At 44.8% G+C, this 72,089-nt stretch overlaps 1 protein-coding gene across 1 annotated transcript; it reads right to left on the reverse strand.

The window, feature by feature from the left end:
• Nucleotides 1-10,499: 10,499 nt before the first annotated feature.
• LOC137562025 (extracellular calcium-sensing receptor-like) lies at nucleotides 10,500-25,838 on the reverse strand. The gene is made up of 9 exons (XM_068273368.1): nucleotides 25,790-25,838; nucleotides 21,677-21,809; nucleotides 20,482-20,675; nucleotides 19,982-20,037; nucleotides 17,671-18,153; nucleotides 16,786-16,944; nucleotides 15,287-15,514; nucleotides 14,161-14,284; nucleotides 10,500-11,425 (listed from the first exon to the last, which is right to left on the reverse strand). The coding sequence occupies exons 1-9, from the start codon at nucleotides 25,836-25,838 to the stop codon at nucleotides 10,500-10,502; spliced, it is 2,352 nt and encodes a 783-aa protein (XP_068129469.1).
• Between the last annotated feature and the right edge of the window lie 46,251 nt (nucleotides 25,839-72,089).

Here is a 72,089-nt window from a genome sequence, read left to right on the forward strand (position 1 = left end):
GTCTCTGTTGGACGCTGTCAGTATAGTGGCTGAAGATGTTGCGCTGTGCCCGGATTACACTGATGCGCGGCTCATGCGGGGACAAAAAGACAGAAGAGGCGCATGCATAAGCGATCTTATTAGGACCTTCTGTCATGCCTCCCGGGGAGTTAACACCGATCATGCTGCTCGGGGGACAAGCCGGCAGATAACACACGGGCATTGCAGATGATTGCAGCGGCTGCTGCTATGCCACCCAGGGAGATGTACAGCTGATCGCACTGCCGCTGCTTGGAGGGACAAGCTGGACAATGGACACTGGCATACAGATCATTGAAGCAGCTGCTGCTATGCTGCAATGGAACACCGCCGGATAACTCTGCTGCAGCCTCACCTCACCTCGAACCTCATCATGATGGGTGAGCTCTCTTAATTGTAATGGTTAATTAGTGTAGCTAGGTTGGGGGTGGGGGAGGTGACAGGGGTTTGTGTAGTGAAGTGTAGTGTAGTGTAGCTGGGTGGGGGGTACATCAGGGGTTGGTGAAGTGTAGTGTAGCTGGGTGGGGGGTACATCAGGGGTTAGTGAAGTGTAGTGTAGCTGGGTGGGGGGTACATCAGGGGTTGGTGAAGTGTAGTGTAGCTGGGTGGGGGGTACATCAGGGGTTAGTGAAGTGTAGTGTAGCTGGGTGGGGGGTACATCAGGGGTTAGTGAAGTGTAGTGTAGCTGGGTGGGGGGTACATCAGGGGTTAGTGAAGTGTAGTGTAGCTGGGTGGGGGGTACATCAGGGGTTAGTGAAGTGTAGTGTAGCTGGGTGGGGGTACATCAGGGGTTAGTGAAGTGTAGTGTAGCTGGGGGTGAGGCATCAGTTGTTAATGTAGTTGGTGGGGGCAGAAGTGGTTAGTGTAGCTGGCCAGTATAACTTAGATAAAAACATCTTAGGGGGAAGTTAAAGGTCTATAGGAGACTCCTGGACCATAGATGCACCTAGATTTAGTATTTTTTTTATTTTTTCCTGTTTTTTGCCCTCTAAACCTAGGTGCGTCTTATAGTCCGAAAAATACGGTATTCCCTTCCATAGTCTAATGTCCTACAATATTATTATTATTATTATTATTATTATGGGATCATATAGCGCTGACATCTCCTATTCTCCTGAAACACATTACATAGTACATAGTCATGTCACTGACTGTCCTCAGAGGAGCTCACAATCTAATCCTAACAAAGTCATGGTCTAATGCCCTACCTTATTATTATTATTATGTATTTATACAGCACTGACATCTTCTGCAGCACTTCACAGAGTACATAGCCATGTCACTGACTGTTCTCAGTCAATTTAATCACCCTAATCTTGTGATCAGTAACCTTAACTTGATAATGTTATTCCTTTTCCCATAATCCTATTATGAAATTCCTAGCCTCCACCTTTTGACAAAATGACTAGCTTTTAATCTCTCCTAACTACATTTTTTGGAGGGTGAATAGGGACTTTAATTAATGCTGGGGAGTTTGGCCTTATTTTTTTTTTTTTTTTGCAATTAAAAGTTTATTGAAAACTTAATATTACAAATCTGTAAAACATGCATGACTTAGGTTTACATACAGTAAGTATAACCGTAGCTTAATATAACTTTTAACAAACATAACAGTACTTATTATTGTTGAATTGAAATTTACACCATGGTATACTCATAGTAATCAAAAACCAGTACTGTGCATTTCTTCTAAACAATTGTAAAGATATTCAATCAATGAAATGAAATCACCACCAAGTAGTATTAGATATTTATGGTTAAATATCCGGGGTAAAACCGGGCAAAATATACCACACTGACATCTATCACGCCAGGAGAAAGGATATAGAAAAGGTTACAGAGAGAAAGAAAGAGGTGTATATCAGGATTGACCTTTGCACATATGTCTTTTATATTCCTCTGTGCACTGGAATTCGTTCCATGTTGACCAAGTCAAGGTGTATTGTTCCGCTTTGTCTTGTGCTAGGAGAATCATATGTTCCATGGTCTCTATGTTATCTACTTTTTTCAGCCATGATCTGACTGAAGGCGTGAGAGGAGACTTCCAATGGAGTGGAATCATGGCTCTAGCCGCGTTTACCAGGTGTATCACAATGGATTTTTTATACATTTTTATTGAGTCAGGGGTGTCATGAAGTAGAAGGCGACCAGGAGCAAAGGCAATCTTGTCACATGATATTTTTTCTATCAAGCGATGTATTTCTGTCCAGAAAGGGACAATTTTAGGACACTCCCAGAACACGTGTAGGAGGTCACTTCCAGGTGCGCCACATCTCCAGCATGTGTCTGGAGAAGTGGGAAATTTTTTTTTTTTTTTATATATTCTTTATTTATCAAATTCATTATTATAATCAATACAATACACATTATATATTCCATATCCCATACTTCCACATCCTTTAAATAACCAAATCAACACATATTCCAAGGAAAATACATATTAGTCACCTCCCTCCCATATCCCCCCACCCCACCCCACATCCCCATAACCCCCCCCCCGAATCAAGTCGTCCCCCAAAGGCAATATAACTTCCCCCCTATTCCCTCCGTGTTCCTCCTACCTACGCTTATGTTGTATCTATCCATTAAGGGCATCCCACTTTCTATTTACTATAAAGTTCTTTCTTATCCCTGAAGTACCATATCCAGAGGGGGAGGAGAGGAAGGGAAGAAGAGAAAAAAAAAAAAAGAAAAAGGGAGAGGGAGGAAAAAAAAAAACAATAGAAATAATAAGGGACTCACGGGGAGGGGGGGGGGGGGGGGACAAAGGAGGGTATCCATTCTCACTCCTACCATTCTTCCATCTCCTTTCATTCCTCATTCATACTTGTCTGTCCGTCCATTCAGAATCCCCCAGATGACATTAGGGGTCGGCCCTCTAGGTCGGATTGGTGGGAGGGAACCCCTCCCCATTTTCACTCAACTGTCCCCTCCTGTCTCAGCCTCCCCTTTAGTTAATTTCCATCTCTCAGAATTTCTCTATATCTTTCTGTTTCAGTAAATCCACTCCATTTTACCCATATCTCATCTCCCAGTTCTTCTGTTCCATGTAGGGCATATGTCAATAATTCCATTCTATATATATAGGCGATTTCCCCAAGCCATTCCACAATCGTGGGAGGGGTCGTTGATTTCCAATGCCTCCCTATCAGCACTCTTGCTGCGTCTATCAAATGGCGCATCAATGATCTTTTATACTTTCTAACACTAAAATCGTTACAGTGTAAGAGGAAGAAACTTGGATCGTCCGGGGGGTCGTAGTCCACTAACTCTCTCATTACCTTCCTAACTTCTTCCCAAAATGGTCTAATATTTTGACAACTCCAAAATATATGAGTCAATGATCCTATTTCCCTCCGCCACCTCCAACAGGTCACATCTGCCCCCTGGAAAATCTTCCCTATTCTCTCTGGAGTGTAATACCATCTCGTTAGTATTTTAAAACCTGTCTCCTGAATTCTCACTGATATAGATGACTTGTGTGCCCACAATATTAGCCTACATTTATTTTTTTTAAACACTACAGTTACTGACTGCAGATTCATAAATACATTTAAAACTTTACAAAAACTAATTTATCAATGTTTGATATGATGGAAGGTGATGATGGTATATAGGTCAGTAATAATTTAACCCAGGTGAGGGTTTCTAACTTGCCACTTAATAGTAAACTTATTTTTTTTTTTTATCTTCAGTGTCCTCAGTGGAGTTCACAATCTAATCCTCCCATAGTCATAGTCTAATGCCCTACCATATTATTATTATGTATTTGTATAGCCCTGACGTCTTCTGCAGCACTTTACAGAGTACATAGTCATGTCACTGACTGTCCTCAGAGGAGCTCACAATCTAATCCTTCCATAGTCATAGTGTAATGTCTTACCATATTATTATTATGTATTTGTATAGCCCTGACGTCTTCTGCAGCACTTTACAGAGTACATAGTCATGTCACTGGCTGTCCTCAGAGGAGCTCACAATCTAATCCTACCATAGTCATAGTCTAATGCCCTGTCATATTATTATTTGTGTTTATACAACACTGACATCTTCTGCAGCACATTACAGATTACATAGTCGTGTCTTTTACTGTTATCAAAACAGCTCACAATCTAATCCTACCATAGTCATAGGCTTATGTTGCTATTATAAAGTCAACTTTGGTGGAAAACAACTAATTTATATGTATTTCTTTGGGTTTTTAGAAAACACAGGAGTGCCAAAAGAAAACTGACAGAAACATGGGTAGATATTTATGGGTACATAAAACCTCTGTGAAGATCGTGTCTTATGCTGGGAAGACACAATGAGATTTTTCAGTAGATTTACTGTCTGAACGTTTTCCCGATCAATTCCTATTCACTTCTATCAGAAATCGAACAGAAAAACGATCGAAAATCAAGTCGGACAATTCAGAAATTATCTATTGAACCATCTATCTGCCAAAAAAAATCTCATGGTGTATTCCCAGCATTAGGCTTTCCCACATTGGAACTGGGAAACCAGTACTGCAAGGTAAGCAGGGATGGTCGTAGTCAGCCAACATCGCTACGCTGGAACTACGTGTAGTTTTACGCAATTACGCTTCGCAAAACTGCGGCTTCGAAATCAAATATTCGCTTCCTATGCATTTCGTAGACTACGCTTTAAAATACGTAATTATGCGTAGTGCGAAGCGTAGTTTATGCGGATGCTTTTGCTCGTATGCAGAAAATTTTACGCATGAATTCTTCTTTAAATAGTTATACCGGGAATTCCTCTATGCGTACATTCCCCTTTCCAATGTGTACATTTGTAAGCATACAATCGCACGCGGAAAATTAGACGCGAGTAACACATTCGTAGTTCACTACGCAATACACATGTTAACTACGCATAGTGGGCGTAAGCTACGCGGAGCGGTACTTCGCTAAAATTCGTAAGCGTAATTTTGAAACTTCACCTACGAACTACGATGCGTAAATTCGCACTGGCGTAGTTTCTGCTCATCCCTGGGTAAGAGTACCATCCACTACGCCATAGTGCTTCTGCTGATTTATCTACACCAGGCATGGGCAAACTTGGCCCTCCAGCTGTTAAGGAACTACAAATCCCACAATGCATTTGCCTTTATGAGTCATGACTGTGGCTGTCAGACTCCCTCCTGCAATGCCTTGTGGGACTTGTAGTTCCTCAACAGCTGGAGGGCCAAGTTTGCCCATGCCTGATCTACACTGTTTTTTCCTCATGATTTATCTATTCTTGTTGGTTTTATCTCATAAATGATCTCCTTTTATAGCTCTGGTAAAAAATAAATAAGGAGAGAGAGATTATGTGAGATGTTTTGTGAAGCAACCCTTATAGTCCTATATAATGTTTATGGGTGATCATTTTACACGCTTTGGCCCAGTTCACATTGTAAATTACTAGTGCAATCGCTTTTGTAATCGCTTTCCCAGCACTTTCTGAGCGATTTCCGATTTTTAGAAGCGCTTTTCTATGTGCTTTTGTTAGGCGATTTGAGCCATCCTTCCTGCAGACAAACAGGAAGTGACCTGGAAATAAATCGCTGTAATTTACTGAAGAGAAGCGCTCAGAAAATCGCTTTTCCAAGTGCTTTTTCAAGCACTTAGCGATTTCCCCATACCTTGCATCAAAACACAAACACTCAGGAAATGGTGCAGGAGCCGCGTTTTGCGATTGGAAAGAAAGCTCGTCGCTCATGTGAGAACACTCATATTGAGAAACACGCTCAATCGCTTTTAAAACGCTTTTTCAAATTGGCAGTGCTTTTCAAAATTGAAAAACGCTCATAGTGTGAAGAAGCCTTTAAAAGGAACTTGAAGTGGAAGATATATGGAGTCTGCCATATTTATTTCCTTTTAAACAATACCAGTTGCCTGGCTGTCGTGATAATCTTTCTTGTCAGTAGGGTCTGAATCACACGCCTGAAACAAGCATGCAGCTAATCTTGTCAGATTTGTCATAGACATCTGATCTGCATGCTTGTTCAGGGTTTATGGTTAATGGGCATTAAAGGCAGAGGATCAGCAGGACAGCCAGGCAATGTGCATTGTTTAAAAGGAAATAAGCATGTCAGCCTTCATATCCTTCTCACCTCCGGTTCTCTTTAAAGACTGTGAACATCTGAATTCAGTTAGAGGGCTTTCTGTAAGGATTAGCACCTGTCACAGCTGCCTATTGTCACACATTGTGGCACTCTGTTATGTACAGAAGAGGTGGTGGAATACACCAGGATTCTTTTTTATGTTATAGAAAGTGTATTAATATAAAACATTACGAATGTAATAATGCATAAAGTGTCATAGCCCCACACTTACCGTGCAACAAATATCCTCTCTCTTCTTTACTGACGATCTTCCCTATTTATACAGGAGCTGCGGAAGCCAACTAACTCTATACTCATCATGTATCTGTCTAGCAAAGCCCAGTGCGCAAATCCAGATGTCTCATGCTGGCATTTAAGGGTTACGACGAAGGAGCCATTAACCTTATCTCAGGTGTGATATGTGACCATTGGGAGATAACCACATCTGCCATATTACCTAAGGGGGAAGGGGGGATCCCAGCTGTTGAATATCAAGACTTTGCTAAGCATTTTGTAAATAGCAATAAGTGATATAGTGAATCAGTTTATTTTTCTTGTGGCAGTGGCTGGAAAGTGTACTGGTTAAGGGCTCTGCCTCTGACACAGGAGACCGGGGTTTGAATAAGCAAGCACCTATTCACTAGGAGACCTTGGGCAAGACTCCCTAACACTGCTACTGCCTATAGATTCTGTCCTAGTGGCTGCAACTCTGGCGCTTTGAGTCCACCAGGAGAAAAGCACGATATAAATGTTCTGTGTCTCTTTGTTAAATCAATTTATTGCTTGCAAACAAAAAAGACGAAACAAAGACGGTCAACTTAATTAATTGGCGGGATCAGTGGTGCTCATTCGGATTCCGGATATCCGGGTAACACGGATATCCAAACTTTTTTCAGCTTTACGATTCGGATTCGGATTCTGGATTTTTTTCCAAATCCGAATTGCACTATGCGGATATTCGGTCGCAAACCCGGATATCCGCGGATATCTGCAAAAATCCGACTATTAAGATACTGTAACTAAGAAGATGACGTCCATGACGTCATTGAGCCAATCAGAGGGCTCCCAGCAGAAGCCCTAGCAACCAATCACAGTAGGGAACCCTGGCCAGCCCACCAGACCTCATTGAGCTAATCAGAGGGCTCCCAGCCTAAGCCCTAGCACCCAATCACAGAAAGGAACCCTGGCCAGCCCCAGCCCCACTGTATAATAAGGAGGGCTGCCATGATGAGAAATATCGTCCTTGCTTGTCACTGCTCACTGAGAGACATGCTCCAGTGTTGCTGGCCTAGCAAGTGCTGTATACATTGATACACCTAAAGCTGTTCAGTGATTAACCTCTTCACTATCACTACACTATTGTTGTATTGTTAATTAGGTAGCTAGCTTGATTTCATTCAGTGACAGTCAAAGTGTGTGCTGCAGGGCTGCTGCAGGAAGCTGCTATGTGTCTGTGTGTGTGCTGCTGTGCACAGACCAGGCCAGCTGCTGGCCTTCTATTAGCCTTAGCTACAGTATAGGTTAGGTTAGGGAGTAGGATAACTGTTATTGTGTAGTTAGTACTGTAGTACTGCAGTCAGTGCTAGTTAGTTGTTAGAGTAGTAGTACTACTGTGTTATCTTACTACAGAACTGCTGTGCTGCTGAGCAGTGCCAGTGTGACAGCTAGTGTGCCCTAGTGTCTTCTCCTCTGCTGTCTGTCACTCGGCACGTGGCACTTGGCACGTGGCACTTGGCACTTGGCTCTTTGCACTTGGCTCTTTGCACTTGGCACTTTGCACGTGGCACTTTGCACTTTGCAAGTGGCACTTTGCACTTGACACTATGCACTTGGCACTTTGCATTTGGCACTCGGTGCCAAGTGCAAAGTGCCAAGTGCAAAGTGCCAAGTACCAAGTGCCATCACCGGCATGCTCCTGGCAGACGTTACACCTGCTGCTGCTGCATTGCCCTGCTCCTGCTGCCTTTGCTGCTCCCACCGCCAGGGTGCCACAGACCACTGCTGCTGTGCTGATACCACCTATATTTAACCCAAAACACAATTGCTCCGTAATTTTTTGGAGGTCTCTGGGCTGAAAACTGTCATGTCCCAGTTGTGCAGTTGGACTTTGGACACAATGGGCTCGATTCACAAAGCGGTGCTAACCTACTTAGCACGTCTAAAGTCTTTAGACGCGCTAACCAGGGTGCTAAGTAGGTTAGCACCGGATTTCTCAATCAGATCGCACGCTAACTTTGCGCACGCAAAGTTTTACGCGCGCAAAGTTTTACGCGCGCTAAGTCCCATAGGCTTTAATGGGCACTTCGCGCGGAGTGCCCTGCGCTCTGTGCAGTACGCGCGTAAAGTTTTACACGCATAAAGTTTTGCGCGCGTAAAGTTTTATTCGCGAAAAGCTTGTTTAGACGTGCTAAGGGGGTTTTCACAGGCGTGCTAACAGTTAGCACCGCTTTGTGAATCAAGCCCAATGTGGGCTGCACGACCGCTGTCTGGAACCTAGTCCTGATGGTAATTGACAGCCATTTTTTTTGGGGGGGGGGATTTTAAGTCCCCACATCATCAATTAGTGTTTCCCTTTAAAAAAAACATGATACTGCATGCCTCATTTACCCTAAAAAACTTTTAAAAGCAATTTAAAGGCCACTTTCGGTTTTCTATCAAGATATCCAAATCCGGGCGGATATCTCGGATACTGGATTCGGATATCCGATTCTATTCGGATATCTGAACGTTCAGATTCGGATATCCAATCCGGATATCTCGGTATCCAGATCCGGATCAATTCGGATTTTGAAAAGGGGTATCCGAGCACCCCTGAGCGGGATGGAAGATCTCACTTACCAACAGAGGATGGACAACATGGGCTTATGTAGCTTGGAAAAAAGGTGACAGGGCAATGCAAGAACTTGGCAAATTACCTTTTTTGTCCCAAGGGTTGTACAACTGAAAAGTGGACATAATCTGCGTATGGAGGAAACAAGTATTTGCCATCTATTTAGAAAGGGGTCCTTCACAGTGAGAGTGGTTAAAATCTGGAATATATTACCTCAGAATGTAGTTTTGGCAAACTCTATATCTGCATTTAAAATGCCACTGTAGTAAGAAGTATGTGGAGGTTGCCATATTTATTTCCTTTCAAGCAATACCGGCAGTTAGGCCTCATTCGCTGTTTTTTTTCCCCGTACCGGCGCTCCGCTGTGCGCTGCGTTTTTGGTAAAGCCGCTTTCCTAAGCACTTTTCCAAAGCTTTTTGTCATTCACTCCCTGACGCAATTTAGGAAGTGAACTCTTTGACCCAGAAAATAATAAATACAATGTATTTATTCTAAAAAAAAGTAAACGCAATTGCTGCATAAAGCGGTTGTGTGAGCGTTTAGCGCTTTTCCTCTACTTTCCATTATAGCAAAAATGCCCCAAAAACGGTAAAGGCACCGATTTGCGGCAAAACGGACACACCGTGCTGACATGCACCTTCTCATAGAGATTAATTGCACAAGCGTTTTGTGGGTGATTTTGAAAATCGCCAAAGTGCTGGAAAAAAAAGGGCAAAAACCCCTTAGTGTGAACGAGCCCTTACAGCAATCAGTTTCCCTATGACCAACGGACCTGAAGGACCCTGGCCAATCTCCCTTCATGTGTGCGTGTCCCCTTGGTGAGTGTTGAATCATTGACTCCTCCTGTGTCTGGCATCTTTTTGAATTGTACTGACGTCACTGCATGTGTAGGTGGCACGTGGTACAGGTGCTTGTGGTATAAAATTCAAAAAGATGGCGGGACTCACAGTGATGGGACAGGTGAGCCTCCAACGCTCACCACACATATATACTCATGCACTGGAGGGGGTTGTGGCCTGGCTGGCAGCTGGTGACCCAATGGAAATTTGTCTGCAATGTGTAAATGCAAGACCGGACACAAGATTCCTCTGTAGTCAGATTCGATCAGAGAGGGATCTATCCAGGGACGTAACTTGACTTAATAGGGCCCCTCTGCAAAAAAAGATTGCATGGGGCCCCCTTGGTCCTCGAACCTCATGCGGGTCACATGATCAGGAGCCAGCGAATGGCAGCAGAGACTGTGAAGCAGCAAAAAAAAAAAAATTACACACGCTCCTGCTACTCTGCATGGCAGGAGGAGGAGGTGGGGATAGTTTTTGTGAGCAAACGGGGATTTTTTTTTCGATAACTAGCTGGGGAGAGGGAGGAGAAAGGGCCCCCAAATCTTCCAGGTCCCCCTGGCAGGGGTTGCAGTGGTGATTCCTATGCCCATGGATCAATCTGATGGTCGTTCCGGTGGCAGATCGACAGACTTATGGCTACCCTTAGTCCTTTTTTTTTTAACTCACACAGCTGTAATTCAATTGAGGTTCATAAATCAGATTATGTAATGCTTTTATTTATTTATAGACCAGAAACAATATCATAGTTTTTAGTTCTTCCCATTAGATTTTCTCGGGAGTTCATGTCAGGTCTGAACAAAATGATGAAACATTTAGGAAGGAACATACAGATGACCAGAGCCCAACTGGAGGCCAGGATGGCAAAGATCTCCATGGCCACAGTGTATTTGCCCTGAGCACTGAGGGATGCTGGGATAAATGAGATCCAGACACTGAGAAAGGCCAACATGCTGAATGTAATAAACTGGGCCTCATTGAAGCTGTCAGGAAGTCTCCTCGCCAGGAAGGCAACCATGAAACTAATGGTGGCCAGAAGAAAGAGGTAACCCAACATGGACCAGAAGGCAATGCGTGAGCCCTCATTACACTCAACAATGATGAATCCAGGCTTAGTCTGAATGTTGTTTTGTGGAAATGGAGGAGTGAGCGACAACCAAATAATGCATAAAATAAACTGTAAAAAGAAACAAGTAAAAATAATAAAATAGGAAACTTGAGGAGTCGCCCATTTCTGTAGACTGCTGCCTGGTCTGGTGGCCATGAAAGCCAACACCACCATGATGGTTTTGGCCAAGATGCAGGAAACACAGAGAGCAAAGACCAGGCCGAATGAAGTTTGACGCAGGAGACATTTTTCAGTTTGGGGGTATCCAATAAACACCAAAGAACAAAGAAAGCAAAGAGTCAGCAACACCAGGAGGAGGCAGCTCAGTGTATAATTGTTGGCTTTGATTACTGGGGTATGTTTATGTTGTATGTACATTTTCAGAAGAAAAACAGGAGCAAGGGAAGATAAAATGCCAACAGCTGTCAAAGTAGCTCCCAGTGGCTCTTCAAAGGTGAGAAACTCAAACGTCTTTTGAACGCAGATGGTCTTCTGTGAATCTGGCCACTGATCCCAAGGACACGTCGTACAATCAATGGAATCTGGATAATTATACAAACATTATGTTATTACTAGTAAACCTAAGCCATGACCTTCCAGTCAGTGTGCATGCGCACTCACCTGTCTGCCGCGCATGCGCACATGCCTGGCCGGTTCCCTGGCCCCGTCCTTCTATCCCATTGGCTGTCCGTGCTGCGCACATGCGCAGTAGCAAAAAAAACACGAACACAGGGACGGGATGACACAGGGACAGGTTAGGTTTTATTATATAGGATAAGATGCTGTGTGGACAAAACTGGTAAAATTCAATGAGTTTTGATAGGCATTGAAAGAGTTCAGGAGTATCATAAACACTGCCCAACCACGTATTCAATAAATACTTAAAAAATCATGGTTATGTTAAGAATAAGGCATACATTAAGCATAACAATTTATTTTTCATCTCTTCATTAACTAGGGGCTTATTTCGAATAGCTGTAGCTATGAACAGTGCAAATGAGCATGGCACTGCCTTTACGTGGGCTGAACTTTTATTCAAGCGGACAACATAGTCAATGTTTCGAGACCTTACAGCCTCTTCCTCTGGGCATACAAGTCTGAGGAATATATCTAAAGGCTTGAGATCAGCAGCCTCATTGGCCAAAAGACACTGCTAGCAAGCACTGTTTTTGATTTGGCTGCTGCAATGTGTTTTGGCCTTTAATTCTGCTGTTTTTTCAGCATTTAGATATATTCAATAGGAAGTGCTAATCTTATTTGTATTGTTTATGGACTAATTTGGGGTGTTGTCAATTTCCCCTACTTTGGCGTTTAGCACTCCATTACTTTACAATGGCATATACCTAAGGAGTGTAGGATAACATTTGATTTGAAGCTGTAGCAATGAGATTGGTCACTACAATAGTGTTTTGTTGCATTTCCATCTCTGTCTGCCGAATGGGTTGAGCCATGGCTGGAATGATGCGTACAAAGGGCATAAAAAGGAAGCTGCAGTAATTTGGGGGCCAGAGAAAGCCGCTAGTAGAATATCAGTAAAACTACCAATATTCTACTATTGGGCAATTGATAATGCGATAGTTAAATATCTGCAATTTTTACCAATATTTTATTATTGCTAAAACAAACCTAATTTTCACTTGAGCCTCTACTGATGCCTAATCCAAATCGACATCCCGCCTCCCCCACAAACTCTACCAATCTTAGTGCTGGCTTTGCCACTAAACTCTACCCATTGGCACTTGTGGACCTGCCAGCTGATCTTCTGGCACGAGCACGGCAACACTTGGGCAGTAACACAGAGCCACTCATGCACAAGTCGCAGAATGGCTGTACTCGTGCTTAAAGAGGAGTGTCACTCCAATCAGATTACCGATAAGCCCTTGTCGGTAATCTTTGGAGGATCCGACCGCAACTAGCAACGTGGGGACTGAAGGACACTGTGGGAAGCCTCATTAGGATCCATTGGCTTCTAATTTTTCTTAGGTAAGTATGTGTTTGTTTTTTTTACCTGAGTTTTGGCTTGAGCACACACACACACACACACACATATATATATATATATATATATATATATATATATATATATATATATATATATATATATATATATATTCTGCAGTTTGTTTTTACTTTTCATTACATGGTAAGTAGGTTGTGGATCGTAAATGGCCCACTTTAACTATTTACCTGGAAGAGGATGAAGAGCATCTCCTTATTAAAGTGGACACTCACATTTCATCATAATTCCTTCATATTATCACAGTGTGAATAACAACTCATCCACAGTGTGGTAGGCCACATAAAAGCTTACAGAACTGGGTCAGCGCATATTGGGGTGCACATTTCACAGAAAGTGCCAACTTTCTGCAAAGATAATAGCTACAGATCTCCAAATATCGTATTGTGTTCGGATTAGCTATTGAAGAGGGCATGGAAAGAAAAGCTTCATGGAGCAGATTTCCTTGGCTGAGTAAGTAACATAGGGTGTTAGATGCAGTGGTGTCAAGCATTCCATTACTGGACTCTAGAGCAGTATAGCCCTGTGGAGTAACTTATCATGCTTCTCTGTCTGGACTGGAAATCATAGATGAGTCTTGATTTTCTGATTTCAATGAGAATGGTACTTACTTGACTGCTATCTGCCAAGTGTGAGTTTATGATGTAGGGGTGTTTTTCAGGGATTGGACATGGTCCCTTAGTTCCAGTGAAAGGAATTCTGAACACATCAGGATGTGGATTGCCCCTTTCTATTTCAACATGGCTTCCTATCACAATATATGTGAATGGGTCTGGTATGGAGGAGCTTGACTGGTCAGCATAGAGTCCTACCTAAAACTGATTGAACACCTTTGAGATGAATTAGAGCAGAAACTAGGAGGTAGGGCTTTCCATCCAACATCAGTGTTTGACCTCACAAATGTTCTTCTGGTAAAAATTTCCCATAAGCACACCCCAAAATTTATGGAAAGCCTTTCTGGAAGAGTGGAAGCTATTCTAGCTGGCTGAAAAAGGTTGGCCAAATCCATGTTAAAGCTTAGTTTGAGCAGCGCAGGCTACGGGGTGGGTAGTGTGCACTTCTAACTTATAGCCACGTGTAGCCGCAGCTTAGTGAATCAAGTACCATGTGTGTAAAGTCCTATATGTTGTAGTTTTCACAAATCTGGTCTGACCAAAAAGTTATAACCTTTTCAACCAGTATATAAAAAAAAAGAAAACAAATACATACATAGGCAAACAAACCCCTCCTTCACCAAAAGAAAGCATTACTATAATTTACCAGTCTGGTTGGAGATTTCTCCTTGTAGACACTGGACACATCCAAAGCAGCAGACAGGTTGACCTTCTAATATACTTTTCCTGAATCCTGGGACACAACTCTTACTACAGACTGAGTGAGGGACCTGTGTACAGTTATAAGAAAGTAGGCATTAGAAAGTTTCAAGAGTTGGTGAGTGCCAGTCAGACAGATTGAAAGAATTTCAGAGAAGGAGAGAGGATCACCAGAATTCATGACTCTAGTCCCCTAGTTATAAACAGATTTTGTTCCGGGAGGTTGTTTGTAAGCTAAATTTGTTTGTGAGTTGAGTCCTTTGTTATACATGGTGAAATGTAGATAAATGATTTACTTTTGGACAAATCTGAATTTGGCATGTAGTATAAACTGTGTTTTTTTAGTTGTTTTCAATGTGCTTTTAAACTGTTTTAAACTATGGCCTCAATTCATTAAGATCATGCTGGAGATAATAAGGCAAGAGAAAACTTACCTCCACATAAGAGAGAGTTATCTTATCTCTTCACTCCTTAAGTTACCTCCTCTGTAGTTAAGTTACCTCCTCTGTAGTTATTTTACCTCCTCCGTAGTTAATTTACCTCCTCCGTAGTTAATTTACCTCCTCTGTAGTTATTTTCACACGCAGTTAATAAACAGCCTGTCTTTAACTCTGGAGTTATTTTAAGGATTGAAGAGTTAACTTAAAGACAGAAGAGTTAACTTTAGGTTTGCCTGAAGTAAAATGTTTCCTGAATACTACATGCCTTATTACCATGGTAACAACTCTATAAGAGTTATTAAAGACAGGAGATAAGCTTAGTGAATTGAGGCCAAAGTCTAAAAGTTTAAACAATAAGCTTTAACAACGAAAACATAATTCAAAACAGTAGTGTATATTTTGTACATGAATACAACTTTGTTTGTATCTCTGAAATGTTTAAACGTTGGCAGGGTGCTGAAGGTGCCCTGGGTGCTGGCGGTGGGTGCGGGTGTGATATGTAAGGACCAATGTGAAGCCCCAGCGGCACATTTAAAGATGCTTTGCTGTAGTTGCTGTTGGATACGGCAACTACAGCATCCTATGTAAGGCACATCCATGCCACTACAAGTGAACAATAAGTATAAGTCCTACCTTGGAACCTCCCATAATCCAGGATAATATGCTGATGTTAATGGAGAATGTTGAATGAAAAGATGGTGAGATGTCATAACGTCCGACTTTAACATTCCACACGGAACCGTCTGAGTTCTTCTGCCAGTTGACGATATCATAGGTAGCAGGAATGTCTCCATTTTCATCAAAATACATCACTTTCCCACTGCTCAGAGTCATCCTGACGTTCCTTATATAAGGGAGCAACTGTAAGGAAATTCCAATTTCTTTCTTATTCTGTACTCTAATATTTACTGCTACAATACAGTAAGTACACAAGTCTGTATAATGTAATTTTTATAGTATCTAGGTGGCCATAATGGAACTATTTGGCATTGTATGTGACCAAAGCCTGGGAGTGGACCTTCAGTGAATAACAAAGACTCTGCTTGGCCCAGTTTTTGGGCTAATCAGTATCTTCAATATTTTAAAGAGGAGCTGTTAGGTATAAGGTCTCAGAGAAAAAAACACATATATCAGTAGCTAAATATTGGCTCTACTTACATTACATCTGGATTTCACTGTCCACGTTTAACAGAATTTTTATATAGTATTTGCAGAGAATGATGCTCCTGACAGCTCATGGCATGTTCCATGTTTGTCTGTCTCCTATGAAGCCAATTGTGATGTCATATCCTCCCTGCTTCCTGATGATTCGACTCACAAAAAGATCCTAATGGACAACACTACTGTGCAGTGAATATTAATTAGCCATGTGGCTAGAATCAATAACGGACTCATGCAATATACTGTAACGGAACATGTGCCCTGTGATTTTTCAGTTCTGTGAATTAGGCTGCTGTTACAAGCTGCTGTAACATGAGCCTGTAACTTCTCACTGTGAAAGCAGCTTTAGGGCGGGATAGGGAAATGAAGGGGAGGACCCAAGGTAGTGCAGTGGGGAGAAGAGGCAGCCACAGAATGCTTTGCAGTATCTGTTATGCGTCCTGCCAGCCTCCTTAGGAGCTTGGGAATAACCAGCCTTGCTGTTCAGCACACATCAAAGTAAGAGAGATTTTTAACTTCAGTATTGCCTTTTTGTCTTCCTTCTAAACTGTTTAACACAGGAGAATAAAGGTTTAAATTAGCATTTGCAGCGTGACAGTTACTCTTTAAAATCCAGGAAATTAATTGCATAATTAGAAGAAAAATGCCCAAAGTTAGATCTGCTGTACAGGGCTAAATGTTTTCATTATGGTTACCAAAAAATTGGTGGCTGGATGGGGAGCCTTCTGCAAGCTGATTGCACCAGTCTCCTATAGGCATGGGCAGAGGGGTCCCCGGACTGTTACTACATTTAAAAAAAAATAATACAAAATGTCCTGTAGATCATCAGGAACTCATTTTACTCTGAAGGCACATCCCTAGGGTTAGTATGGTGCTAAAAAGCAGAATAGGGCCAATATAGCCATTTTGTGAATGAAGATCAGACTGCGGGGAATGCTGCTGATTTTTTCCCCCCTGTAATAGACCTATACAGGGCTAGGGGATCCTTTCATGCTGGTGAGTAGGGTGGAGTTGGAGGAAGGGAGGATAACATTTAAGCTACTTGGGGATGAGTGGAAGGGGTTTGGAAACAGTATTTCTGGAGATGGGCTTTCTTTCTTCATCTCTCTCTTTCTTTTTATCACAATTACCTGAAAGACAAAAAGGGCCGACAGCGAAGCAAAAGCAAAACCAGTCAGGCAGAAGCAGTTAAAGTGCCTCTGTGAGTTGATGTTTTAAACACTCTGGTATTGATTTGGGTCCATGACCTATATTTTTTATGCATACCTGATGCTCAACATTTGTTCTCGGGTGACTCTTGGAGAACTCTACCTGTTTGAAAGGAGATGACAGCTGGGATGTTATTTCTAGAGGATTAATTAACTGATGCGCTTATGACCTTAAAATTTGTGTTGTGTTGTTACAGTCAGGGTAAGAGTCTGCTCATTTCATGGTGATGGGACACAACCTACTGACATTCCAGACCACTGTGGTTTTGAGAAGATTGTGCACAGAGTTTGTTTTATTTATATTACAATTACCTGCCATGGTTTGAATTTCCAAATGCTTGTACACATCTCAGAAACATGGGTCCCTCCTCCTCTCTTGCAGTTTATCATATCTTCCAAAGACCTGGCTAATATATGGACTGCTGCATAAGTAGTATGAGTGTATTTAAAGCTGGTCTTGTAGATGGGGCTGTTTGTTATACTGCTCACATTTTCATTTCCAGAACATGGTTTAGAAGCCTCCACTGAGCTCGAATTACCAACAAATCTGCAGTTGAAAACATTTTCCCAAAATAGTTTCATCCATTTCTGTTCCAAATTTGAGGATTGCTCATTTAAAAGAAAATAATTGCCTAAACCTGGAACTACTTGAGAGCTAAGTCCTACACCAACAGTACCGGACACAACTGGAAAGTACTTCGCCAGTGAAAGCAGGTTGGTCTGGGACCAGCCTCCATTGGCAGCAAAAAATTTTCCATAGACATTCTGTTTCAACATCTCATCCATGATAGGAACCATGTCTACATCGACTGCAAATGCAATAATAACTGTCACAGTCGACTCTTTAATTGTCTTAACTATGTGAGGAGCATTGCGGTTGGGTTGACCCAGAATAATAGTTTTGGTGAAGGCCACACATCCACCAGCTTTGATTATCTCTTGCTTGATTGGCTGAATTCCAGATTGACCATAATCACTATCTGCTGCTAGTAGACCAACCCAGGTCCAACCAAACTGAAGAACAAGGTCAGCCAAACTTTTAGATTGAAGTTTATTACTGGGGATTGTCCTGAAGAAAGAGGGAAACTTTTGCCGATTACTCAGGAGAGATACAGCTGAGAAACCACTGATCTGAAAAATAAATAATTTAAAATATACATATTAAAGAACATAGGGAATTGCCTGTTTCACGTGATCCTCAAGTGAACTAAATTGTCCAGGGCCTCAAGATCTTTAGGGGCTTTAAGGGATTGTAGAAGTTGCAACAGCTTTGCTGTCATTACAGTACTAAAGGGCAAGAGGCTCCATGTTCAGTTTTGCCCAGGGTTTCCTTTTATTTAAAACTTTCCCTGAACTTCAATTCAACCTGTAGTCAGGGGAAAAAAAGTTAGAGATGCGCCGAAGGCTTCCCCGATTCTCCATAATACCTCTGTTCCTCTACTGGGACCTTCTTCATCTTTGCCGCGATGCTCCCCCCTGTGCATGAGTGCAGCTGCACTGCGCAGGTGCCAGCGGGTGGGTGCCTGGTCATTATCACCGTGCCACTTGCGCAAGGTGAAAAAAGTTGTGCACGAGTGGCTCCATGCTGCTGCGTAGACGTGGGCCATACTTATCGCTTGTGCAGTGGGGCCACAATTGTAAATGGAGGGCAGTGTCGTTGGAAGCAATACTAAACATTAATGGTGAATATTGTTAAGAGGGTCCCAGTGGAGGACCGGAGGGGTCTTGGAGGTCTGGGAAGCCTAAGGGCCATCCAGAATCTTCCCCCTAGGCACATTGTGAGCTTTAAGCACAGAGACAAGACAAGGCAAATGACATTTTTATTGTGCTTTTATCCACATGGACTCAAAATGCTTGAGCTGAAGCCACTAGGGTGCGCTCAGTAGGCACTAGTGGTATTAGGGAGTCTAGTCCAAGAGCTCCTTACTGAACAGGAAAAGCTGAAATTTGAACCAACTACTGTACTCAAAGCACACCAAGTCCATCTCTTCACTGCAGACTGTGGAAATACAATCCACATAGGCTGCCTGCTTATGTGAAATATTCAAATATCTGCTCATCCACTAAAGCAGATTGCAGTAAAAATGTTTCTGTACTGTGTTAGCCAAATTATGTAGGTAGAAAAAACAAAGTCTTGTAAAAGTAATACCTTTTAATGGCTAACTGATAAAGTTAAATGATGCAAGCTTTGTGGGATCTAGTCCCCTTCGTCAGGCATATGTTCAGATGTTAGCTGAAGTAAAACACTGATGCAGGTAAATAGTAAAATATTATCAGTGTTTTACTTCAGCTAAAATCTGAAAGTATACTTTTACAAGACTTTTTTTTTCTACCCACTAAAGCAGAGAAATCCTTCCACCTCTGCCGGCATTGAGTACAGTTTACCATTGCCATGCAATAGCAGATAGTCAATGAATGTAAACTTGGCGCGAGCATGAAGGAGCCAGCTTAAAAGGAGCAGGACACACTCTTCCTACCCCGGTCACATGGCTTTTAGCCAGCGGTGGAGGGGGGGGCAGTTATTAGACTCTGCCACTTCACAAGATGCTTCACATAATATCAACTCTTGTCAGAATGTATTTTGCCGACATCCAATGCTGTATCCAGTTTTAGGGGATGCCATTTTGGGTGGTACAGCATAGGGGACAGATGAAAAAAAAAATGCCTACTACTTTCCTACTACTATGCTCCTGTCTCTTAAAGAGAACCTTACGTGACATGACGAGATATACATTTGTGTGTACAGTGGCAAGCACACACATACCTAGGCTGTGTTCCTTGTCTTTCTTCTCTGCCTGAATATTCAGCTATTCAACTGACAGTATCAGAGTGGCAGTTGACAGAACTGGCAGGCCCGTTCCGCCCATGACGCCAGGTGACATCACTTCCTCAGGAAGCATTATGCGTCAGGCGGCATCCCACCTACGCCCTCCCTCCTGGCCGGCTTCTGCTGGTTTACCTTTTTGAAACAAGCAGCGGCCGCCTCCTGCAGCAGGACAGTCTTGCAAGGTCCCCCTCACCCGCCTGCTTGTAGACCTCAGATCAGCGTAAGCCGCAGGGCCGCAGGAACAAAAGAGAGCGGTCTTCATAAGTTTGCCTCAGGCAGCAAAAAGGTCTAGAACCGGCCCTGAGAACTGGGCTTCTTAGAGCAAGGGATAGATAAAAAAGGTAAATAGTTCACATGTGTTAATGATTTATGAAATAAAATTATTAAACATGGTTTTCAGTTGCAAGTTTAATGAGGTGTTGAATTTTGTATCCGTTTTCACTATTAAATTAAACAAATGAAACACAATTGTATAATGAATTCCTACGGACACAATATATGGTAATATAAATAATCAGTGGATAAATTTCTTACCTGTGGATATTTGAAGGCTCCCAGAATATTCGCTAGAATGATTGAATTTGCAGAGACCGAAGATGCTAAAACTGCAGGGAAGGATAGACTTGAGTTACATTCCCTGTTGGGGTCATCAGTGGTGGGTTTGGTCAGGAACCGTATAGCTCCTTGTACTTCATAATGGGGAACATCACAAGTGTCGTACACCTGGAACCCTAAGGTTATATTTGGCAATATATCAGGATTCTGATTAATCTCCTCAACTGCAAAAGTTAAGGCTTGAAGAGAATGATAAGATTCCAGGCTGAACCTTTAAGAAAGGACAGATAATATATTTTGTTCTATTTAATGTACCCTATGTACCCTATGTACCCTATTCTGGAAAAGTTCTTGCAGTATTGCTAGTTTCAAAAAGACCCTTTTTTTCTGCCTAAAATAAAAGTTCACAGAAATGCAATTTTTTTTATGAAAAGGATATCCCCTTTTCAATAGCCAAAGTGCTTTTATGTATGTTCAAATAGAAGTTTAGTCTCTAGTCTTGGTAAGACCCCATCTCCATGCGACGTGATCAGCAGGGACATCAGAAGTGCATTGACTGTACTGTCTGATGTCCTCATCTAAGTATTGCAATTCACAGTGGAATCAAAACGCGGAGTTGCCGACAAATTCTTGCATGCCTAGCGACGGAATTTGCACTTAAGTGTGGAAGGGGCCTTAGAAGACACTTTGTAGGCATCTAATGTGGCTTAGTAGACACCATAGTTACATAGTTATTTTGGTTGAAAAAAGACATACGTCCATCGAGTTCAACCAGAGAACAAAGTAAAACGCCAGCCTGCTCCCTCACATATCCCCGTTGATCCAGAGGAAGGCGAAAAAACCCTTACAAGGCATGGTCCAATTAGCCCCAAAAGGGAAAAATTCCTTCCCGACTCCAGATGGCAATCAGATAAAATCCCTGGATCAACATCATTAGGCATTACCTAGTAATTGTAGCCATGGATGTCTTTCAACTCAAGGAAAGCATCTAAACCCCCTTTAAATGCAGGTATAGAGTTTGCCATAACGACTTCCTGTGGCAATGCATTCCACATCTTAATCACTCTTACTGTAAAGAACCCTTTCCTAAATAAATGGCTAAAACGTTTTTCCTCCATGCGCAGATCATGTCCTCTAGTCCTTTGAGAAGGCCTAGGGACAAAAAGCTCATCCGCCAAGCTATTATATTGCCCTCTGATGTATTTATACATGTTAATTAGATCTCCTCTAAGGCGTCTTTTCTCTAGACTAAATAAACCCAGTTTATCTAACCTTTCTTGGTAAGTGAGACCTTCCATCCCACGTATCAATTTTGTTGCTCGTCTCTCCACCTGCTCTAAAGCTGCAATATCTTTCCTGTAATGTGGTGCCCAGAACTGAATTCCATATTCCAGATGTGGCCTTACTAGAGAGTTAAACAGGGGCAATATTATGCTAGCATCTCGAGTTTTTATTTCCCTTTTAATGCATCCCAAAATTTTGTTAGCTTTAGCTGCAGCGGCTTGGCATTGAGTACGATTATTTAACTTGTTGACCAGTAAAAGTCCACCTTTATACTCACTCATGAGAAGCTTGCAATAAGCCATGTTAAAAATAATAATAATAATATTGTATGGTGTTTCTTGGTTATGATTGTTTTTAGATGAGAGCTCCTTAAAACTGAAAACGCATTGCCAGATTTACTAAGGCACCTCTCAGTAGATCTCCAGCCCTCTCCAGTGGGTGATGCAGTAAACGTGGACTGGATTAAATCCCAATTTTCCTAAATTACATAATTAGAATTTGCTGCTGTCGCCTGGAACATATTGGGAAATTAAGTAATTAGTGGTCGTGTGATCACCGTTGCATGCAGTATGTTAAGCAAGAGATTTTTTTAGCAAATTCAGCACACCCTAACCCTTATTCAATTCACTTTTTCTCCAAAATTTTCTCCAAGGAGATAGTCATTTATCTTCTGTTTATAATAACTTTTCAGCACTCTGCAATTGAAAAAAAAAAAGTATGTAAAAAAGTACTGTAAAAATTATTCCGAGTATTATTTTGTTTGCTGGTGGCTTAAATGGCATTTTATTGATTAGGAGTGAAAATATCACCCAGGAGAAAACTTAGGAGAAAAAGGGAATTGAATAAGGGCCCCTGAGTTTATCATGAAAATCGAATTCTTATTGTTGGTGCCTGCATGCGATTGCAATCACAGATCGGCTAATCTTTCAGCCAACCACTGTACGAGGCAGGTGAAATCATAAATTGTCCACAACAGAATTAGCAGCTTTTTATTCTGTTCATTTCAAGTTTGATGGATCAAAGTTGATATCTTCTCTGGAAATATCTGGAGATCTACATGGAGGTGCCTTACTACAACAGACCAATCATGCCAGACAAACCCTAAAAACATGTATACATCCTCTTCCATGTATAAGATAAAACAATAAAGTATTTTTTACCCTAACTGTTAACAAAAACAGGTATTACATTGGACACTTTAGTGCAGCCCATTTTCAAATATTGTACTTCAATTATCAAACCCTACAAGGGAGACATCTGACTAATCCCACATTCATTAGGCAACAGAATGATGACCTCGACCAAAAGCAAAATTATAAAGAACTATCATCAATAAAAAGAAAGGCACATAGGAATACTTTTTATGATCACCTTCGCCCCCCCCCCCCCCCCTCCTTCCCAAAGTGCCAATCTTAACATAACTGGATATGTTCATGTTACATATCCAAAGCCCATAAAATAACTATGGCTGGTTCTCCTAGATGTTTGGAAAACTTCCTGCTGAGTTCCTTAAAAAATGTGGAAATTGTGCCTTGCAGAAATGAAAGCAAAAACAGACATACACCAAGAGATCTATATAATGTAGAATCTCTCATAAGGGGAGCAAATTGCATTATTTAGAGTAGTGCTCACAATTGAAACAGCGGCAACCATGGTGATACGCTTGTGGAGAGAATTAGGAATTAGTCTGTCTCCACACAGAACAAGGGTGATCCTAGGATCTTGGTGGTCACTCTCCAAAAAATTTAAATAAGTGATCAAATAGAAACTAGAAAATAGCTACTATTATGACTCTGTCACTCGTGGGGTAAGCACATCAAGGAATGGGAGGAGGCACGCCAGGTATGATAAAAAGTTCTAAAATCAGTTTAAAGTGGCAAAGGGGGCTTACCTCAAAAAAGTCAGCCAGCAACACAATTGCTGGAGAGCACACTGTTTATTTGAAACACTGCAGGTGACGCGTTTCCCAGTCTAATTCCTGCTTCCTCGGGTCAATAGGAATGTCTTAATGTGGCAAACAGGTGCTCTGTGCTATTTGTTTGTATATTTACCTGATAAAGTGAGACTTAGCCCACAAAACGCATTATCTGTAGCCTTTTGAATAAACATTGTGTTCTCCAGCCATTTCGCTACTTTGCATTGTAATAAACTGTTAGTACAGTACAGAACCATGAAAAGATATAGTAAAATATTAACAACTAGCTGACCCGCGGCGTAGTATACGCCGCATAAGAGGGTAGAGGGCAGGAAGGGAGTATTGGGCACAGCGGCGGGGAGGGGGGTTGGACCCCCCCTCAACTGGGTCCCCCATGTGTGCTCTACTTCCAGCTTAAGCTCAGCAGGAACCCCCCCTCACCTGGGTCCCCCATGTGCACTGCCCCCCCCCCCCCTGGGTCCCTATGTGCGCTCCCCCTCCTGCTTACGCACAGTAGCAGCCACCACTATTAGTAAGAGGCAGCGGGCGGGGATGACTCACCTCTTCCGTGTTCCATCTTGCGTTCCACTGTCGTCACTTCCTGCAATGCCGCACACTGTATTGGTGTAATTTGCAATTTCAAAACAGAAGGAAATCTGAAATAATTCAGCTATAAGTGAACATTTGTGGCTACCCACAATGCACTGCTACTAAATATGCAAATTACCACTTTTCCCCCTTGGTAAGCAAAGCAAGCTTCCAGAGCTGATGGTGTATAGCAAGCATACAACTTTACATTTTACACAGTCACATCAAACCCACATGTAGACAACCTGTTTCAGACTTTTGATCCTCATCAGTACATGGCAGGGATTGATATGGCTGTATGAGATAGGGCTTGGACCAGTACAACAGAGTAACCAAGCAGCTCAGGGTGACCTAAACCACCCGGAATGTATACGGACATAAAAGAGACCATAAAGACCTCCTACTAAAAAAAAGCAAAGCTTGGTGTAATTTGCCTTCCTAAAACAGAAGGAAATCTGCAATAATTCAGCTATAAGTGAACATTTGTGGTTACCCACAATGCACTGCTTCTAAATATGCAGATAATTCCTTTTCACTCTTGGGAAGTCAAGCAAGCCTACAGCTTTAAGTTTTACACTGATCTCACACCCACATGTGACAGCCCATTTCTGACATTTGGTCCTCATCAGTAAATAGCAGGGTTTAATTAGGCTGTATGACATGGGGCTTGGACCAGTACAACAGAGTAACCAAGCAGCTCAGGGTGACCCAAACTACTAAGAATGTATAGGAGGATAAAAGAGACCAAAAAACTCTCCTACTGAAAAAAGGAAAGCTTGGTGTAATTTTCCTTCTTAAAACAGAAGTAAATCTGCAATAACTCAGCTATAAGTGAACATTTGTGGTTACCCACAACACACTGCTACTAAATATGCAAATTATCCCTCTTTGCCCTTGGTTTGATATGACACTACTTCTTCTTCTTGCTTGGACCAGCCCCTTCTGCTTGCTTGGACCGGCCCTGGGGGCAGGGCGCTACTTCTTCTTCTTGCTTGAAGGTTGAGGCACTTACTCTATTATATATATAGATAGTGTGGGAGGTGTACTCACTTTTGTGAGATACTGCATGTATATATATATATATATATATATATATATATACTGTATATCTATCAGATTGCAGTCGCAGACCGTTTTTTAAATGTCAGAATTTGTAACACATACGTTTTGCAGGAGGTTCTGGGGGGCATTGCATTGAATGTTATTTTCTGATAAATCTTGTCGACGTGAACGTCCAGCAGGAAGCCAATGTTGATATCTCCAGGCTGTGAAGTCCCCTCAAGCTCTGGCAATGGTGGCAGTGCGCACCTCTGATCCAAGCAATACGTAACTGGAATAAAGTAAATCCATGGGACTCCCCAAGCCACCAAGCACATAATCCTCATGGCACGGCGGGCAACCAGAAAGTCAACATCGAGTTAAGTCTGTGGATCTCCTGTAAAGATATAACAATAAGAACATCACTGCAGCATATTAGTGTGGAGGGAATGTGGCCTTTTTCAAAAATAATCACAAAGGTAACTTTTTTTTTCTGAAAATATATAGAATTTCAGTGCGTTGATATTTTTGAATATTGAGAAAACGCATTTTATACATACCTGGGGCTTCCTCCAGCCCAATAAGCACGGATTGCTCCCACGCCGCCATCCACCGCTGCCCGCAACTACGAGAACCGGCTCCCCGCTCTTCCGTCAGTTGGAGCCTGTCTAGCGTAGGAGAAGTGCGCTCTTTGCGTATCTCTCCATCAGCCACTGGAGAGATACATAAAGAGCGCACTTCTCCTGCGTAGCCTGGCTCCGATGACGTCAGTGACGGGAGCCGGTTCTCGCAGTTGTGGGCAGTGGTGGATGGCGGCGTGGGAGCGATCCGTGCGTATGGGCATGAGGAAGCCCCAGGTTTGTATAAAATCTTTTCTTTAGATTGTCTCTGGTTCCCTTTAATGCTGAACCACGCTAGAGCTGCTAGGACTTGAAAGTAATCAGCACAGAACTGAAAATGAACAATTCTCACCTTGCTTACTGCCACTATACTCACATACTGTCCATGACTTGTAATATACATACTGTCTGTCCTTGTATTTTTTTGTTTGTGTTTGCTTTTGTTAAGAAACTGCGAAGACAAATTTCCTATATGGAACCAAAATGTCTAGGAATAAAAAAAGGCCTCTATGGATGAATAGAAAGGTTAGAGATAAAATGAAGGGGAAAAATAATGCCTATAAGGTCCTAAAACAGGAGGGAACCGAGGCTGCATTAAAGGAGTTCTTTCGCGAAAGAAGTAGGCAGTTAAAAAATGTGACAGATGACAGGTTTTGGGCCAGTCCATCTTTTTAAAGAGAAACTTCGACCAAGAATTGAACTTTATCCCAATCAGTAGCTGATACCCCCTTTTACATGACAAATCTATTGCATTTCACAAACAGACCATCAGGGGGCGCTGTATGACTGATTTTGTGATGAAACCCCTCCCACAAGAAACTCTGGTACCGCGGTACTTTGGGCAAACTGCCACAATGTAACAATGTTCACAGACAGGAAATGGCTGTTTACAGCTGTCTGTAACAGCCAAAACAGCTAGGAGTAGCTACATAACCTGCCCACAGTAACAATGTCACCATGTAATAAATGTCAGAATGTAAATCTGGGAGAGGAAAGATTTTACAATGAGCAAACACTGACTAAATCATTTATACATAATTATTGAAAAAATGAAGCACTTTTTTTATTACATTATTTTCACTGGAGTTTTAAGGGGATGTTCTCAGGGTTTTCTTTGTTTTCAACAGCATTTCCCGAACAGCAGTTGCAAAGTCTAACTGACAAAATAGTGTGCTAGTGAGTAGGGAGGCTGGCTGGTATCTTACTATGTTGGCTGTTAAACTGCTCTTCAGGAAATGCTGTTGAAAACAAAGAAAGCCCTGAAAATCCCCCTTAAAAAGATGGACTGGCCCAAAACCTGTCATCTGTCACATTTTTTTAACTGCCTACTTTTTTCGCGAAAGAACCCCTTTAAGCAATTATAAGGAGTGCAATACAAGTTGTAAAAAATAAATTAGACTGGCAAAGATTGAAGCTGAAAATCAAATCACTAGGGATATCAAATCGAACCCAAAGAAGTTTTACAAGTACATCAACTCTAAAAAAGAAAGGTTGACTGTATTGGACTCCTAAAGGATGAGGGTGGGAACTCAATGGTGGATGACCAAGGTAGTGCAGAGTTATTAAATGCTCTCTTTGCTTCTGTCTTCACAAGGGAAGCATCACTGTTGCAAATTACAGATGCAGAAGAGTCTCAATCTTCCAACTGTAATATTAAATACATAACGCAGGAAGAAGTGAAGGCAAGACTAAATAAATAAAAAATAGACAGGCACCTGGCCTGGATGGCATGCATCCTCGGGTACTAAGGGAATTAAGTTCAGTTATAGAAAAACCCAGGGGCATTCCTAGGGTCCTTGGAGATCAGGGCAACTGTGGGCAGTAGGGGGTGTATGTGGCGTGCGCAGCGCGTCATGGCACAAAATTGGCATGGCCATACAGTGAGTGGGTGTGGCCATGGGCGGGGCCAAATGTACATGAACTTAGCAGCGATGTAGGCTACAGATAACGGGCCTGCCCATCAAAATATTGGATGGAGCCCCCTGTCCTTTATTTAGATAATTTACAATCAGTATAGTCATAGATCAAAGATAAATACGCACATACAATTTTGATTGTTCAATCACTGACCAATTTTACCACCCCCATGTAGTAAGTGGGCCAACAGACAATGCATTTGATGAACGGCGCTAACAAAACTAATCAAAATTGTATGAAATTGTATGTGTGTACCAGGCTTTACAGCTAATACTGTACATTCTGAAAGTAGCAAGGATCAGCATACAATACAGCTGGTTTAAAATCAGTAAAGGCACAAAGTAACACCTTATACTGTACACACTGGAGGTAGATCAGCACACAGTGCAGGCACCAGAGAACAGCGTATACTGTACATACTGTGGGCAGCAGAATTCAGCACACTGCAGCTAGCGCGCTGAAAAATATGAGGATCACGTTGTGCGGTGCACTACGCGCGCCCAACGAAAAATGGGTGGGCCATGGACCAGAATGTGGGTGTGGTAACGGGTAGAGACAAATTTACATGAACCTAGCAATGGTGGGACATTAGATTAGGACAGTGGTGGCGAACCTTTTGGAGGCCGAGTGCCCAAACTGCAACCCAAAAGTCACTTATCTATCGCAAAGTGGCAACAGCAATTTAAACTAAATACTGTACAAACGTTTTAACTCATACATGAACATTATGGAAAATCCAAGTTGAAAATAAACTGTGAAAATAAACAATTTCATCCATTCTACTCCTGAAAAAATGTATTCATTTTTTTTAGAACCTCCCAGTTTTATTTTCTGTTTTAAAAAGCTAAAAAAGTAGGTTTAATGCTATTGTCTCATGTCTCATGATGATGATTCAGCTTTTCCCATAGTCTCACAGTTAGCAATCATGTGACCCCTAACAAGACAAATTCAGCAATCATGAGGCCCCTATCAAGACAAATTCAGCAATCATGAGGCCCCCAACAAATCATGAGGCCCCCAACAAGACAAATTCAGCAATCTTGAGGCCCCCAACAAATCATGAGGCCCCCAACAAGACAAATTCAGCAATCATGAGGCCCCCAACAAGACAAATTCAGCAATCATGAGGCCCCCAACAAGACAAATTCAGCAATCATGAAGCACATAAATAGACAGCATTTCACATAAATAGGCAGAATGCCCCCTTAATAGACACCTCTCACCTGGCTTCTGAATTCTCCTCTAATGGCTGCTGTGCCTGGCAATACTGGTTTTGGCTGGATTGGGGATGATGTGTGGGCTGAAAGGTCTAGCAGTGATGCTGTGGCCTGGCTGGCGGTGATGCTGTGGCTGGTGGTGATGCTGTGACCTGGCTGGCAGTAATGCTGGGCTGTGCTTGGCTGGTTGTAGTAAATGCTGTAGGTAGTGACAGGCGCCCCCCAGGTTAGGTAGTGAGTGACAGGCGCCCCCCCCAGGTTAGGTAGTGAGTGACAGGGACCCCCAGTTTAGGTAATGACAGGCGCCCCCCAGTTCAGGTAGTGACAGACGCCCCCAGGTTAGGTAGTGAGTGACAGGCGCCCCTCAGGTTAGGTAGTGAGTGACAGGGACCCCCAGGTTAGGTAGTGAGTGAAAGGGACCCCCAGTAAGGTAGTGAAAGGCACCCCCCAGGTTAGGTAGTGAGTGACAGGGACCCCCAGTTAGGCAGTGACAGGTGCCCCCCTTACCTTGACAGGGGCGTAACTAGGAATCGCGGCCCCTCCCTTCAGAAATTCTGAGCGGCCCCCCTCCCCCTGGGCCCGCTCAGGATCGTTTTTGGGGGCTGGAGGGGTCGCAGCATGAGGGGAGAGCTTGGTAGCATGTTGGTGGGGAGGGGGACGGTCCCCCCCTCCTTCACCTCAGGCTCTCCCCTCTGCGCTCCCCTCCAGCATTGAATAGTGAGTATGCAGGTGGCAGGGCAGCGGCAGATACATACCTTCCATATTCAGTCCCATCCATCTCAAATTGATTGATGGGACTGAAGATGGAAAGGTGTGGATCATCAAGTAGACATTGGTGCTGCTAAGGTCTTTGTGGCCCCAAGGGGCACCTCACCTGCGCCCCTACTCATGCACCGGGATCATGGAGTGACAACAGTAAACAAAGCAGTATGGAGGCCTCGGAGGACTCTGCTGTTATAGTGACTGACGATCTACAGTACTTCACTGCCAGAATTGCGCTGATGAAGGGACAGAAAGCCACGCCAATCATTACAGCGGCTGCTGCTATGCTTTTTGGAAACTTCAGATTGTGCTGATGCAGAGACAGAAAGCCTTCACAGCCATGCCAGTTATTACAGCGGCTGCTGCTATGTCGCTTGGAAACTTCAGTTTGCGCTGAAGCGGGGCAGATGCAGGGACAGAAAGCCATCACAGCCAGCCGAGGACATGCATTGCCAGTCATAACATCGGCTACTGCTATGCCGCTTCGAGACCCCACCGTGGACCTCATTAGTATAATTTACAGCACAGTGGAGACAAGCGCCATGATAGGTAAGACTGCCACATTCGGACTATAAGACGCAGTAACTTTTTCTCACTAGTTTTGGGGGAGTTTTATAGTCCAAAAAATATGTTAAATATATAATAATAATATGGCAAGACATGAAACTATGACTACAGTAGGGATTAGTTTGTGAGGTCCTCTGGGGACAGGCAGTGACATGACTATGTACTCTGTAATGTGCTGCAGAAGATGTCACTGCTATATAAATGCATAATAATAATATGGTAGGACATTAGACTATGACTACGGTAGGTATTACATTTTGAGTTCCTCTGAGGACAGTTAGTGACATGAATACCGTCTTTCCCCTAAAGTAAGACCTACCCCGAAAGTAAGGCCTCCCTTATATTTCAAGCATGCTTGAAATATAAGGCTTACCCCGAAAATAAGGCCTAGCTGGGGGCGGGGCGCTGTGTGTATGGGGAGGTGCGTGGTCTGTAATTCATCTGTGAGGGCGCCCTGTGACCCTCACGCAATACACTAGGCCGGCTCTGCGCTGGCGCTCTCTTCCTGTCATCATGTGCGCCCGGCAGATGCGTCCCAGGGCGCCCTCACAGATGAATTACAATGCCGCCGCCACCGGAGGAATTACCAGGAACGGAGGGGGACGCAGCCACAAGGGAGATGCGGTAAGAGACCACGCACCTCCCCATACACACAGCGTCTAGCCCCTCCCACCCCCGAAAATAAGCCCTAGCACACATTTCCTCCCCAAAAAGAATATAAGACAGTGTCTTATATTCGGGGAAAGACGGTATGTATTCTGTAAAGTGCTGCAGAAGATGTGAGTGCTATATAATGTATATATATATATATATATTTCCTTATGGTGCAGAGAAGGCATCATGTCAGTATTTAGGAGGGGCCGCTTCCCTCATGTTCAATTTCTTGCATTGTGCCCTAGGCAGGTTGCACCTATCAAAGGTCTGAAGTGTCCCCTTAGAAGCCACATTACCCAGCCTTACCTATGCTTCAGTGACATCTCCACTCATGCCCAGATGGCCTCTGCACTGAGCTGGGCTGCTTCCCCATTTGTGCTGACTCATATCAGTATGGCTAGTTAGGTGCAGTTTAGCCCCAGAACCTGTGTAACAAGTAGTTGGTGTCTTTGGTGCCATTATTTAGGTTTGGCTTTATTCCCTTTTTGGTGGTGCAGTAGTGGATTTGGGCACCAGCCTTTGGCTTTACTCCTTTTTGGTTGGTTTAAGGTCTAAGGTTGGTTTAACCTCCCTGGCGGTAACCCTGTGCTGAGCACAGGCTATGCCGCCGGGAGGCACCGCTCAGGCCCCGCTTGGCTGATTTGCATAATTTTTTTTTGCTGCACGCAGCTAGCACTTTGCTAGCTGCGTGCAGTGCCCGATCGCCGCCGCTACCCGCCGATCCGCCGCTATATGCGTCAGCGCAGCCACCCCCCCCAGACCCCGTGCGCTGCCTGGCCAATCAGTGGGGTGGATCGGAGTCCCCTTTGACGTCACGACGTCGATGACATCGGTGACGTCATCCCGCCCCGTCACCATGGCGACGGGGGAAGCCCTCCAGGAGATCCCGTTCTTTGAACGGGATCTCCTGATCTCCGATCGCCGGCGGCGATCGGAGGGGCTGAGGGGATGCCGCTGAGCAGCGCCTATCATGTAGCGAGACCTCATCTCGCTACATGAAAAAAAAAAATTAAAAACGTATTTGCTGCCCCCTGGCGGATTTTGACAAACCGCCATGAGGGTTAAGTCAACCAGGCCGTAGATAATGCAAGTGAAAACATATCACTACACATCAATCGATAGTTTAGGTGTTATTTTACTAAAGAAACCTGCCTCATTAACATGTAGTGATACGTTTTCACAGTGAGATCTTGGCCCACATGCAATTATCTTTTTCTCCTATGTTTTCTCCTAGGAGATCATTTATCATCGTCTATTTAAAATAAAGTTTTAGCACTCTGCAATTGAAAAACGACCAAAAAGCAGGTGAAAAAGTACTATCAAAATTATTTTGAGTATTTTCTTGCTTGCTGGTGGTTTGACCACTTCCGGAGGGCAGTGATTGAAATGTACGCTCTGTTTGGAGGCTGTTATTACTGCCAGGGGGTAGATTTCACCTCACCACCGCCGCATGCTCTCGCTGCTCTCATTGCTCCTGCTGATCTTGTCGTTCTCTGCCCTCCGTAGCTCAGCTCACTCTCTCTGCTGTCTCAATGATGGTAGAGCTCTGTGAGCCTGTCAGGATGCTCCAGACCCTGTCATCAATGTGAGCAAATCCCACTGGCTTAGAATGATCACAGAGTCAGGAGCCAAAGAAATCGGCTCATGACTGGCTTACATGTGTGCGGCGTGAATGGTGGTAGCAGCGATTCAATGCGGCGATTCGTTTATATGCAGTGGTTTTTGGTGCCAGCAGTCAGCAGATCCTTAAGGGGCCAGAGCCCACTGAGCAGTGAAGGAGTTCAAAACGCTCTACCCCCTAGAAACTAACCGGCAGGTGCGGGATCAAAGGAGCCAAACCAGTCCACAGATATGCACAAAAGGATCCGCAAACCAAGTGCTGGTAGAAAGATTGCTGTATTCTTTATTCAAAAAATTCCATGTTGCATCGCAATAAAAACCACAAAGTTCAACTGACGCGTATCGGGCCTACAATCTGCCCTTAGTCATAGCCAGAGCCCACTGGTACTGAAGGGGTAAAAAGGCTTTTTTTTTAACAATTTTGAAAACATCACCAAGGAGAAAACTAAGGAGAAAATGCTAATTGCATATGGGCCATTATCTTTATCTTATCACTTTAGTCCTTAAAGGACCACTGTTACGAAAATCTTCAAATTTACAATATATGTAAATGCACACAAATAAGAAGTACGTTTCTTCCAGAGTTAAATAAGCTATAGATTACATTTCTCCTATGATGCTGTCACTTACAGTAAGTAATAGAAATGTGACAGAACCCACAGATTTTGGGCTAGTCCATCTCTCCATAAGGGATTCTCAGCATGGCCTTTATTCTTTATAAAGTCACTACCTGAAAAAGATTTATACAAAAATGCTGGCCAGCCTCCCTGCTCACTGTACACTTTTTTGGCAGTTGGACAGAGCAACTACCATTCACTATGTGCTTTTGAAAATAAAGAAAACCCTGAGAACTTCCTATGAGGAGATGGGTTAGTCCAAAACCGGTACTGATTTCTAGTACTTACTGTAAGTGTGAGAGCAACATAGGAGAAAAGTAATTTATGGCTCAGAAGAAATGTACTGCTTATATTAATATTTTTATATATATATTACAGTTTATGATTTTCGCAACAGTGGTCCTTTAAGTTAACACCTCTGTGGTTATTCTTCCATGCAGTAAATAGGGAAGGGAGGAGCACACAAGCTGGATCTAGTTCGGCCCCTCCTGCTGCCATCTATTCTAGCCTAAATAGAGCTGCCTATAGGAGGAGCTACGCTTGGTGTATTTTTCTTCCTTCCTCTCTGTGTGCCTGCTTTGTGTATTTTTCCATATACAGTGTCACAAAAATGCTACAAAATAAAGTAGGCAGCCCAGAATTCTCCACTTTACATTACAGTCTCTAATAGCAATATTTGCAAGAATTTGGTGTTATTAACTCTTGCTTTATTCTCTGAAATTGACGTTTCACTTCATGTAATCCTTAACTTAAGGATTTAATTTTTAATTTAAGGATTGAAGACTTAACTTTAAAGATTACTATCCTTATCCCCGTGGTAATGACAGTAAAAACAGCTCAGAATTGTTATTAACCTCCCTGGCGGTCTATTAGGAACCGCCAGGGGGCAGCACAACACCATTTTTTTATTGTTTTTTTTATATCATGTAGCAAGCCTAGGGCTCGCTACATGATAGCCGCTGTACAGCGGCATCCCCCAGCCTGCTTCGATCGCCTCAGGCGATCTTTGATCAAGAAATCCCGTTCAAAGAACGGGATTTCCTGAAGGGCTTCCCCCGTCGCCATGGCGGCGCACGGGGTCTGGTGGGGGGGGGGGCGGCGCAGCGCACGGGGTCTGGGGGGGGGGGGGCGGCGCAGCGAGGCGAACAGCGGCTATTGAGCGCGGAGCGGCGGCGATCGGAATGCACACGCAGCTAGCTCAGCTCGGGCTTACCGCCAGGGAGGTTAAAGACAGACGATAAGCTTAGTGAATTGTGGCTGTCTAGGCATTTCCTTCACATTGTAAGAACTGAAAAACCTGTCGGTAGGAGTGAAGAAACATCAGCAAGAACACAAACAATTTTTTACTAGATAGAGGTGTGGCTAAAGTTGGAATTTGTCAAGGGTTGATTAAGTTAACACTTTCTTTTTTTACTAAATTATTTTTGGATCAGTGGTTAGCATTAGGAAATTAACTTGTTATGAGGGTTGGGGGGGGGGGTCTATTTATTATTATTATTATTGTTTAGTATTTATATAGCACCAACATCTTCCGCAGCGCTGTACAGAGTATATAGTCTTGCAATTTAACTGTCCCCCAGAGGGGCTCACAATCTAGTCCCTACCATAGTCATATGTCTATGTTTGTATTGCGTGGTGTGGTGTTTGTATCCTAGTCTAAAGCCAATTTAGGGGGAAGCAAATTAACTTATCTGTATGTTTTTGGGATGTGGGGGTACACTGGAGTACCTGGAGGAAACCCACACATACACGGCCAGAACATACAAACTCCATGCAGATAGTGCCCGGGCTGGGATACAAACTAGGGACCCCGCACTGCAAGGCGAGAGAGCTAACCAGTACGCCACCATACCCTGCCCATTAAAGTTAGCATGTTTGCATGATAGCATGGGAAGCAACCTGAATTGGGTGGACCAATATCAGCAAAGTTATGAATAGTCAAATTCAAGAACCCAATTGGACAAAAATTCTCTGGGTATATTTGCAACAGGTAATACCAGATGGTGAGACAAAACAGGTAGCCGAAACACAGTGTTGGCCAGAAAAGGATTACAATGAAATGGGGCCCTAGGCAAGATAGCAGTTTTTGCTGCTGATGGTCTCCTGGCTTTTTTGTAGGATTTGGTAGGGGGCTAGCATCCACCAGGCCCCTAGACTCTCTTCAGGCCCTAGGCAAGTGCCTATGTATGCCTTATGGGTGATCTGGCTCTGGTGTTTGCACAAACACACTGCACAGAATCCATGCATCCTTTAACCACAACAAAACAAAAGCCTCCAGATCTTCAGGAAGCGTTGTCTCCTCAGTATGGATGACATGGCCAGCAAAGGACACCTCTGATCAACAAGACTATGAACTACACTACTACTACACAGGCATAAAGCAGTATACAGTAAGTGGTCAAAGGTATACATACCTGGGTGCTGGGTGCAAGGGATAGCATGACGGCCATTTCGAGCACTGCTGCGCTTCGAGCAGCCTCTGTAGAAGCGCAGCAGTTCGCGAAACGGCCGTCAAGCTATCCCTTGCACCCGGCAGCACCCACTATTCCTCATTGCACCTCTCCTCCATTTTATGGTATGTACACCTTTGACCACTTTTATGCGATATTTGTATTGTTGAAGACTGTCTGGAATTAATACGTGTAGCAGCAGTGCCAGTGTTCCTCCTTTCATTAAATCACCACCTAAGTCACTTGTTTGCTAGAGGTTGCTGCTGGCACCATTAGAGAGGATGCACTTTCACAGCCTATGATGTACAGCTTGTTTTCTCACCTACTGCAGTTCCAACCTGCCTTTCATCTCCTTATAACACAGTATAAACATTCATGACAAACACTTTCCCAGACTTACAGTAGACTGACGGGCATTGAGAAATTGGTCATTATGGATTTACAATGCCCCTGCTCCATCTATATTAATTAATTCAAAGCAATCCCTCACTATTTATAGGAGAAAATATTTAATCAATTGCCTCCTCCCTGTAGTAAGAACACACTATTCCCATCATGTCCCAATTACAATAGACGGTAATTTCACTCGCACAGAGAGAGTGAAATTAACGTCTACCAGAGAGAGAGATTTCAGAGGAATTAGTCGTGTAATTGTGCAGATGTGGCCTCCCTGGTGTATAGAGAGATGTCATCTCTGTACAGGGACACGATGATGACAGCTCATTCCTGGATAATAATATACATAGCACACAGTTTGTTACAGGAAAATTATAGTGTATGCTAAGTAAGTAACTGCTATATGCAAACAATTGACACATTTCTGAGTTGGCAATTCAACAAAATCTGCACTTGAATTCTGCCCATACTCAGTTTTTGGTTTTTTTTTGTCAACAAAATTCAGTGAAATTAAACTTTTTTTGTTTGTTTTTGCATCTTTGCACAAATCCTTTCCAGGGAGTACTTTAGTAAAGAATAAAGGAAATGTTGAGAATCCCCAATGAGGGGTTGGATTAGTCCGAAACCTGTCAGACCTGCAAGATTTTCATAACCTACTGCAAGTGACAGAGACATGGGAGAAAAGAAGAAGTACTTATAATAAAAATGGTCCTTTAAATATCTCCCAAAATGGAGTTGTCATCACCTTGGCTTTGGCAAAGGGGGCCCAGGGGCTTTAGGCCCTTCCTCTTCTTTTTCCGCAAACGCATTTGCAGCAAATCAGCAGAAAAACCTAACCTCCACCTCCATGCAGAGCAGCGAGTAGCGGGAGCGGGTGTTCATTTTTTCCTGCTTCCAGAGCCTACTTCACAGCAGAATACTCTCTGCTGCCATTCGAGCCGCACCGGTTACGTGATGGGGAGCCGATTAATGGCAACAGAGAGTATTCGGCTTTGAAGCATGGAGGAGACTCAGGCCCAGATTTACCTCACAGGAGCCTATAGGCACAGATTTCTTGGCACATTGAACTTCTCCCTCCATGAACCTACAGACCCCCACCGAAAAGCACCACAAGCAGGGGCGTAACTAGAAATTACTGGGCCCCCCCTGCGAAACTTTGGATGGGGGCCCTGATGGTTGCCTGAGGTGAGGGAGAGGAGGAGTCGGGCTTCTCTCCCTGCTGCTATTTGTGCCTGCTGCTCCCGCTTCCTGCACTGCACCCCCTCCTGCCCTTTAAAATGGCCCTGGAGGGCCCCAGAGCCAGGGGCCCTCTCTCAGGCATCTACCACTCAGGGCCCCCCTGCAGCTGCATCCCTTGCAGGGTCTATTGTTACGTCCCTGACCGCAAGTGTACTGGCTGGCCCAGCTGTCACTTCTCCCTTGCCTGTCATAGGTATCTACAGGTGTCCCTTAGTATAGCTAGAGGTACCCTCAATATTAAGTAGCTAGAGGTGCCCCTAAGTATTAGGAAGCTGGAGGAACTTTAGTATTAAGTAGATAGAGATGCCCTGAGCCCTGACTGAAGGGAGATCCGGTCAGTGGAATGCCGAGAGCTGGGTGAGTAACCACTCATTTACACTCTGCTCAGGACTCTGCATAGGGAAGGAGGGAGGGAGGGAGACGCTCGAGGAGAGGAGTGAGCCACCTTTCCATCATCAGGCGCCTGTAGGCACGTGCCTACACTGCCTTATGATAAATCCAGCCCTGAGGAGACCTGCAGCACCTGGAAGCAGGTAAATATATACCCACTGCCGCTTTTGGTTACTCTGCATGCCAGGAGGAGGTCGTGGGGATGGTTTTTGTAAGCGAAATTGCTGTACTTGTACTTGTCTTTGCTAATTTGCTGTACTTGTGGGTGGGGCAGAAGTGGAGGAGGTTCTTTAGTAAGCAAAAAGGGGGGGTGTCGTTGATTGAGGACCAAGGGGGCTCCATGTTATCATTTTTCAGTGGGCCCTTTTAAGTTTTGTTACACCCCTGAGCTGTCCTTATTGAATATGGTAGAAAGTTCCATGGGTAGGGGCAGCATGACAAACAGCTACAGCTCCAAAGCTTTTGAAGTGGACTCTGGAATCTGGATTCCTGCTGGGAATGGCTAGACATTGCAATAGTCCCTAATAATGGGGTTTTGTGGGTCTTGTGGCTGGGTAGTGTACTAGTTAAAGAGGAACTCCAGCCTAAACAAACATACTGTCATTAAGTTACATTAGTTATGTTAATTAAAATAGATAGGTAATATAATCTCTTACCCACCCTGTTTTAAAAGAACAGGCAAATGTTTGATTTCATGATGGCAGACATCTTTTTGGTTGAAAGGTGGTGACAGGGAGCATGAGACACAGTTCCAACTGTCCTGTGTCCTGAACACCTCTCCCAGTTGCTAGGAAACGTGAATAACAACATAGGAAATCCAATCATGCTCTGCACAGCATCAGGGAAAAAAAGCCCGGGCTTTTTTTCTTTGATGGGTGGAGCTTAGCTAAACATGCAGCTAAAAATGATGCTTTGGTAAGAAAAACAAAGTTCTGATGCTGTGAAACTGTTAAAGAAACACCAAGCCTTTTCAGTTCTGCTGAGTAGATTTTTAGTCCGGAGGTTCACTTTAAGGGCTCTGCCTCTGACACAGACACAGATTTACCACAGGTTTAAATCTTCGCTCTTCTGTTCAGTAAGCAAGCACCTATTCAGTAAGGAGACATTGGGAAAGACTCCCTAACACTGCCTACTGAGCACGCCCTAGTGGCTCCAGCTCTGGCGCTTTGAGTCCACCAGGAGAAAAGCATAATATAAATGTTCTGTCTCTTGTCTTGTCAATTTAGGATATGTCCATTTGAACATTGTGAATAAAGTTATAGATGTTTTCAAGTACCAGTGGATTGACCCTGTGGTTACCTTTATTTGGTTTCTCTTCCTGAAAATGACAAGGCAGTTGGAGATCTTTGAGAAACTGAACTGCAGTGCTTCACAACTGTCCATGGTAACCAATCCTAAGGCCCCATTTCTACTTGTGCCGCCACCCCTCTCTGAGACCACCCCTCTCTGATGTTGCCAGCACTTTTTTCCCTGTGTGTGAATTCCGAAGCAGCCTATTGATTTCAGTAGACTGTGATTCCTTTTCCGATTTTGCTTGCACGATGAGTGCTGCGAATGGTCCGTACAGGAAACAGGCTCAAAAGCTGTTACTTGTCTGATTTTGCCAAAATTCCCACCACAGGCCATTGCAGTGACATCTCTGGTGCTGCAACTAATGGCACCAAGTGCTGAAACCAGAAATACACACTTAAATGCAGTGATGAGCGAAAATGCCGATATTCTTTTTGCATTAATTTCCGTGAAAATAATGTAAAATTTGCCTTCGGAAATCATTTTGTAATAAGTTCGTGATTTTTATTTTTTTGCACTAAAATAAAACGATTTTGCGCTTTTTATGAATTTTTGCAGTAAAAATAATGCATTGGACGGAAAAATGTGTTTTCTTTGCCCATATTGTGAAAATACAATGCACTTTCGCAAATATTTTCTCTAAACCAAAAATGGCATTTTCGACGTGAAAATGACTATGGTGAAAATTTGCAAGAAAAGCTGCTCAAATGTTCGATAACAATCATTGCTATGTTGCTAATCATCTATCCACCATGTTTCACCCATAATTGCATTGTCCTATAGTGCAATAGCCATTATAAATGTATCAGGGGGTTCCAACGTAGCAATACAGCACATCTGACAAGGTTCCTCGGTGCTAGTGTCCCTTCTGACTGACTCCAATAGACTGACTCTTCAGGAAAATTATTGCCGACCAGCACCAACGATTTTTAAGTAATCTGTTTATTAACCTTGCCACTGTAAATACATTGGGCTCGATTCACAAAGCGGTGATAACCCAGTTAAAGACTTGAGGCGTGATAACCATTTTTATCATGCCTAAACTCAGTTTAGGCATGATAAGTTTAGGCATGATAAGTTTAGGCATGATAAGTTTAGATAAGTTTAGATCGCGCGCAAAGTCCCGCACGCAAAGCAGCGCCATTAAACTCTATGCAAAGTGCACCAGACTTTGCTAGCGCAAAACTTTTGATCAGCTGTGCACTGCAGTGCTAACCCAGTTGGTGCCTAAACTTATCACGCCTAAAAACTTATCACACCTAAACTTATCATGCCTAAACTTATCACACCTAAACTTATCACACCTAAACTTATCACACCTAAACTTATCACACCTAAACTTATCATGGCTAAACTGAGTTTAGGCGTGATAAAGGGCTTTTCACTAGCGTGCTAACTGTTAGCACCGCTTTGTGAATCAGGCCCATAGTCATCAAGTCTACTCAGGAACACTTGCAATTGTAGCTCTTAGATCAAGTATGAATAGCTCAAAGCTGCAGCAACAGGTACACAATAGCGATGCCAATTGCATTGCAGCAGGGTGGGCTGGATATACCATAAGGCACTGTAGGCATGTGGCTACAGACTCCTGAAGATGGAGAGGTGCCTTACCACCCTCCCCTAGTGCCTCCCTCCCTCCTTCCCTATGCAGAGTGTCGAGCAGAGTGTAAATGTTAGGATTCCTCCTGTGATGTGTTCTGTCCATTGCAGGTGGTGCCGCAAATGGACAGTTCTGGCTTGTCAGTCTGCATTCGGTTGTGCATTCGTAGTGAGTCATATTGTCATTTGCAATTGCTCTGCAGTTATGAACAGCTCAGAATACTGTCATTATTCCACTAATGGTTTGCTGCAGCTGAGCTGCAGCCAGATAGCCCTGGATTTCCTGCATGCATGTTGTTGCATAGAACTACATGCATTTGTTATCATAGTCTTTCAGCTAGCTAATGGTAATCAAGCCAGCTCAGGATTGAATGATTACCATTCAGCTATGTGGAGATTTGCATGCTTGCATCCACTGGCTGATGCAAGCATAAAAGCCTGCCTGTTATGCTACGTACACACATGCAACAACGATCGTTCGTTGAGAACGCCGAAACGAACTTTTAATTGATGAAAGAACGACCTAAGTAAAGTTAGTTTTTAAATGTGTGTAACGATCTGATCGTTAGAACGAACGTTACATCACATAAAGCAACTATTGTGCTTGCGCATAAAAATGAGAAGTTTCATAGAGAAATAGCGAAATGCGCATGTCAAGCCTAGTACGAACGACTGTTTCCAACGATTTACTACTTTTGCAAACGATCGTCGTTGGTAAAAATCCGCCAAGCTAGATCGTTCGTTTTTAACGATCTAGCTCATCCGTCGTTAGACTTAATGATCGTTGGTTGCTTTTTTTAAACGATCGTCGTTTGAAACGATCGGGGAACGATAGTTTCAAACGACTATAGTCGCATGTGTGTACGCATCTTTAGACTGCGGCCCGTCATAGTTTCAGTCTTAGCTGTTACTACTGGGCCATTGTTCCTGGTTCTGTGTTGCCTTGCGTGGATTGCGCTGACTCCTGCAGAGGAGTAGCGAATCCTTCCTAGTCCTGTTCCTGCCTTGTATGTTGGTCTGTGTGTGAACGCTTGCTGTCACTGGGTCAGTGACTGGATACTCGATCTACACCCCCTACAGGCACTTGTATTGACCTGAGGAAGCGGCTGTGAGCCGAGAAACGCGTTGTCGAAGCGCACCATTAATAATAAAAAACCGAATACTTAACCGTAAACTTCTACGTGCTTTTATATTCTACCAAACACCTATGAGGTAGGACAATTTTATTATCCCATACTTTATAGTGATTGGATTAGCTACCATCTTGGTATCTAGATATAGTACTACTGTATACCGTGATGCTACCTAGATGTTTAACCACTTAAGGACCTAGGGCTTTACCCCCCTTAAGGACCAGACCCTTTTTTTCCATTCAGACCACTGCAGCTTTCACGGTTTATTGCTCGCTCATACAACCTACCACCTAAATGAATTTTGGCTCCTTTTCTTGTCACTAATAAAGCTTTCTTTTGGTGCTATTTGATTGCTGCTGCATTTTTACTTTTTATTATATTCATCAAAAAAGACATGAATTTTGTCCAAAAAATGATTTTTTTTTAACTTTCTGTGCTGACATTTTTCAAATAAAGTAAAATTTCTGTATACATGCAGCACGAAAAATGTGGACAAACATGTTTTTGATAAAAAAAAAAACCCATTCAGCCTATATTGATTGGTTTGCGTAAAAGTTATAGCGTTTACAAACTATGGTGCAAAAAGTGAATTTTCCCATTTTGAAGCATCTCTGACTTTTCTGACCACCTGTCATGTTTCATGAGGGGCTAGAATTCCAGGATAGTATAAATACCCCCCAAATGACCCCATTTTGGAAAGAAGACATCCCAAAGTATTCACTGAGTGGCATAGTGAGTTCATAGAAGATATTATTTTTTGTCACAAGTTAGCGGAAAATGACAGTTTGTGACAAGAAAAAAAAAAAAAGTTTCTATTTCTGCTAACTTGTGACAAAAAAAAAAAAATGAAATCAAGGGTCATTTTGCGGCATTTGGTTTCCAGACTACTCCTCACGGTTTAGGGCCCCTAAAATGCCAGGGCAGTATAGGAACCCCACAAATGGCCCCATTTTAGAAAGTAGACACCCCAAGGTATTCTGTTAGTGCCCCCTTTCACCGCCAAGTCTGGATTCCAGACTTGGCGGTGAAAGGGGGCACTACGGGTGCGGCGGAATCAGGGGATTGCCAATCTGGATTTGCCAGCACCTCTGGGAGTCTATGGGTACTACGGGCCCGTCTTCTTCTTGGTGGCTGCGACGGGGGTACTACCGTACGTGCCACCATACCAGTTTCAACTTCCATGCTGGCGCTCACCACTTCACCAGGGTCTATGGAAGTACTGGTACTAAGTCCAGGAGATGCTGCGCTGCTGGTTCCTGCCTCACCAAGAAAACTCTCATCAGCGCTAGCACCACCCTGCTGCCCTTGAGGCGGATCCTGCGCCACCTGTGGTCTAAGGACATAGGGTCTGGTACGCCTGGCTCTAGCCGGGACCAAAACCTCGTCATCACTTTCGGTCAGAGAACCACTGCTTTCCACAGGTTCAAATTCGGACCTGGATGATTTGTCAGCTGAGTCTTCCCAAACGCTCTCATCCGACTGGTCCACGTACCTGTATACCTCCTCATCGGAAATCCCCCTTCTTGCCATTGTGGACTGCTAAATGTATGGGGTTTTCCTCCGAGACTACCCAGAAAAAAAGAGCACCTACCTAGCAAAAGGGAGTATTTGAGAGGTAGAAAGCTGTGGTCACTGAGTTTTGATTTAAAAAAAATCAAAACTGATATTTACAGCGCCACAGCTAGTGTACTGTGTTTTTGCAGTGATCAGAAAAAAAATCTGTCACTACAGTGGGGTGGCTGAACGCAAGTGCGGGCGAATGATCAGGCCTGATCGGGTAAACACTGCGTTTTTAGTGGAGCCTACACTAAGGTGACCCTAATGTACTGCTATAGATCTGTCTGCGATCAGGAATGATCACTAGATACTATATAGTACCAATGCTGATTAGCGACAGTGATGGCGCTAATCGGCGACTAATCGGTGAATGCGGTGCAGTGGGCTGGGCACTAACTGACCCTAACAAAGGGGCCTAGCTAACTGGCCTAACTGCTAACACTAGTGATACTAAAAAAGTGTCAGTTTTCACTGATCACTGTTTTTAGATCACTAGGATAGTAACAGGGGGATGATCGTGGGTAGTGGGGGTTTGGGGGTGGTGGCGAGTGGGGTCTCAGAGGCAATCAAACAATCACGGGACAATCAAAGCCGATCACGGGACAATCAAATACAATTACAGCACAATCGAATCCAATCACAGCACAAGCAAATCTGATGCACTCGGAAAGTGGTGGTTGGAGGTGGGGGGGGGGGAGGGTGTAGTTGGGGGTGGCGGGAAGTGGGGTCTCAGAGGCAATCAAACAATCATGGGACAATCGAAGCAGATCACGGGACAATCAAATACAATTGCAGCACAATCTAATACAATCACAGCACAGTCAAATACAATGCACTCGGAAGGTGATTAGGAGGGGGGGGGGGGGGGGGGGGTCTGAGGGCGATTTGAGGGGGTGGGGGGTTGATCAGGAGCCCGCACGGGGAAGACTGAGTCCTGATCTGATGAGAGGCAGACACAGGGGGTTACTGATTGAAGATCAGTTAGTGATTGCTGGGGAGGACAGATGTAAACAATGCGCAGGGGATGTAATCAGGAGGGGTCTGAGGGCAATCGAGGGTCTGGGCAGGTGATCGGTTGCCCCCGCGGGGCAGTTAGGGTCTGCTCTGATGGGTGGGGGTGATGGACAGGTGATAGACAGGTGATCAGAGGGGGATCAGGGGGTAAGCTAGCTGTATACAGATGTATACAGTATACAGGGGGGTAGTCTGGGATGGGGTCTGGGGGTGATCTAAAGGTGGGGGGGGGGGATCAGGGGTGATTAGGAGGCAGTTAGGGACCTAATCTAGGGGATATCGTTGATAGTTAGTGACAGGAGGGGGGGTTTAGAGGGGTGCATGGGTGCTGGCAGGGGTCTGCTGGGGTGATCAGGGGGGGTCTGAAGGCTGGGGTGGGAGATCAGGGGGGCTGTGTGGGAAAAAAAATGTGTGGTGTATGCTTACTAGTGCTTCCTCCTCGCTGGTGGTCTCTGGAACAAAGAGACCACGAGGCGAGGAGGAAGCGTGTATAAAGCACTTTGTTTACCTAACAAAGTGCCTTATACACTTTAATTGGCAGAATTGTTGTATTCCTCCGCCCGCCGTCGCTGCTAATTGGCCGGGGGGCTGGAGTCTAACTGCCCGGTCATCGATCCCCGGCGGAGGATCGCGTCACGGATGACGCGATCACTCCGCCCATGCCCCTAAAAGGACCGCCGCCTCTGTGCATTAGCCGGTCCTTAGGGCTTCCACTTTCCGACCGCCCCTGTAAAGTGGGCGGTCGTTAAGTAGTTAATACTACCTGTGATTATCTGTGTTAGACCTATTGCCTATTTATCTTGCTCTGTCTGTCTTGCCTTGTGGATTGTGCCATCTCCGGCGTAGGAGTGGTGAATCCTCTAGTCCTGCTCTTGTGAGGTACGCCATCACTGCGGTTGTGATTGGCTGCCTCATTCCAGTCTGTCTTGTATCTGTCTGTATGTTTGCTATCGCAAGAGCAGCGCAACATCGCACTGCGCTGCCATTGCGTCTTATCAGAGGCCCAGAGCTGCACTTGCTCTGGGCAGCCTGTGTAGCCTCTTCCATAATTCAGCTCTCAGCCTTCTTTTGCTGGCTGGTCAGAAAGTATGGCCCCCCAGCGTAACAGTATGACGGGCCCAACACAGAGTTGCATGGAGGAGGCCTCTGACACCTTGTGTTATGGTTCCCTGTCTTTTAACCAGTTCGGCCTATCTGTACGAGCTTCCTCGTCCAGATAGGCACTGCTGCTCCCGCCGCATAGTGCGCGCGATCGGGTGCGCTCCCGCGCGCTCCCGCCGCTAGCCCTCCGATCAGTGAATGGGAATGTAATTCCCATTCACCGATCTAACTTCCCTGCAGAAAAACCGACACTTTCTATCCAGAGAGCGCGGTATTTCTGCCCCCAGGAAACTTCTCCTCAGCTTTTTAGTTCCTGGATGCGAGATCGTTCGCATCCAGGACTTTTTTCACTGTGGCCATCTTGTGGCCAAATAGTAAACTGCACCAACATGCATTTTTAATTAAAAAAATATATTATTTTACATTTAAAATTAGCAGTTTCCCTCCCACACCAAAAATTACCCACATACATTTTTTTATTAAACAACATAAATAGTTACCCAAGGGTCTGAACTTTTTAAATATGCATGTCAAGAGAATATGTTATTATATTATTTAAAATTATAAGCTTATAAATAGTGATGGACGCAAATTGAAAAAATGCACCTTTATTTCTAAATGAAATATCGGCACCGTAAATTGTGATAGGGACATTGTTTAAATGGTGTAATAACCGGGACAGATGGGCAAATAAAATACATGAGTTTTAATTACAGTAGCGTATATTAATTTCAAACTATAATGGCCAAAAACTGAGAAATAAGGAATTTTTTTCAATGGATTTAGAAAAAAATAATTCTTAGCAAAATGTACTACCCAATGAAAGCCTAATTAGTGGCGGAAAAAAACAAGATATAGATCAATTAATTGTGATAAGTAGCAATAAAGTTATAGGCAAATGAATGGGAGGTGAATGTTGCTCGGATGCATGAGATTTTCGGCACCGCGGTGCTGAACCGGTTAAAAGATTTGAAAAACTTGACCCTGAGACTGCAGACAAATTTTTGCATGAATGTGTTAGATTTTTGTCCAATCTAGAGCTCCAAGCTACATCTGTTAGTACCTGGGCGTCCCAGTTAGTTTATATCCTGTTTAAAGGGAACCTGTTTTTGTGGGCTTATGATGTTTTGGATCACAGCAACTTTAAAGAAAGACCTTTGGAATTTCTAGCCTTTGTAATTCATTACTGGTTACTAATGTTGGGCGAACACCTAGATGTTCGGGTTCGCGAACGTTCGCCGAACATCGCCGCGATGTTCTGGTGTTCGCGCCGAACTCCGAACATAATGGAAGTCAATGTGGACCCGAACTTTCGTGCTTTGTAAAGCTTCCTTACATGCTACATACCCCAAATTTGCAGGGTATGTGCACCTTGGGAGTGGGCACAAGAGGAAAAAAAATATTTGAAAAGAGCTTATAGTTTTTGAGAAAATTGATTGTAAAGTTTCAAAGGAAAAACTGTCTTTTAAATGTGGAAAATGTCATGTTTCTTTGCACAGGTAACATGCTTTTTGTCGCCATGCAGTCATAAATGTAATACAGAGAAGAGGTTCCAGGAAAAGGGACCGGTAACGCTAACCCAGCACAAGCAGCAGAACACGTGATGGAACAGGAGGAGGCGCAGGAGGAGAAGGCCACGCTTTTTGAGACACAACATCCCAGGCCTTGCATGAGGACAAATAGCGTGCGGATATAGCAATGCTTTTTGCCGCCATGCAGTCATAAATGTAATAAAGATGAGAGGTTCAATAAACAGGGACCGGAAACGCTAACCCAGCAGCAGCAGCAGCAGCAGCACACGTGATGGAACAGGAGGAGGCGCAGGAGGAGAAGGCCACGCTTTTTGAGACACAACATCCCAGGCCTTGCATGAGGACAAATAGCGTGCGGATATAACAATGCTTTTTGCCGCCATGCAGTCATAAATGTAATAAAGATGAGAGGTTCAATAAACAGGGACCGGAAACGCTAACCCAGCAGCAGCAGCAGCAGCACACGTGATGGAACAGGAGGAGGCGCAGGAGGAGAAGGCCACGCTTTTTGAGACACAACATCCCAGGCCTTGCATGAGGACAAATAGCGTGCGGATATAGCAATGCTTTTTTCCGCCATGCAGTCATAAATGTAATAAAGATGAGAGGTTCAATAAACAGGGACTGGAAACGCTAACCCAGCAGCAGCAGCAGAGTGGAAGTAAACACAATGCTATATAGTGTGGCTGAGCGAGGTACACAGAGTGGCAGTAAACACAATGCTATATAGTGTGGCTGAGCGAGCGGTGTACTACTATTCCCAGCAGACACAAAGTGGCAGTTAACACAATGCTATATAGTGTGGCTGAGCGAGGTACACAGAGTGGCAGTAAACAGAATGCTATATAGTGTGGCTGAGCGAGCGGTGTACTACTATTCCCAGCAGACACAGAGTGGCAGTAAACAGAATGCTATATAGTGTGGCTGAGCGAGGTACACAGAGTGGCAGTAAACAGAATGCTATATAGTGTGGCTGAGCGAGGTACACAGAGTGGCAGTAAACAGAATGCTATATAGTGTGGCTGAGCGAGCGGTGTACTACTTTTCCCAGCAGACACAGAGTGGCAGTAAACAGAATGCTATATAGTGTGGCTGAGCGAGGTACACAGAGTGGCAGTAAACAGAATGCTATATAGTGTGGCTGAGCGAACAGTGTACTACTATTCCAATCCCTGCAGACACAGAGTGGCAGTAAACAGAATGCTATATAGTGTGGCTGAGCGAGGTACACAGAGTGGCAGTAAACAGAATGCTATATAGTGTGGCTGAGCGAGCAGTGTACTACTATTCCCAGCAGACACAGAGTGGCAGTAAACAGAATGCTATATAGTGTGGCTGAGCGAGGTACACAGAGTGGCAGTAAACACAATGCTATATAGTGTGGCTGAGCGAGCGGTGTACTACTATTCCCAGCAGACACAGAGTGGCAGTAAACAGAATGCTATATAGTGTGGCTGAGCGAGGTACACAGAGTGGCAGTAAACAGAATGCTATATAGTGTGGCTGAGCGAGCAGTGTACTACTATTCCAATCCCAGCAGACACAGAGTGGCAGTAAACAGAATGCTATATAGTGTGGCTGAGCGAGGTACACAGAGTGGCAGTAAACAGAATGCTATATAGTGTGGCTGAGCGAGCAGTGTACTACTATTCCCAGCAGACAAAGAACAGTAAACAGAATGCTATATAGTGTGGCTGAGCAAGGTACACAGAGTGGCAGTAAACAGAATGCTATATAGTGTGGCTGAGCGAGCAGTGTACTACTATTCCCAGCAGACACAGAGTGGCAGTAAACAGAATGCTATATAGTGTGGCTGAGCGAGGTACACAGAGTGGCAGTAAACACAATGCTATATAGTGTGGCTGAGCGAGCGGTGTACTACTATTCCCAGCAGCGGCAGCGACACAATGACTGGGGGGACCCTGGCTAGCGTGGCTGGAGCGCGAACTACCCTGCCTGCCTACCCAAAGCTAAACCCACAGACAAATGGCGGAGATATGACGTGGTTTGGGTATTTATTTACCCGAACCACGTGACAGTTCGGCCAATCAGAGCGCGTTCGGGTCCGAACCACGTGACCCGTTCGGCCAATCACAGCGCTAGCCGAACGTTCGGGTAACGTTCGGCCATGCGCTCTTAGTTCGGCCATGTGGCCGAACGGTTTGGCCGAACACCATCAGGTGTTCGGCCAAACTCGAACATCACCCGAACAGGGTGATGTTCTGCAGAACCCGAACAGTGACGAACACTGTTCACCCAACACTACTGGTTACGCATAACTCCTTTGCCATTTCCTCTTAATGAACTCCTGATTACTAGTCAACCAAATGTTCCTCCAGCAGCATTTAAAAGCAATCCGTATGCAGCAAAGTCTAAAACCTTGCATAAAACTCTGCATCAGACTCTGTCATTAGCAGATAATGAAATGCAATTGTCTTTCACAGGAGTCAAATGGACCTATGAAACTACCAATGAACGTTCCATGCTAGCCAGGGAGAATAAAGATTTTTGCTTAAAAGAATTGTCTGAATATTCTTATGAGGAAGTATTACAGAGTATTGAACAGATCAAATTGTTTGTACAGCAAGGAAAATTTACATATTCTGCAGTTCAACACTTGTTACAAGTCCTGGATATTCTTAAGAATAGGAAATATCCTAGTAATCCAGTCAATCAAGTTAATTCTCTGTCAGGAGTGAACCAAGCCAGTTCCACTCCAGCTAGCTTCCTGCAGACTGGTTTGGCTGTAAATAATGCCCAGAATGATTGTTTAGTTCCTGACAAGACTGAATGGGATCCTCCATTTGAAAAATGGGAAATTGAAGCTTTGATTTATGAATTGGAGATTGATCGAGAGTATTTCTATGAATTTTATACTGCTAAGAGCGACATGATTTTGTATGCATGCATTGAGTCTACTTTCTTTTTGATTAGAAGGAATCTGTGCATTCCGTGCATGTAATGGATGCATGGAATGAGATTCTTGAATGATCGCTATGGGAGTCAGTATGAGCAACACTCAGTAACCAAGGCCAATTTGGTCTCTCCGTTGCCCATGGCAACCAATCATTTGTGTAGTCACACTAACTTAAGACGTTCCATTTTTGATCATGGGATGCTGAGAATTCCTAAGCAATTAACTCCTGTAAAGAAAAATGCTAATTCTGTTTTGCCGCTAACAACGACATCACCTGCTAGCTTTGTTTCCCTACAACCAGGAGGAGATGCACACCTTGCTTCTCTAACTCGTTATAATGGAGGCAAGAAGTCTTTTCCGACTTTCTTGCAGAATTGCAAAATTTTAAATTCAAGTTCTTTTTCAGATCAGCTACAGCATTTCAGCGGTCCAGGTTTATTGTCTTATACCTGCTTGATAGCAAGATGAGAACTTGGGCTGAGGAAGTTGCTGATGAAAATGAGGAGATTTTTGATAACCCTCTGAAATTTGTTAAATTAGTCGCAAAACGTTTTGCGAGAAAATACAAACAAATACCTACTGATTTGTTTTCTGCATCCTGCAAACCATATGATCCAGCAGACACCAATAGATGCACCACATCAGTTTCTGAGTCTCAGCAATCATGTCTAGTAACCTCAGAACCCCAGCATCTGAATTACCCAATTTTAAAGTTGAATTTAGTGATTCAGATGCGCAAACATTGTGTCCTGATCTTCCTGTTTCAACACCTCGCTCTGGTTCTGTGAATAGTTCAGAGCATCTGTTATGTGAACCTGAAATCACAGAATCATTGCCTTGTCCAGAAAATGTTCCAGTAAATTCACCCTGTACCATGAATTGCGCAGTTGTTCTGTCCAATGAAGCCCAGGTCACAGAATCATTATGCTGTCCAGCAGGTGCTTCCATGGTTCTGCCCTATAATATGCACTGTTCAGTGATCCTGTCCAGTGAAGCTGAGGTTGCAGAGTATCATGCTTCAACCAGTACTTTGGATACTTCAAACCCTCTAGCAGAAGACTCTGAGGCACTGCTTACCTCAGTGGGTGTTGCAGTAATATTCACCTGTTTAGCAGCTGTCTTAGAATTACAGTCCACTCTAAATAAACTTGATGAATCTTTGTCCAGTGAAGCATTGTCCTCGTCAGGGGGTATTTTGGATACATTGCCCTGTACACATTCTGATATTACTAAGGTTATGGAGTCCCTGTACGATGTTGTAACAGCCGGGGAACTCCAGCTCTGTCCTCTGAATGTTTCAGAAGTCTTGCCCTGTAACATGGATAATTCGGATTCTCTGGTAAAAGTAATAGAAGTCTCAGAATTTCAGTCCGGTTTAGTGAGTGTTCCTGAAACCCTGCCTTGTATCTTGGAAAATTCTGATTCTCTGGCCGGTGTGGCAGAAGTTCCAGAGTTCCCTTCCTGTCCAGTGAGTCCCTCAGTTTTGCCCAGTTCAGTGGGGGTTGCTGCAAGACTGACTTGTTTTGCAGTTCCATTGGAACTCCAATCCAATGTACTAGATAAGTCTCAGTCTGGTCCAGAGGAAGTTGTGGAATCCCTATTTATTTCGGTGCATACATAAGAAGACTTGTCCTGTCTTGTTAATGCCCCTGAACATGATTTGTTAATAACCTTGCTAGAATCAGCGACATCTAAGTCTGATTCTGCATTCTTTAGTGAGAGTCCAGTAGCTCTGAAGTCTAGTCATGAGGATTTTCTGCCCAGTCCTGGTTTCAGTCCTATCGTGACTGACTCTGAGGTCCACTGTTCCTTGACATGCCCAGAAGCTTCTCTTGTGCCAGTGTGCCCAGATGTGCTTTGTGTGCCAGAATGCCCAAGTGTGTCTAATGTGTTAGCGTGCTCAGATGCTTCCTTAGTGGAGACATGTTCTGATATTGCCAGTCTGCCTGCATGCCCAGAGATGATTCTGGTCCCTGAAAGCCCTGATTTTAATGTTTGTCCTTGTAACCCTGACTCGGGAATTGCCCTAGGTTCCATAGGGGTTCTTGATAGTTCTCCATGTGAGCCTAAGGGGCATTCTAACCTTTTGGGATCTCTATGGAACTTCAAAGTGTTCTGGGAGATCTCTGAGGAAACTTGTCCTGGTACCTTGGACTGGTTCAACAGTGGGTATTGTGTTGGTAAGGACAGTTCCGGTGGGCATTGCAAAGGGTTTGGCATTTTTGGACAGTCCCTGGAAGGTGGTGGGTATTGCTCAGAGAGTGTCGGGGCTTGTTCCTGGAAATCACAGTTCTGATGGGTATCACACTGGGGCTTGTAGAACTGATGGGCATGGTTCTATAGGTTTTGGTTCCGATTGGTCCAGTCTTGGTGAGACAGTAATCCCATCCTTTCTCAAGTCAAGATCCTAAGGTGAATAAACAGATTACTTGGAAATCTCTGGTGCTGGTCAACAACATTATTGAAATGTATCATTTTTAGTAAGAAGTGTATAAACCTGTGAATTGTAGTGTAGTAAACCACATAATTTTGTTACTATAATATTTTATTTTGATTAATTACATAATTAGTTTTTGGTTCTTTCCATGAGATGTTCTCTGGAGTTCATGTCTGGTCTAAACAATATAATGAAACATTTAGGAAGGAACATACAGATGACCAGAGCCCAACTGGAGGCCAAAATGGCAAAGATCTCCATGGCCACAGTGAATTTGCCTTGAGCACTGAGGTAGGCTGGGATAAAAGATATCCAGACACTGAGGAAGGCCAACATGCTGAAAGTAATAAACTGGGCCTCATTGAAGCTGTCAGGAAGTCTCCGAGCCAGGAAGGCCACAATGAAACAAATGGTGGCCAGAAGAAAGAGGTACCCCAACATGGTCCAGAAGGCAATGAGTGAGCCCTCATTACACTCAACAATGATGAATCCAGGTTTTGTCTGAATGTTGTTTTGTGGGAATGGAGGAGCAAGGGATAGCCAAAAGATGCATAAAATAAACTGTATGAAGAAACATATACCAATAAAAATATAGGACACTTGAGGTTTGGTCCATTTCTTCAGTTTGCTTCCTGGCTTGGTGGCCATGAAAGCCAACACCACCATGATGGTTTTGGCCAAGATGCAAGAAACACAGAGAGCAAATAATAAGCCAAATAATACCTGGCGTAGTAGACATTTCTCAGCCATGGGGTATCCAATGAACACAACAGGACAAAGAAAACACAAAAGCAGCAAGACCAGCAGAAGACAACTTAGTATGTAATTGTTGGCTTTAATTATTGGGGTGTGTTTATGGAATATAAAAAGTTTCCATATAAAAGCAGGAATCAACGAAGATAAAATGCTGGCAGACGCTAAAGCTACTCCCAACGGCTCTTCAACGGAGAGAAACTCAAGCATCTTCGGTAAGCAGTAGGATTTTTGTGAATTTGGCCATTGATCCCAGGGACATTTGATACAATCCATAGAATCTAGATAACAATGCATTAATATCACTATTGTGTAAAAGTAAAAAAAAATATAAGTAAGCTATAGTAAACATAAAATCAATATGTATTGGAAGCAGTAATGTGGGCAGTTGATTCCAGAACATGAAAAATCTAAATTGGAAGATGTTTGCACAAACATTTCCTCTGCATTAAAGGAGAACAGAGCTGAATGAAAAGTAAAAACGGGGGAGCACTACATTGAGCGATTGTGCAGAGCTCTCCAGGCCGTGGGTGCGCAATCAAGGATGCGCGCAGCAGGTCCAGCACCTGTGCACTAATGCCTGACCTAGCTGACCAAGAAGTGGATGTAGGGGGCATTTGTGCAGTTAAGGGGGGGGGGGGGGGCAGAGGAGAATGGGGGGAACAGTAGGCATGAGGACTAGCTCGTATACATGCCTGCTCTTCGCAGTTCTACTTTTTCATTCAGCTCTGGTATCCTTCAAAAAAATGCCATTGCTGGTATCACTTACTGGTATGGTTGGAAATCTCTCCTTGTTGACACTGAACACATTCAAAACAACAGGTTGGTTGCCCTTTTAACACAGCCTTCCTGAATCCAGAGGGACAGCTCTTACTGCAGACTGAGAGAGGGACCTGCGTAGATGAATGGAAATCAACCCTTCTGCAGGCAAACACAATTACATATTTTTTATTTTTATTTAAAATTTCCAAGTTTTATCTTACCATTTAACAAGAGCACTGTGGGACTGAACTTAAATTAAACCTTTAAATAGACAAAAAAATCCATCCCTGTTTCAAAACCACTGAACTCCAGGCTCTTGGAAGCATTCCCTGATCCACTGAGGATGCTGAAGAGTATAAAGAGTGAGTCAGTTACAGGAAATTGGGGGCTGGCATTTCAGCTTCATTTGAGCCCAGTGTAAGTTTATGGCTAGATGTTTGATTCACGCAATGGGTTACAATTATTATTTATTGGATATGTATAACTGTGCTGTTCATCCAGAATCCGGATATCTGGGATTCCGGTTAACCCGGATATCCGACCATTTTTACACTATCCGGATCGGATCCCGGATAGCTATAGAAATCCGGATAGCTATCTGCGGATATTTGGCCGCATGACCCGGATATCCGCGGACAGTGCGGATATCCAGATCCGAAATACTGTAACTAAGGTTATGACGTCCTGGAGCCAATCAGAGGGCTCCCAGCAGAAGCCCTAGCAACCAATCACAGAGGGGAACCTTGGCCAGCCCCACCTGACCTCATTGAGCCAATCAGAGGCCTGCAAGCCTAAACCCTGGCACCCAATCACAGAAAGGAACACTGGCCAGCCCCCCTGCATAATAAGGAGGGCTGCCATGATGAGATAGATCGTCCTTAGCTTGCTGAATGCACACTGAGAGATTTACTCCAGTGCTGCTGGGCTGGCCTAGTGCTTACACAGTGATAATTATAAAGCTGTTCAGTGATTAACCCCTTCACTATCATTCACTACACTGTCCGACAGTCTGCTGCAGGCAGCTGCCTGCTATGTGTCTGTGTGTGTGCCAGGCCAGCTGCTGCCAGCTGGCCAGCTATTAGCCTTAGGTATACGTTAGGGTAGGGATTAGGGAATAGGACTACTGTGTTATTGTCAGTGCTAGTAGTTGTTAGTGTAGAGTAGTAGTAGTACTGTGTTAGCTTTCTACAGAAGTGCTGTGCTGTGAGCAGTGCCAGTGTGCACTAGTGTCTCCTCCTCTGCTGTCTGACTGTCACGTGGCACGTGTCACGTGGCAAGTGCCATGTGACACTTGGCAAGTACCACGTGACAAGTGGCAAGTGCCACGTGACACTTGGCAAGTGCCACGTGACAAGTGGCAAGTGCTACGTGACAAGTGGCAAGTGCTACGTGACACTTGGCAAGTGACACGTCCGGCATGCTCCTGGCACACGTTACACCTGCTGCTGCTGCATTGCCCTGCTCCTGCTGCCTGTGCAGCTCCCACCCCCAGGCCAGGGTGCCACAGGCCACTGATAGCACCTATATTTAACCCAAAACACAGTTGCTGCATAATTTTTTGGAGTTGTCTTGGCTGAAAACTGTCATGTCCCAGTTGTGCGGTTGGAATTTGGACACAATTTGGGCTGCACGACCGCTGTCTGGAACCTAGGCCTGATGTTAATTGACAGCCATTGTTTTTTTTTGGGGGGGGGGGGATTTTAAGTCCCCACATCATCAATTAGTGTTTCTCTTTACAAAATAATGATGCTACATGCCTCATTTACCCTTACAATTTTAAAGCAATTTAAAGGCCACTTTCGTTTTTTCTATCCAGATATCCGAATCCAGCCGGATACCTCGGATACTAGGGTCGGATATCCAATTCGGATCCGGATTGGAAAATTTTGACTCGGATATCCGACCCGGATCGGATATATGGGTATCCGGATACGGATCAAATCCGGATTTTGAAAAGGGGTATCCGAGCAGCACTGGTGGTCATACTTGTTATATGATCCTCAACAGATGGGCCCAGGCTGATGACCTTGCCATTGGAGAATGGATGTGAATGTTGGGGGTGGTGGAGCATCAGTGATTAGTTGAAGGGCAGGCCTGAATGATCTTATGATCTGTAGTTACACCCATTAACAAAATGCCTCCTGCTGATTAAATTTACATCCTGCTGATACATGTTTATTTTTTAATTATTAGATAAAGTGGAGCCCCACCTGTCTATCTCCCATCGTCCAGTGCAACAAGCTTGAACTAAGCGTGAACACTGGGCCAACCGAGGCTGCTGAGCTGTCATAGCTTCCTACTTCAATGTGCTTCATGGTGCCACCCGAGGTCTTCTGCCAGTTGATGATGTTGTAGAGGGCTGGAATGTCTCCGTTCTCATCAAAATACATTTCTCTCCCACTGCTTAGCTTTATTCTGATGTCTCTTATATAAGGGAGTAACTGTAATAATAATAACAGCACCATTAACATAAATAAAAAGCATATTATCATCAACAAATGTATCACTAGTTTTTAATATAGGAGGTGATATAAAGACTGATCCTGAAAGGGCCACTATTGCGAAAAATTGTTTAGTTTTAAGTGTACCCAAGTTGACATGTTTATATACAGTGCCAAGCATACAAATAACTATGCTGCCTTCCTTTTCTTATTTTTCTGCCTGAAAGCATTATCCCTTTAGCTTCCAAATAAACAAATTTTTCCTGCCACTGGGGAAGTGTGCCTTCCTAGCCTGGTGGACTATGCAGAGCGGTGCAGGGAGCTTTCATAGTTACCTGTTCCGGATGCTGGACCAGCTTCCTCTCTTCATCCACCCGCGGAGTTGCACTCCCGACATCCTTTTCTGACTTCCGACCACATGTTATTACATGTGATCGAGGCTCAGAAGATAGTGTCAGCGGTGCAGCGTCGGTGCAGCGCCACCTGGAGGTGGAAGAGGGGTGATGGAAGCAGGGGCGTAACTAGACATCACTGGGCCCCCCTGCGAAACTTTGGATGGGGCCCCCCACCCCCCTCGCTTTCTGCACAGGAAAACTGAGGACCAATGTGTTTTCCCCATGGAGATAAAAACACTTAGACTAAAGCTCAACACACACCATACAATCTTGGTTGTACAGATTTACCAAATCTATGTAGTATAAGGGACAACAGATTGAAAATACCTTAAATGATTGATTGGATAAGCTCTTATACTACATGAAAGTGGTAGGATTGAACAACCACGATTGTATGGTGTGTGTTGAGCCTTAAAGGAAATGTCAGGCAATCTATGCTACCCCCAGATCTACTTACCCGGGGCTTCCTACAGCCCCTTGCAGCCAACAAGTCCCTTGTTGCAGCTCTGTTTCCAGTACATACAGTGCATGCACACACAGCCGTATTATTTTACTAAAGGTGGGTACACACGTCAGATAAAAGTCTTTGGAAAATGAAAGATCACAGACCAATTTTACCCCCTTCCATGTAGTATGAGAGCCATACCTTCACAGTCTATTCTATGGAGCCGCACTCCCCATCAGACAGAAATCTTTGCAAGATGCTGCACACAAAGATGCTGTACACATGCAACAGATCAGTATCTGCAAAAGATCTGTTCCTGCAAAAGATCCGTTTCTGCAAAATGCATTCATAGTCTATGAGATCTGCAGATCATCATACACACCTTGTTTAGCAGACATTCATCTGCAGATCAGATCCACCAGGATGGATTTTCAGATCTGCAGATTGGCTGATCTGCAGAAAAATGTCAGTTAAACAAGGTGTGTATGATGATCTGCAGATCTCATAGACTATGAATGCAATTTGCAGGAACGGATCTTTGGCAGGAACAGATCTTTCGCAGATACTGATCTTTTGTGTCTGTACAGCATCTGTGTGTGCAGCATCTTGCAAAGGTTTCTGTCTGATGTGGAGTTCAGTTCAGCTCCATAGAATAGACTGTGTTAGGTATGGCTCTCATACTACATGGAAGGGGTAAGATTGGTCTGTGATCTTTCATTTTCCAAAGACTTTTATCTGATGTGTGTGACCTTAAATGAGAGCACATGCTATATGGAGAAACAATGACATGCTTAACATAGCATATAGTATTCACTGAAACTTTGGCAAAACATTCAGAATGTCACTGATTGATTCACTCTTATTATGGGATCTTTTAACTCAGTATGAGACAAGCTCTCAATGAAGCAGCAACAGTAGACATCAATCTCCACTCTGCTGTGTTGTAAAAGTAATTAGAGGCCATAAGGTCATTAGCCTGTGTGATAAGAATCTAGGAATCCTTTCAGAGTGAACAAGGGAAAGTCTAAAAGGTTTTTTCAAAATGTGACTTAAGGTGCCCATACACTCCTCAGATTGGCAGCAGATAGATAAGAAATGCATCTGATGATCTATCTGATGCGTTTTTAGAACATTTTTTACCAGGATAGAATTCCAATTAGTGGTGCTCAAATACCCCTTTTTAAAATTCGAGTTTGGTCGAATTCGAATAGTAAATTATTCGAGGTCATTCGAATATTCGAGTCGAATAATTTTTACTATTCGATTCGACCTCGGACTTCGAGCTCACTATTCGAGTCGGTATTCGAGCTAACTATTCGAGCTGACTATTCGAATTGGCCTTAAATAGCTTCCAACACTTGTTTTGAGGGTGAATGATGCAAGAAACCTCTTTTTTTCCAAGTAACAACAGCAAGTGATTATGTGGGGATGTTCCTTTAAAAAAAAATGTGGAAAGAGAAGTTGTGTCCTTAATTTTGTTCAGTAGTGTTACTGTATATACTTGTTCTTCTTCTTCTTTATCTTTCTTCTTCTTCTTCTTCTTCTTCTTCTTCTTCTTCTTCTTCTTCTTCTTCTTTATCTTTCTTCTTCTTCTTCTTCTTCTTCTTCTTCTTCTTCTTCTTCTTCTTCTTCTTCTTCTTCTTCTTCTTCTTCTTCTTCTTCTTCTTCTCCTTCCTTTTCAATATAGTCTTATTCTTCTTCACGTATTTCTCTTTTCAATTTTTTTTTTAAAGAAATGCATCTATTTTTGAGCGTAACAAATAGCTGGTGGGCGCTCGCATGTTGGAAGCGCCATTGTATGTGCTCCCTGGCAGTGGAAACACAAAGACAGCAGGAGGTAAATTCAGCAGCAGGAGGAGGAGGATGAGTGTGTGGCAGCAGGCAGTCAATGAGGCAGGCAGCTCGCCGTGACATAATAGCCCTGGTACCTAGCGGTGATACCAGGGCTGTAAATAAACACAACAGGAGGTCCCAGACAGCGGTCGTGCAGCCCACATTGTGTCCAATACACAACTGGGACAACACAGTTTTCAACCCGGGCACCTCAGAAAAATTAAACCTTTTTTTTTTTTTTTATGGTTTTTTGGTTTTTGGTTTTGCAACCAATATAGCTATTGTTTGACGTAATAGCTGGTGGCAGAGTGGCAGCAGAAGGTAAATCATCTGTGTACCCTGGCAGTGGGAAACACAGACAGACAGCAGCAGCAGGAGGAGGAATGGAGGAGTAGGCGAGCAGCTATTGTTTGACGTAATAGCTGGTGGCAGAGTGGCAGCAGAAGGTAAATCATCTGTGCACCCTGGCAGTGGGAAACACAGACAGACAGCAGCAGCAGCAGCAGGAGGAGGTATGGAGGAGCAGTGTGAGTGTGGCAGCAGGTAGGCAGCGTGACATAATAGCCCTGGTACCTAGCGGTGATACCAGGGCTGTAAATAAACACAACAGGAGGTCCCAGACAGCGGTCGTGCAGCCCACATTGTGTCCAATACACAACTGGGACAACACAGTTTTCAACCCGGGCACCTCAGAAAAATTAAACCTTTTTTTTTTTTTTATGGTTTTTTGGTTTTTGGTTTTGCAACCAATATAGCTATTGTTTGACGTAATAGCTGGTGGCAGAGTGGCAGCAGAAGGTAAATCATCTGTGTACCCTGGCAGTGGGAAACACAGACAGACAGACAGCAGCAGCAGGAAGAGGAATGGAGGAGTAGGCGAGCAGCTATTGTTTGACGTAATAGCTGGTGGCAGAGTGGCAGCAGAAGGTAAATCATCTGTGTACCCTGGCAGTGGGAAACACAGACAGACAGCAGCAGCAGCAGCAGGAGGAGGTATGGAGGAGCAGTGTGAGTGTGGCAGCAGGTAGGCAGCGTGACATAATAGCCCTGGTACCTAGCGGTGATACCAGGGCTGTAAATAAACACAACAGGAGGTCCCAGACAGCGGTCGTGCAGCCCACATTGTGTCCAATACACAACTGGGACAACACAGTTTTCAACCCGGGCACCTCAGAAAAATTAAACCTTTTTTTTTTTTTTATGGTTTTTTGGTTTTTGGTTTTGCAACCAATATAGCTATTGTTTGACGTAATAGCTGGTGGCAGAGTGGCAGCAGAAGGTAAATCATCTGTGTACCCTGGCAGTGGGAAACACAGACAGACAGACAGCAGCAGCAGGAGGAGGAATGGAGGAGTAGGCGAGCAGCTATTGTTTGACGTAATAGCTGGTGGCAGAGTGGCAGCAGAAGGTAAATCATCTGTGTACCCTGGCAGTGGGAAACACAGACAGACAGCAGCAGCAGCAGCAGGAGGAGGTATGGAGGAGCAGTGTGAGTGTGGCAGCAGGTAGGCAGCGTGACATAATAGCCCTGGTACCTAGCGGTGATACCAGGGCTGTAAATAAACACAACAGGAGGTCCCAGACAGCGGTCGTGCAGCCCACATTGTGTCCAATACACAACTGGGACAACACAGTTTTCAACCCGGGCACCTCAGAAAAATTAAACCTTTTTTTTTTTTTTTATGGTTTTTTGGTTTTTGGTTTTGCAACCAATATAGCTATTGTTTGACGTAATAGCTGGTGGCAGAGTGGCAGCAGAAGGTAAATCATCTGTGTACCCTGGCAGTGGGAAACACAGACAGACAGACAGCAGCAGCAGGAGGAGGAATGGAGGAGTAGGCGAGCAGCTATTGTTTGACGTAATAGCTGGTGGCAGAGTGGCAGCAGAAGGTAAATCATCTGTGTACCCTGGCAGTGGGAAACACAGACAGACAGCAGCAGCAGCAGCAGGAGGAGGTATGGAGGAGCAGTGTGAGTGTGGCAGCAGGTAGGCAGCGTGACATAATAGCCCTGGTACCTATCGGTGATACCAGGGCTGTAAATAAACACAACAGGAGGTCCCAGACAGCGGTCGTGCAGCCCACATTGTGTCCAATACACAACTGGGACAACACAGTTTTCAACCCGGGCACCTCAGAAAAATTAAACCTTTTTTTTTTTTTTTTTTATGGTTTTTTGGTTTTTGGTTTTGCAACCAATATAGCTATTGTTTGACGTAATAGCTGGTGGCAGAGTGGCAGCAGAAGGTAAATCATCTGTGTACCCTGGCAGTGGGAAACACAGACAGACAGCAGAAGGGCAGTACACAGCAGCCCACTGTAGGTGTAAAATGTGTGGCTGCAGGCGACGTAATAGTCAAAGTGAACCAGGCTGGCTTAGTGAGCAGGAGCCAGGAGGTGGTAAAGGGTGGTAAGGCACATTAACGATGGTTCCGGCAGCCAGTTCATGTCCCCCTCTCGCCGACAACAGGGGCCAGGAACTCGCCTTCCACCCACGCCTGGTTCATCTTGAGAAACGTCAGTCTGTCCACAGACTTGTGAGACAGACGTGAGCGTTTCTCGGTGACCACGCCACCAGCTGCACTGAAGCAGCGCTCGGACAGCACGCTGGAAGGGGGGCAGGACAGCACTTCCAGGGCGTACTGCGCCAGCTCGCTCCAGATCTCCATGCGCTTGACCCAATACTCCATGGGATCAACAGGGGCATCGCTGTCAAGCCCGCTGTACGACCCCATGTAGTCAGCCACCATGCGGGTCAGGCGCTGGCTGTGACCGGAGGAGGATGCTGCTGCATGCATCTCCTCTCTAGTCACTGCTGCCGGAGCCTCTACAGTCCTGTAGAGCTCGTGGCTGAGAGACAGCAGGTCTGTGGGGCGCTTGCTGCTGCTGGATGCAGGCACCTGCTGCTGCCTCTGTGCTGGCTGCTGGACAGTGGGGGTGGAAGGCTGGGGGAAGGCTTCCTCCAAGCGCTCAACAAGGGCCTGCTGCAAGCTCCTTATTTGTTGCGCTGGGTCTCCTCCTGCAGGCGGCAGGGACTGGCTCAACTTCCCCTTGAGGCGTGGGTCCAACATCATGCTGATCCAGGTGTCCTCCCTCTGCTTCATCTGGATCACCCTGGGGTCCCTGCGCAGGCACGTCAGCATGTGCGCTGCCATTGGGAAGAGGCGGGCCACGTCTGCTGGCACATCGACGTCAGTGCTGTCCTCATCCTCCTCCTCTGCTGCCTCATCCTCTCTCCACCCCCGCACCAACTCAGCTGCGCTGTGCTGATCCCCCTCATCAGCAGCCAGGTCAGGGACCTCCACCAAGTCCTCCTCCTCCTCCCCCTCAGAGGTGGACTGCGCAGCTGGTTGCCGCTCCTGCTGGTCCAAGGCTGCCGCTCCCTGTTCCAGCAAAGCATCGAGGGCCCTGTTCAGCAGAGAAACCAGGGGCACCCACTCGCAGACCATAGCATGGTCCCTGCTCACCATGTTTGTGGCCTGCAGGAAGGGAGCCAGCACTAAGCACACCTGCTGCATGTGCCTCCAGTCATCATCGGGGACGATGGACGGGAAGTTGCTGGTCTTGTCCCTTCTCAGAGCTGCGGAAACAGTGGCCAGGGCAAGGTACTGTTTGACAGCGTGCCTCTGTTCAACCAGACGCTCCAACATCGCCAGGGTGGAGTTCCAGCGAGTCGGAACATCAAGGATCAGCCGATGGCGTGGCAGATCCAGCTCCTTTTGCACGTCTTCCAGGCTCGCACAGGCTGCAGCCGAGCGCCGGAAGTGACGCACAACATTCCTTGCCGTTTCCAGCAGTTCGCCCATCCCCTGGTAGGTGCGCAGGAACTTCTGCACCACCAGGTTCAGCACGTGGGCAAGACAGGGGATGTGGGTCAGGTTTCCCCTGTGTATTGCGGCAACCAGATTGGCCCCATTGTCGGCCACCACCTCTCCGACTCTGAGGCCTCTGGGGGTCAGCCAAATCCTCTCCTGCTCCTGGAGTTTGGCCAACACATGGGTTGCCGTCAGCTTGGTCTTCCCAAGGCTGACCAAGTGCAGCAGCGCTTGGCAGTGGCGGGCCTTCACGCTGCTGCTGAGGCGGGGGGTTTGGCCAGGTGTGCCGGAGGATGGCAGAGGATCGGAGGAACCTGCTGCAGTTCCCCTGAGCCTGCGGGGTGGCACCACCCACTGTGTTGCTGCTGCTGCTGTGCCCGCTGCTGCTCTCCCATCCTCACCCCCTTCCACCAAGCTGACCCAGTGGACAGTGAAGGACAGGTAGCGGCCTGTCCCGAAGCGGCTGCTCCAGGAGTCCATGGTGACGTGGACCCTTTCACCAACCGCGTGCTCCAGCCCTCGCTCCACATTGGCCATCACAAAGCGGTGCAGTGCAGGAATGGCCTTGCGGGAGAAAAAGTGTCTGCTGGGGAGCTGCCAGTCTGGGGCTGCGCAAGCAAGCAGCGCACGAATGTCGCTCCCCTCCTGCACGAGCGTGTACGGCAGGAGTTTGGAGCACATGGCCCGTGCCAGCAAGCCGTTCAGCTGCCGCACGCGACGGCTGCTGGGAGGCAGAGCCCTAACCACCCCCTGGAAGGACTCGCTCAAAAGGCTCTGGCGTGGCCTTTTGCTGACACGGGAATCAGCAGACACAGCGGAGGAGGCCACTGAGGACTGGCTGCCAGAACAGGCCTCAGTGTCGGCGGCAGGAGTTGCAGAGGGGGGAGGAGCAGTGCGTTTCCGCACTCCTGCTGGTGCTGCTGGAGGAGCAGGAGGGCGGGTGGCTGCTGTTGCTGCTGCTGAAGGCTGTGCAGTGATGGGTGTGGTGCCACTGCCAGCACCAGATGCCTTCAGCCTCTGGAACTCCTCATGCTGGTGGAAATGTTTAGCCGCAAGGTGGTTGATGAGCGAGCTGGTGCAGAACTTTAAGGGGTCTGCACCTCTGCTCAACTTCCGCTGACAGTGGTTGCAAGTGGCGTACTTGCTGTACACAGTGGGCATGGTGAAATATCGCCAGATTGGTGACTTAAACATCCCCCTACGGCATGGAAGCGCTGCTGCCTGTCTCCCTGTGGTGGTTGGGGGGGGGGGCTTGGGTGCGGCTGGTGGTGGTACTGGCTGATGCTGCTGCTGCTGAGCCTGAGACACCAGCAGGGTGTGGGACGCTGCCAATGCTTGCAATGATGCGCCTCCTTGCAAGGCCCACAAGCGCATCCTCCTCCTCCTCCTCAGAGCTGCTGAGGACGACATCCCCTGGAGGTGGTGGCACCCAGTCTCTGTCTGTCACCGGGTCATCATCATCCTCCCCCTCCTGAAACATGTCCTGCTGGGATGAGGACCCCCCAAACTCCTCTCCTGATGCATGGATGGGCTGCTTGACTGTCGCCACAGTCTTGCTGTCCAATCCCTCATCCCCCAAAGTGCCCATCAGCATCTCCTCCTCAAGATCGCCAACAACAGCAGACAATTTACTCATGATGCCTGGGGTCAAAAGACTGCTGAATGACAGGTCGGCGAGTGACGGTGAACTGGCCTCCTCCCCAGACCCTGCTGGGCGGCTGCTGCGAACAGGGGTGGTGGTGGTGGTGAGGGTGGAGGCCTCGGATGCAGAGCTGATGGCGGGCTGCTCATCCTCCGTCATGAGTTGCACCACAGTGTCTGCATCCTTTTCCTCAATGGGACGTTTCCGACCCGGCTGGAGGAAAATGGGAGCAGGTGCTACACGCTGCTGCTGCTGTGTCTCTGCAGCGTGAGTTGCAGATGCTCCTGCTGGGCGGCGCCCAAGGCGTCCACGGCCAGTGGCTATGGGAGGAATGTTAGCCACTGACGCTGCTGCTGCTGCTGCGGAACTGTGCATGGTGGCGCGCCCGCGGCCGCGGCTTGCCACAATGCTGCTCCCTCTCCTCCTGATTCCCTTGCTGCCCTTCCCCTTGCCCAAACCGCGCTGGCTGCCACTTCCAGACATCTTCAATGTTTTGGGCGTATAGACAAAAGTTTTTTAAAAGGGCGGGTGAAAAGTGGGGTACTTTAATGGAGTGGGTTGGTTGGTGAGGTGACTGAGTGAGTGTCCCCTAGTACAGTAAGTAAGTAGTAACAGTCAGGAAGTACAACTAGCAGTTACAATAATCAGTAGTAATCACAAGTAAATTTAGTGTGTGTACACTCAGACAGTGAGTGCCCGCACGCAGGAGCTAGTAGCCTATGAACACAGTGACTGAGTGTCCTAGACTCCTAGTACAGTAAGAGTAAGTAGTAACAGTAAGTAGAACTAACTAATTACAATAATCAATCAGCGATCAGAAGGAAATGGAGTGTGGGTGGTGTGTGTACACTCAGACAGTGAGTGCCCGCACGCAGGAGCTAGTAGCCTATGAACACAGTGACTGAGTGTCCTAGACTCCTAGTACAGTAAGAGTAAGTAGTAACAGTAAGTAGAACTAACTAATTACAATAATCAATCAGCGATCAGAAGGAAATGGAGTGTGGGTGGTGTGTGTACACTCAGACAGTGAGTGACCGCACGCAGGAGCTAGTAGCCTATGAACACACAGTGACTGAGTGTCCTAGACTCCTAGTACAGTAAGAGTAAGTAGTAACAGTAAGTAGAACTAACTAATTACAATAATCAATCAGCGATCAGAAGGAAATGGAGTGTGGGTGGTGTGTGTACACTCAGACAGTGAGTGCCCGCACGCAGGAGCTAGTAGCCTATGAACACAGTGACTGAGTGTCCTAGACTCCTAGTACAGTAAGAGTAAGTAGTAACAGTAAGTAGAACTAACTAATTACAATAATCAATCAGCGATCAGAAGGAAATGGAGTGTGGGTGGTGTGTGTACACTCAGACAGTGAGTGACCGCACGCAGGAGCTAGTAGCCTATGAACACACAGTGACTGAGTGTCCTAGACTCCTAGTACAGTAAGAGTAAGTAGTAACAGTAAGTAGAACTAACTAATTACAATAATCAATCAGCGATCAGAAGGAAATGGAGTGTGGGTGGTGTGTGTACACTCAGACAGTGAGTGACCGCACGCAGGAGCTAGTAGCCTATGAACACACAGTGACTGAGTGTCCTAGACTCCTAGTACAGTAAGAGTAAGTAGTAACAGTAAGTAGAACTAACTAATTACAATAATCAATCAGCGATCAGAAGGAAATGGAGTGTGGGTGGTGTGTGTACACTCAGACAGTGAGTGCCCGCACGCAGGAGCTAGTAGCCTATGAACACAGTGACTGAGTGTCCTAGACTCCTAGTACAGTAAGAGTAAGTAGTAACAGTAAGTAGAACTAACTAATTACAATAATCAATCAGCGATCAGAAGGAAATGGAGTGTGGGTGGTGTGTGTACACTCAGACAGTGAGTGCCCGCACGCAGGAGCTAGTAGCCTATGAACACAGTGACTGAGTGTCCTAGACTCCTAGTACAGTAAGAGTAAGTAGTAACAGTAAGTAGAACTAACTAATTACAATAATCAATCAGCGATCAGAAGGAAATGGAGTGTGGGTGGTGTGTGTACACTCAGACAGTGAGTGACCGCACGCAGGAGCTAGTAGCCTATGAACACACAGTGACTGAGTGTCCTAGACTCCTAGTACAGTAAGAGTAAGTAGTAACAGTAAGTAGAACTAACTAATTACAATAATCAATCAGCGATCAGAAGGAAATGGAGTGTGGGTGGTGTGTGTACACTCAGACAGTGAGTGACCGCACGCAGGAGCTAGTAGCCTATGAACACACAGTGACTGAGTGTCCTAGACTCCTAGTACAGTAAGAGTAAGTAGTAACAGTAAGTAGAACTAACTAATTACAATAATCAATCAGCGATCAGAAGGAAATGGAGTGTGGGTGGTGTGTGTACACTCAGACAGTGAGTGCCCGCACGCAGGAGCTAGTAGCCTATGAACACAGTGACTGAGTGTCCTAGACTCCTAGTACAGTAAGAGTAAGTAGTAACAGTAAGTAGAACTAACTAATTACAATAATCAATCAGCGATCAGAAGGAAATGGAGTGTGGGTGGTGTGTGTACACTCAGACAGTGAGTGACCGCACGCAGGAGCTAGTAGCCTATGAACACAGTGACTGAGTGTCCTAGACTCCTAGTACAGTAAGAGTAAGTAGTAACAGTAAGTAGAACTAACTAATTACAATAATCAATCAGCGATCAGAAGGAAATGGAGTGTGGGTGGTGTGTGTACACTCAGACAGTGAGTGACCGCACGCAGGAGCTAGTAGCCTATGAACACACAGTGACTGAGTGTCCTAGACTCCTAGTACAGTAAGAGTAAGTAGTAACAGTAAGTAGAACTAACTAATTACAATAATCAATCAGCGATCAGAAGGAAATGGAGTGTGGGTGGTGTGTGTACACTCAGACAGTGAGTGCCCGCACGCAGGAGCTAGTAGCCTATGAACACAGTGACTGAGTGTCCTAGACTCCTAGTACAGTAAGAGTAAGTAGTAACAGTAAGTAGAACTAACTAATTACAATAATCAATCAGCGATCAGAAGGAAATGGAGTGTGGGTGGTGTGTGTACACTCAGACAGTGAGTGACCGCACGCAGGAGCTAGTAGCCTATGAACACAGTGACTGAGTGTCCTAGACTCCTAGTACAGTAAGAGTAAGTAGTAACAGTAAGTAGAACTAACTAATTACAATAATCAATCAGCGATCAGAAGGAAATGGAGTGTGGGTGGTGTGTGTACACTCAGACAGTGAGTGACCGCACGCAGGAGCTAGTAGCCTATGAACACAGTGACTGAGTGTCCTAGACTCCTAGTACAGTAAGAGTAAGTAGTAACAGTAAGTAGAACTAACTAATTACAATAATCAATCAGCGATCAGAAGGAAATGGAGTGTGGGTGGTGTGTGTACACTCAGACAGTGAGTGACCGCACGCAGGAGCTAGTAGCCTATGAACACAGTGACTGTCTGACTGAGTGTCCTAGACTCCTAGTACAGTAAGAGTAAGTAGTAACAGTAAGTACAACTAACTAACAATAATCTATCAGTAATCAGAAGGAAATAGAGTGTGTGTACACACAGACAGTGAGTGAGTGCACACACGCAGGAGCTAGCTAGTAGCCTATAAACAGTGACAGTCAGTGAGTGTCCTACTCCTAGTACAGTATAACTACAATACTATTAGTAAAGGACAGCAGAAATACTGGTATAGATGAGAGAAATAAACAGAGGACAGCTGCCCACAGAGGCAAGGCCCCCCTGAGGCCTAAACCTGTAAGCTTGCAGCAGCTGCCTGTCTCTAATGTAACACACAAGCTACTAACTAAAATACAATGTCTATCTAACTAACAACAATATAGGTGTATATGGCAGGTGTAGGTGAGCAAAAACGCTAGGTAAATGATCACAATAGAGCACTTGCTAAGCCAAAGCACAAAGGAGCAACTCTCTCTCTGTACAAGTCTCAGGCAAGCATGGAGAAACGGAACATGGCGGCCGCTATTTATAGGGTAGGGGCTGGCCAGGGTCCCCCTCTGTGATTGGCTGCCGTCAGAGGGCCTGGGAGCCCTCTGATTGGCTCTAAGGACATCAATCTGGGCTATGACGCTATTCGAGCTCGGTACCGAGCTCGAATAGCGCCGTTTGCTCGAATAGCTCGAATAGTGAATGGGCTATTCGAGTGTACTCGGATAGCCCATTCGAATAGCTACAGCTATTCGGAGCTCGAATACCGAGCTCGGATAGCTGAAAAAGAGCTCGAATATTCGAGCTACTCGAATATTCGAGCTCTGCTGAGCACCACTGATTCCAATAGATTTCAGTTTGAAATCTATTGAAATTCGATCTGATGGCATTTTTTTGCCATCAGATTTCCATTAAGGCCAATGCAAACTGATAAGCAATCTCATCAGATCGACCTAAATTTTCCACCCTGCCAGTTCGAAGGAAATCCATCGAAATCGATCGAAATCGGCCATCGATCGGTCGATTGGCCAACCGATTTCCAAACGATCAATCGATCGATCGATCGGGATCGATCGGTCGGCCAGAAAATCGGCTGAGTGTATGGGCCCCTTTATTCTTTGTTAGGTTTTACATGCAGCCATCAGATCTTTGCAGCAGTGAGAGACAGATGTTTTTTACGAACCCTAGGGAGCAGGGACAGTGTAAAAATTCCAGAGTGTTTATGAGTCCTTATCTGTGTTTTGGACACATGCAGTCAATATAGCAATGGTGTGAGAGCAGAATACGTTTTTTTTCTCTTTTTTTCCCTCCTTCACTTAGCTGTCAGTCTCTCAAACTTTTCCCCCCATGGGCCCCTCTGCGGAGGCATCCCTTGCAGGGTCTATTGTTACGCCCCTGGATGGAAGAGACTCTTCCATCACCCTTCTTCCCTTTTTGGATCCAGAGGCTTCCCTTTTCTTAGGTAAGTATGTGTTTTTTGACCCCAGATGCACCTTGGGTACACTTTACTCTCTTCTGTCTGCAATACTTATACACCCAACTGGTGTTCCAGCACTGTGGCCAGCCCTTCTGAGAAACAACTTGGACAGTTGCCTTCCTCTTCATGCTGGTGTGGTTGGGTACCAGGAATAATCTCCTGGATAGATGTGCACAGCCACATGCCTGTTTCATTAACTCCTGCGGCTTTGCCAGCAGCCAGATGGGAAACATTCAATAATCAAGGGAGTGTCTAATTGGTCACTCTGTTACTTTGGCAGTCGATGGGCTGCTTGGACTCCCTGATTGGTTCCTATCTCGATAAATCTCGAGATTTGCCCTTGTCCATTGCCCATGATAGTGTTTTTACCTGTGTGCTTTCTGCTAAGGGTGTGATTACTGAACTGCTTTGTGTTATGACCTTCTGTGACCCCTGACCCTGGCCTGTTTGGACTTTTATTGCTTAACACATTGGTACCAGATTTTCCTAGTGCTGACTCAAACTGCCTGACTACCCTTCTCCTTCTAGCCTGTATCTATAATAATCAATAATCCAACATGCATACAGATCCTTATCAGTACATGGCATGAGTTGTTTTGGCTCTATATTCTATATACAAGTTGGATTATTATGGCTCTGTACATTAAAAAAGTTGACACATAATTGCATTCCAGCAGTTCTGGAGGTGTGTTTAGCTTACAGGGACAACAAAGAATGATTTGCATACTCAGCAGTGATGCATTGTGGGAGGTGAAAGCATAATGTTAACTCAAAATACTAATATAATTAACAAAATAACTCTCTATGGTTCTATAAGTGAATCCAATTGGCTAGCCTGGGTCTTATTCACATGAAATGATACACAGAGATAGGTATCGTGGATAAGAACCAAAATCTTTTTTCCGCCCTTGGCTTATAAAGGGCAAAACCACAAAATTATAATACAGGTAGGGGAATTTTTGCACATCTTATACATCATTTTCCAAAATTACTTAATGTTCATCTTCTACAGAATGATATGTAGGCAGGAAATATCAGCAGGTGCACTGTTTGTTGGCATCATGCCTGGACTGTGTGGCAGGATGCTAAAATGGGTTTTAACATAGAATGTAGTACCAGATATGTTCTTGTGGTTGGCTTCAAACAGAGCTGCTAGAGAGATGATCTACATCTTAATAACACATCTTCAAACAGAGGTGCTAGAGAGATGACCTACTTCCTAATAACACATCTTAAAGGGATACTTAAGTCAGGCAGAAAAAAATGAGATTCACTCACCTGGGGCTTCCCTCAGCCCCCTGCAGCTGATCGGTGCCCTCGCAGCCCCGCTCCGATGCTCCTGGACCCGCCGGCGGCGACTTCCGGTTTCGCCGTCACCGGCCGACAGGCATGGGAACGCGAGTGATTCTTCGCGTTCCCAGCCACAATAGCACCCCCTATGCTGCTATTGCTTATTTCCTTTCCTTGCGTATTTATGTATATGTTACGGCCAGAACCCGAAGTCTGGCCACTTCGGGTTCTGGCCGGCCAAAATGCGAAGTGGCCAGGTACCTGGGGCCAATGTTAGAAATGTAATGATTCCTGGCTTTGCGATCAGCGCAGCGCTCCCTTTGGCGATCAGTGCAGTGCTTCCGGCGCCGTGTCCTCTTTCTCTCCTCGCGCTCCTCCACAGGCGGCCAATGTCAGCAATTAATGAACTTCTCCGCTCCGGCTCCTCCTCCTGCCTTCCTCCTATTTCCCTCTGACAGCCGGGGACACACATGGACTCAAGAATCGTTCGTGGCTGCAGGACAGCAGAGCGGGACTGCTGCAGACATTGCTTCTGCCAGCACCCGCTCTGCAGGAATTAACAGAACGAATCCCTGCAGTCACGAATGACTCTGGGTGCAAGTGTGTGTCCCCGGCTGTCAGAGGGGAAATAGGAGGAAGGCATGAGGAGGAGCCGGAGCGGAGAAATCCGTTCATTTCTGACATTGGCCGCCTGTGAAAGGAGCCAAGGCCTCCAGTAATCATTACATTTCTAACATTGGCCGCAGGTACCTGGCCACTTCGCATTTTGGCCGGCCAGAACCCGAAGTGGCCAGACTTTGGGTTCTGGCCGTAACATATATAACATATATAAACATATATAAGGAAAAAAAGAGTATCAGTTAGATAATCTTACTAATATAATAAATGGGAAAGTTCGGATGTTTGGATGTTTGTTACTCGATTACGCAAAAACGGCTGAACGGATTTGAATGAAATTTGGCACACACATAGTACATTACCTGGAATAAAGTATAGGATACTTTTTATTCCCATAACCAAAAAAGAGGCAGAGACAAATACAAATTTCACTGGAAAATGTAAACTGCAGCCATTCTTACACTGTTAATGGCAGGGTTCTCAAACTGCACAGTTGGTCATTGGGTGACTGGGATTAATATTCAGAAAGGTGGGAGGAGCCTCCAATCAAAATTAACCTATTGATTTTCAAAGGGAATATTTACATTGCTGCAATTTCAAAAAAGGGGGTGGAGCCACAAACAGCCAATTAGATTTGTTTCATTTCAATGCAAATGATTGATGCCAAACACCGCAAAGCTCACAAACTTGGTAATTGATTAATTGTGCATGAGGGTTAGAAAAGTGGGCACAGCCAACACCAGTTAAATACATAAACGGGCAACGCCAGGCCATAAGTGGGCGGAGACAAATACAAATTTTACTGGGAAAATGTAAACAGCAGCCATTCTTACACTGTTAATGGTAGGGTTCTCAAACTTTGCTCAGTTGATTACTGGGTGACTGGGATTAATATTCAGAAAAGTGGGTGGA

This window comes from Hyperolius riggenbachi, chromosome 3 (assembly GCF_040937935.1).
Source record: "Hyperolius riggenbachi isolate aHypRig1 chromosome 3, aHypRig1.pri, whole genome shotgun sequence".
NCBI lineage: Eukaryota > Metazoa > Chordata > Amphibia > Anura > Hyperoliidae > Hyperolius > Hyperolius riggenbachi.

Coding starts and splice junctions, on each gene's coding strand:
- LOC137562025 (XM_068273368.1), bottom strand. CDS start 25,838: ATGGCGGCGTGGGAGCAATCCGTGCTTATTGGGCTGGAGGAAGCCCCA. Junction 20,676..21,676: donor GGTCTCACTTACCAAGAAAG/GTTAGATAAACT, acceptor CCTTTCTTAAAG/GTTCAGCCTGGAATCTTATC. Junction 15,515..16,785: donor TGAAAGGATCCCCTAGCCCT/GTATAGGTCTAT, acceptor ATTTCCTTACAG/TTGCTCCCTTATATAAGGAA.